Source organism: Hyla sarda, chromosome 6 (assembly GCF_029499605.1).
Source record: "Hyla sarda isolate aHylSar1 chromosome 6, aHylSar1.hap1, whole genome shotgun sequence".
NCBI lineage: Eukaryota > Metazoa > Chordata > Amphibia > Anura > Hylidae > Hyla > Hyla sarda.
The window spans coordinates 194,779,201-194,851,289 of NC_079194.1; positions in this window are offsets into that span (position 1 = coordinate 194,779,201).

The window sequence follows — 72,089 nt, forward strand, 5'->3', positions numbered from 1 at the left end:
GTCGGCGATCGCCGCAAATCGCATGTGAATTCACACATGCGATTTGCGGCTATTCCGGCGATGCGGGTCACGTGTGATCCGCTGACCCGGAGATACAAGGTGATCGGGGGTGTATGATACACCCCCTATCACCCACTGTATCTAGGGGGGGGTGGCGATTTCGTCACTCCCCCAGGATCGCTGCTATCGTCCAGCCAATAGCAGCCGGCAGGGGAGGGGTTAACAGCATCTTCCCGCAGCTCCCGCCGCTGGCTGAGTTCAGTCAGTGGTCAGAGCTGCTGGAGGAAGACCGGGACCCCCCCTCTGCCGAGATCGGAGCCCCCACGGAAGAAAAGAAGCCCCCCATAGATCATAGAAAGAATACAATCCAGGGAAAGGTAGGGTAAAAAGTTAAAAAAAAAGTAAAATTCCTCCCCCCCTGACCCCCTAATAGGTCCCCAAGGGTCTTCTGCAGTTTTTCAGTGTGACTTGGGCCCTATTAGGGGTTCAGGGCGCTGCATTAGCCCCCCCATTTTTTTTTGGGCTGCAGCATTTTTTTCCCCCCCATACAACGGTGTGTGATTTCTAATCACACACCGTTATACATAGTTACACCAAGCACACACACAGTACATACACACCCCCCCCCCCCCCGCCACTGTAGAAAAAAGGAGATGGCTCGCCGGGCATTTTCGGTAGCGGAGGCATATGCTTTTCTTGCCTCCGACTCCAAATATGTCAGTGAGGACGATGAAGATCCAACATTCCTGTGTTCTTCATCGTCCTCCTCATCATCTAGTACTGATGATGAGCCCCCTGCACGGCGGCGGAGACGCCGCCAGGCGAGGCCATGCACCCCCCATGATAGTGGCCCAGTGGCCGGCACTAGTGCGAGTGGTGATGCCGCTCGTACTAGGAGTCCGACCCCCCAGACAAGTTTACCGGAGCCCCCTTCAGATGAACCTGTCTGGAGACCCCCAGAGGCTTATCAGCCACGGATTGCGGAGTTTGTTGGCGACTCCGGAATCCGGATTGACAATTCTGGATTCACTGAAATTGACTATTTCAGTAATTTTTTCAGTGAAAGTTTTGTCAATCTGATGGTGGAGCAGACGAATCTGTACGCCAGGCAGTTCATTGCCCGCCACCCGGATTCTTTTTTGGCCAGGTCCAATGAATGGTACGCCGTCAGTGCAGCAGAAATGAGGACATTTTGGGGCCTCTTGCTGCATATGGGCCTGGTCAAAAAGCCAAGTGTCAGGCAGTACTGGAGCGGGGACGTCCTATACCAGACCCCGCTTTACAGTATGGTCATGACACGGAAGCGGTTCAAGGCCATTTGGAAATGCCTGCATCATGCAGATAATACGGCATGTCCACCCCGAGGTGATCCCGCCCATGACCGGCTTTACAAAGTGAGGCCGGTCATCGATCACTTTGGGGCCAAATTTTTGGAGGCCTACGTACCGCTTAGGGAGCTCTTGGTTGATGAGTCTCTTATCAGTTTTAAGGGGAGACTCATCTTCCGCCAGTATATTCCCTCGAAGCGGGCGCGATATGGCGTGAAGCTCTATAAACTTTGTGAGAGTACCTCCAGGTACACTCTCAAGTTTACAGTGTATGAGGGACGAGATTCCCGTATTGAACCCCCAGATTGTTCCCCCACTCTGGGTTTTAGCGGGAAAATCGTTTGGGAGCTTGTGCACCCATTGCTGGATAAGGGTTACCACGTGTACGTGGACAACTTTTATACCAGCATCCCTCTGTTCACATCCCTTGCCGCCAGATGGACGTCCGCTTGTGGAACCGTGCGGAAAAACCAGGGAGGCCTCCCTTTAAATTTTGTTAAGACACCTATTCCCAAGGGTGAGTCCCGTGCCCTTACCCATGAAAACCTGTTGCTGGTCAAGTATAAGGATAAGAGGGATGTCCTTATGCTGACCACTATTCATAGTAACGGCAGCTCACCTGTCCCTGTGCGAGGTACCACAACAATGGTCCTCAAGCCCGATTGTATTCTGGACTACAATCGGTATATGGGGGGAGTTGATCTTTCTGATTTTGTGCGGAAAACACGGGCATGGTACAAGAAAGTTGTGGTCTACATGGTACAGGTTGGCATGTACAACTCTTTTGTACTGTCCCAGTACACTGGCAACACAGAGACATTCCTCCAGTTCCAAGAAGTCCTAAAGGTCCTGATCTTTGGCGACCGGGAAAGAGCAGGCCGGACTTCCCAAGGAACTGGAAATATAGGTGCCAGGATCGTCCCAGGCCAACACTTTCCAGGTGAGGTCCCCCACACTGGAAAGAAGGGACGAGCCCAGAAAAGATGCAGAGTGTGTTACAAGAGGGGGATTTGGAAGGACACCATAACTCAATGTGACACTTGCCCCGATCAGCCGGGCCTCTGCATTAAGGATTGCTTCAGGGAGTATCACACTTCCATTGAGTACTAAATTTTCCCTCTTCATTAAAATTTTCCACAATTTGACCCCAATGTACCAAGTCCAGAGTACATTCCAAGTTTTAACCCCATAAAACCACTAAATTGCCCAAAAAATGTTTAATAATAAAAAAAAATAATAAAAACTGATAAGACCTCTGGGGGTATTTTTTTTTTATAAAAAAAATGGGTCATGGGTCACTGAGTCACTATCATCAGGGACTTTTTATGTTGCCTCAAATGCGCAGCGCTCTCTCCACCTGAGCGGGGTGCGCATTTGAGGCAACAGGTTAGGGACGGCCACACACATCACATTCCCAGAATGATGCTTCAGAACATAGGGTTTGGGGTGGGCATATTTTTTAGTTTTGGCTATGCTCTGGATCATCATTCTGGGAACATAACCTGTTTTATAATTTTATGTCCCACTGTACCCAATTTTTAGTTATTTAGTGTATCCCAGTTATTTACCCCATGTAATGCCCCTTGAGGGGGGGTCCCACTTTTCGGGCTCCATAGGAGAAATACACAGCTCAAGGACCCTGACTGATCTCCGGCACCTCTGAGACCGGTGTGCATGCTGTTTACGCCCAGACATGAGGTATGTCCTTACTCCCAAAAAATTTACTTACAAATTTACAATGACATTTTCTCCTTTTACCACTTGTGAAAATGAAAACTTTGGGGTAACCCCAGCATTTTAGTGTAAAAAAATAAAATTTTTCCTTTTCACATCCCACTTAATGAACATTTATCAAACACCTGTGGGGGGTTAAGGCTCACTGTACCCCTTGTTACGTTCCTTGCGGGGTGTAGTTTCCAAAATAGTATGCCATGTGTTTTTTTTGTTGCTCTCCTGGCACCATAGGGGCTTCCTAAATGCGACATGCCCCCCCCCCCCCCCCCATTTCAGCAAAATTAGCAAATATGACTCCTTCTCTTCTAAACATTGTAGTGCGCCCGCAGTGCACTTGACGTCCACATATGGGGTGTTTCCATACTCAGAAGAGATGGGGTTACAAATTTTGTGGGGCATTTTCTCCTATTACCCCTTGCAATAATTGAAAATTTGGGGGAAAACTAGCATTTTAGTGAAAAAAAAGAATTTTTTTTTTATTTTAACGAAAAGTCGTCAAACACCTGTGGGGTGTTAAGGCTCACTGTACCCCTTGTTACGTTCCTTGAGGGGTGTCGTTTCCAAAATAGTATGCCATGTGTTTTTTTTTGCTGTCCTGGCACCATAGGGGCTTCCTAAATGGGACATGCCCCCCAAAAACCATTTCAGGAAAAATTGCTTTGCAAAAGCCAGATGTGACTCCTCTTCTGAGCATTGTAGTGCAGCCGCAGTGCACTTGCCGTCCACATATGGGGTGTTTCCATACTCAGAAGAGATGGGGTTACAAATTTCGGGGGGCATTGTCTCCTATTACCCCTTGCAAAAATTGAAGATTTGGAGGAAAAGTAGCATTTTAATGAAAAAAAATAAAAAATAATTTACACATCCAACTTTTAACGAAAAGTCGTCAAACACCTGTGGGGTGTTAAGGCTCACTGTACCCCTTGTTACGTTCCTTGAGGGGTTTAGTTTCCAAAATAGTATGCCATGTGTTTTTTTTTTGCTGTCCTGACACCATAGGGGCTTCCTAAATGCGACATGCCCCCCAAAAACCATTTCAGAAAAACTCACTCTCCAAAATCCCACTGTCGCTCCTTCCCTTCTGAGCCCTCTAGTGCACCCACCAAACACTTGACATACACATATGAGGTATTTCCTTACTCGAGAGAAATTGGGTTACACATTTTAGGAAGATTTCTCTCCTTTTACCCCTTGTAAAAATTCAAAAAACAGGGTCTACAAGAACATGCGAGTGTAAAAAATGAAGATTTTGAATTTTCTCCTTCAATTTGCTGCTATTCCTGTGAAACACCCAAAGGGTTAACAAACCATTTGAATGTCATTTTGAATACTTTGAGGGGTGCAGTTTTTATAATGTGGTCATTTGTGGGGAATTTCTAATAAGAAGGCCCTTCAAATCCACTTCAAAACAGAACTGGTCCCTGAAAAATTTAGATTTTGAAAATTTTGTGAAAAAATGGAAAATTGCTGCTATAATTTGAAGCCCTCTGGTGTCTTCCAAAAGTAAAAACATTTCAACTTTATGATGCAATCATAAAGTAGACATGTTGTGTATTTGAATCATTATATAATTTATTTGGAATATTCATTTTCCTTATAAGCAGAGAGCTTCAAAGTTAAAAAAAAATGCAAAATTTTCTATTTTTTCATCAAATTTTGGAATTTTTCACCAAGAAACGATGCAAGAATCGACAAAATTTTACCACTAACATAAAGTAGAATATGTCACGAAAAAACTATCTCGGAATCAGAATGAAAGGTAAAAGCATCCCAGAGTTATTAATGCTTAAAGTGAAAGTGGTCAGATGTTCAAAAAATGGCCGGGTCCTACAGTGAAAATTGGCTGGACCCTTAAGGGGTTAAGTATGATCAAAAGTGTAATAACATGAATATTTTAGAAATAATATAATTAATAAGATTGCATGTAAGAACACTCTTGCAAACAGCTGTGGCTGCCATATGCAATCCTGCATAGTAGTGCTGGTATCTACAGTTTGTCACTAACATTTGCGATTCACCAATAAAGAAAGATAACTATTATAGCAGTCACAGGACTAGACCCAGTGGTGTACCGCCTATAGAGCCAGACATGCAGCTGCTATGGGGCCCGTGGGAAAGGTGACCCGGCATTGTCCAAATGGCTCCTCCTCTTGCTCCTCCTTATAAACTGCAGGCTGGTAGATAAGTGTATATATACACAGTGTAGGATGTACAGAATGACTTACACTGCATGCTGTATATCCTCCACTGTCTCCTGCCTATGTGGAGAGAGAAGGACTAAGCACGGCAGCCTGCAGAGGCCAAAGAGCCCCTCAGTACTAGGGAGATGCCCCTTCTGTGCACTCCATGCCCCCTACTTTGTATCCTTATCAGCTGCCTGCTAAGGTCTTGACTACAGATAAGCGAACTTTTGAAAAATAGATATATTTGAATTATCATGCACTTTTTATTAGTATTAATATTTAATTTTTTTATATAATTTTTTTTAGTGATTGTGCGCTAATTGCTCTATTGCACATGTGCTATAATGTACACGTACATGCACTCATTATATTTGGTCTATAATGTACATGTACATTATATTTTTATGGTCTGTGTTTTGTATGGTATCGATTCGTTATTGCAATTGTATCTAGAAGGATTTATTTGTAAAATGTAATTTAACTGTGAAATATAATGTGCTCGAGTTTGGATTGGTTAATCAGGGCTGTTTCCCCTGACGTACCCTCCCATTCTGCAGATAAATTCATTGTCCATGTGTCTCTAACTATGCCTGATGAAGCTGCTGCTGCAGTGAAACGCGTTGCATGATGGGAGAATAAACTATCATTGCTTTTATCCATCTATTCGTTTGATCCTTTGTGTTCAGCGCCACGCTCAGACTGGTGTCCTCCTTTGAAGCACCTTTTCTTACTTCCAGAGCCTTGAAGTGGCATCAGTATGAGGAGATTATATAGTTGCTGAATGGCACAGCCTGGAGTTGGCTGAAGCATGAGAAGAAACCATATAGTGGCTGAATGACACAGCCTGGAGTTGGCGGCAGATGAGGAGACAATAGGGCCTCACAATCTCTAAGAATAAAAGATGAATTTTGACATTTCCATTGAACATGTATGGTACCTAGTGCCCCCATAAACATATATAGGTAATTTGCTTGGCCCAGCAGCATCACTAAACAATGTAATTGTTTAATGACACAGACAGGAGCAGGCAGCAGCATGAGTACACAAAAGGGGTTCACAACCCCTAACATTAAAAGGTGAATTTTGAAATCTCTATTGAAGATGCATGTTAGCTAGTGCTACCATCCCAAAATGTAAGGCCCAAGCCCAACAGCATCAGTAAGACAAGTAGTTCCTGAAACACACAGTCAGGAGCAGGCAGCAGCAGTACTCACTAGGGTTTCATAACCCCTAAGATTGAAAGATCAATGTTGAAATCTCTATTGAAGAGGTATGTTACCTCTTGCTTTCATCAAAGAATGTAATGCCCAAGCCCAGCAGCATCACTAAACTATATAGTTGCTGAAACACAAAGCCTGGAGCAGGCATCAGCATGAGTTTACAAGAGGGCTAACATTAAACCCCTAACATTAAACTGTCAATGTTGAAATCTGTATACAAGATATATGTTAGCTAGTGCTAACATCAAAAATGTTTAGGCACAGGCCCAGCAGCATCAGTAAGCCAAGTAGTTCCTTAAACACACAGCCTGGATCAGGTAGCAGGATGCGTACATAAGAGGGCTTCACAACCCCTAACATTAAAAGATCAATGTTGAAATCTCGATTGGGCATGTGTGTTTGCTAGTGCTACCATAAAAAAATTTAGGTAATATCCAGCAGCATCAGAAAACAATAAATTGGCTGAATGACACAGCCTGGAGGTGGAGAAAGCATAAGGAGTCCATATAGTGTCTGAATGGTAAAGCCTGGAGTTGGCAGAAGCAGAAGGAGACAAAATAGTGGCTGAATGAAACAGACTGGAGGTGGCAGCAGCAGCAGCAGGAATCCTGAAAGTGACCCGGTGACAGAGTGGTGCGGTGGGTGGAATGTTTGTAACTGGGGAGCAGTGCCTTAAATCTGTTTGGCACTATCCATATTTGTGAAGTGTTGGTGTAGCACCATGGTCAATCTACTCTTATGCATCTGGGATTGGTGGGTGGAAATCCTGGCTGATCTATGCCTGATTCATCTTCACAAAGGTCAGTCTCTCCACATTTTTCATGGACAGATTAGTTCTCCTTGGGGTGACTATGGCCCCCGCCGCACTAAACACCTGCTCTGATGCCACACTACTGGCCGGGCAGGAGTTGGTACTGCTCCTGCCACCCCATCCCTCCCCAGCAACCATGGCAGTGGAAGGTGAGCGCAGAGGGCCCCCTGAGTAAGACCTGCTAGTGGATGAACGATGGCGCCGATAGGCATCAGCCAACTGACTACTTAGTAGTAGGTCATTTTGTCCTTCCTCTCAATGGGTGTAAAAAAGGCCCCTATTGTGTGGCGGCAGTGAGGGTCCAATAAGGTGGAGAGCCAGAAGTCATCCCGCTGCCGAATGGTGACAATTCGGCTGTCACTACGCAAGCGCAAGTGAGCATGCATTGTGCCATTTGTGTAAGTGACTCGGAGGGACTCCCTGCCTCGATCTCCAATGCATACTGCCACTGTGTTTCTGGGTCCTCTGTCTGGCCTTCTTCATATCCCTCTAGCTCCTCTAGTGGATCACGCTCCTCCTCTCCTGTCAGATGACTAGAAACACCATCCATCTCATCAAACCTAAACTGTTCTCCACTGTGCCCCTCCTCCTTCTCCAGTTCAGACCCCACAGGGCTTATATGGCCGTGAGATGTAGGAGCAACGTCTCCATTGCCCTGACCAGCCATCGTTTCCAACACTTGTAGGAAATGAAGCAGTGGAATGATGTTGTTTATCCCGTAATCCTGGCAATTTACGTATAATGTGGCTTTCTCAAAGGGCCTGAGCAAACGGCAGGTGTCATGTATAGGCTGCCACTGGTTCACATTGAAGTTGCACAGGAGAGTACCCCTACCCGCTTGGATCATCAAGAAATCGGTGATGGCTTTTCTCTGATCGTACAGTCGGTCCAACATATGGAGGGTGGAATTCCAATGTGTGGCAACGTCACAAATCAGACTATGTTGGGGGAAGCCATTATGACGCTGCAGCTCTAGGAGGGTGTGCTTTGCGGTGTACTAGTGGCTGAAGTGCATGCAAAGTGTCCTTCCCATTCTTAGGATGTCTTGCAAATGGGGGTACACTTCAGGAACCGCTTGACAACCAGATTTAACACGTGTGCCATGCAGGGCGCATATTTCACCCTACCTTGTCGCAGTGCGGCCAAGATGTTCTTCCCATTGTCGGTCACCATGGTTCCCATTCCCATATTTAGTGGAGAAAGCCATGCTCCGATTTCTTTACGGATGACTTTTAGCAGTTCCTCCCCTGTGCAACTCTTTTCGCCATGGCAAACCATGTGAAGAACAGCGTGACACCGTCGTGCCCTGCACACATGGAATGCTAAAGGGCCACTGAGACTTTTCTGCAAAGCGGAGGCTGAGGACATGGTGGATGATAAGGAGGCAGAATCTCACACTGTCACAGGACCAACGGGCTGACAGCGTGGAGAAGGAAGCAGCGCGACCTGTCCAAGTTGGGGTTGTTGCTGTGCAGGAACCATATTCACCCAGTGAGCCGTAAAAGACATGTATTGTCCCTGACCGTAGTTATAGCTCCAGACGTCGGCACTGCCGTGCACTTTGGTACAAACCGACAGGCTCAAGGACTGGCCCACCTTCTCTTCCACAAAACTGTGCAGGGCTGGTACTGCCTTCTTTACAAAGAAATGACGGCTTGGCACTCTCTACCTCGGCTCAGCACAAGCCATCAATTCTCTGAAAGGTGCAGAGTCCACCACTTGAAAAGGGAAGGACTGCAGCACCAGCAACTTGGACAGGAACACATTCAGATGGATGAGTGGGCGCATAATATTGTCTCTTGGACATGGCTTCGCGGATGGATTGTTGGCGGAATGGCTGAGTAAAAGTGGGAGAAGCAGGAGCATCTGGAGCGACAGAAGGAGGGTATGACACATAGCTCCCTTCGGTGGAGGAGCCTTGGCTGGCTGAAAGAGGGAGCGGCGTGCCACTAGGTGATGCAGCAGGTTGAACCACTACATCGGAGCCACAGTTGTCCCAGGCCGCTTTATGGTGGCGAAGCATGTGTTGATACAGGGCCGTGGTACCAACATTGGGACCCTGGCCACGCTTCACCTTCTGCCGACATATCTTGTATGTCGCAATGTGAACCTCCTCCAGATGCTTGATGAAAAACTGCCACAATGCTGAGTAGCTGATTTTCCCACCAACTGTCCACACTAATTGACTGCTACTGTCGCCGTCTCCAGGAACCCCTGTTCCACTTCCTCCTGGGAAGGTAGGCTGTCACAAAGCAGGTGGTCTCCCCCAGGCATGTTTAGCTCCAGAATTTCCACTTCTGCCACCACGCTGACTGCCAAACATGCTACCGCCTTGCTGGCTCAGCTGCTGCCTCAAGGGCAACCTGCAACTCTCTTCTCCTGATGATGAAGCCCCTTCTGCACCCGGCTCCCAATTGCGATCAGCTTCATCATCATCGAGTCATGTCTGCACGTCACTGATGTCCTCCTCGGGTTTCTCAACAGTGTCTGGCAACACCGCCTCCCACATCACTCTCCTCATCACTACTTGCACGCCTAATGGAGCAAGCGGAGCATGTCTCCTCCACTTCTTGGCTGGGCAGTAGCTGCTGACTGTCCTCTATTAGATCGTCCTCAGTGAATAGTGGAGCTGAACCCACAGCATAAGATACTTCTGTAGAAGAGGGAACAGCATAGGAAATAGGCAATGGGAGGACAAGAACTGCTCCCGGGCCATGCCAACTGAGGGTTGTGTCTGAGGAACCCACCGACTGTTGACTGGAGTGTCAGATGTCACTTGCTATGAAGTGGATGACCGTGTTAACCAATCGACGATGGCAGATGGATTGCTGGTCGAGACACGACTGCTAGCTGATAACGGGAGCTCAGGCCTCTCTCTGCAACTCCTGCTGCCACTCGACCCTAGTCTGCTGCGACCTCTGCCTGAAGGATTTAGGCCTCTGCCACTCCTCTGTGTACATCCTGGCACTTCTCTGCCATACTTAGTGCGTATATGAGGGGAGTACAATATGCTTCACTACGCTTAATACAGTATTTGTCTAGAACCGCAGCAGGTGTGCACTTTTGGCTGTCCTTTCACAGTATGTAGGCTCTTGACAGATAAACATGAACAAAATAGTACACTACTTAGATGTACGTATGCGGTATGCACTTATGAGGGCAGAAAAATGCTCTACAGTACACTTAAAAATGTATCTGAGTAGAACACCAGCCGATGAGTACTTTTGGTTGGACTTTCACAGTATTTAGGACCTTGACAGATTAACAGGTACAAAATAGTACAAAACTTAGATGTACGTATGCGGTATGCACTTATGAGGGCAGACAAATGCACTACAATGAGCCTAAAAACTCTGCAATTTTTTTAAAACACCAGCCGGCGATTACTTTTGTCTGTCCTTTCACAGTATGTAGGCCTTTGACAGATTAACAGGTACAAAATAGTACACTTCTTAGATATACGTATGCGGTATACACGTATGAGGGCAGAAAATGCACTACAATGCGCCCAAAATCTCAGTATTTTTTTTTAAATCACCAGCAGATGATTACTTTTGTCTGTCCTTTCACAGTATGTAGGCCCTTGACAGATTAACAGGTACAAAATATATTCATTGTGGGCTGCATGCGCATGTTTTGACACCCATGATGTAGGTGGTAAAAAGCCTGAAGTTCCCATGTAAATACTTGAGAAAGTGGATGTGTTTCACAAAGACTCCAGTTTCTATGTAAATAGCTGCTGTTAGTTGGACAATTCAAAACTGCTGTGGACTGTCTAACAATTGTTGTGCACTTCTGGGTAATACTTTTTCGTGCTGGTTGACACATTTACTAGAGATTTGTTTGAAGATAAAAAGTCACTGGCAAAAGATTACTGTTGTTGCTGTGTGTTTTCACATTTTGTTCTGGTGGTTAGAAGCCCCCACAATGCAATTGTGGGGCGCTGAATGGTTGTCATGGCAACCGGTTGTCTTCTAAAGGCCTCTGTAGCAGCTGGGACTGATAATTGCACTGCTGAGGTGTTATATTTAAAGGGGTACTCCCCTTGAAAACTTTTTTTTTTTAAATCAACTGGTGCCAGAAAGTTAAACAGATTTGTAAATGACTTCTATTTAAAAATATGAATCCTTCCAGTACTTATCAGCTGCTGTATGCTCCACAGGAAGTTCTCTTTTTTATATGTCCTTTCTGTCTGACCACAGTGCTCTCTGCTGACACCTCTGTCCATTTTAGGAACTGTCTGAAGCAGGATAGGTTTGCTATGGGGATTTTCTCCTACTCTGGACAGTTCCTAAAATGGACAGAGGTGTCAACAGAGAGCACTGGGGTGAGACAGAAAGGTTATTAAAAAAGAAAAGAACTTCCTCTGGAACATACAGCGGCTGATAAGTACTGGAAGGATTAAGATTTTTAAATAGAAGTAATTTACAATTCTGTTTAACTTTCTGACACCAGTTGATTATAAAAAAAAAAGTTTTCCAGTGGAGTACCCCTTTAAGCCCTTAATGTTTCTAAGAAGTTGAGTGGGGGGGATTAATTAAAAACTTTACTATGGAGCCCAGCCTTTTCTAGTCATTTCCTGACTCTATCCACTCCCGAGTTGTGCTTCGGTCTATTGCAAACAAAATTTGAACTTAATGTGGTGGGACTTGAGTGAGATCTTTTTTAAAGGGTTACTCTGCTCTAAACATCTTTTCCCCCCATCCAAAGGGGATAGGGAATAAGATGTTAGATTGTCTTAGGTCCCACTTCTGTGGACCCATGTGATCTCCGGGCCGGCAGCTATGGCGTCCGCCAAGCCCCCTCCATTCATGTCTATGGGAGAAGGCGTAATGGCATAGACGTGAATGGAGGGGGCGTGGCGGCTGGCATCGCCAGTCATTAGGTACGGAGCATAGTAGCTTACTATGTGACTCAGTTTGCAGTGTGTGCACATGGGGAAGAATGTGGACACTGTCCATGGTGTATGAGAACACAAGTCTTGAAGTAAAGTTTCCTCTCCCTTGGGGTCTCACAACAGTTCCAGAAGCCCCCCAATTTTATCTCAGCTTTAAAACTACTTGCTTCTTCATATATTAAATATCTTTCCAGTGTCTGCACATTGAAGGGACAACTGAAGGACAGATTAGAATATACTGTATCTGACTTATCCTGTGCTAATTTTCTCTCTAGATTACACCAGTCTTAATTGAGTTGGTTTGGATACAAACCTTACAGACCAACCTTTTTCCATTTACAACCAAAGACTAGACACCTTTCTATATATTACCACCTTCCACCTCAGGCATATTCTTCATTTTTCATGTCAACTGTGTTGATTATAGAAGGTCAATAACATTGTTTACCACAAGCATAATCTTTACAAGCAAATTGATTTTTGTCCAAGCACAAAATGCTATATAACATATTTTCAATGTATATAATTTGTTAGAGTGACCACCTTATAAAGTCCATTATATTGTACATGGTACTATTACAAGAGAATACTACAGATAGAGAAAATTCATTTACCATTACATGCCAGTTAATAATTCTTGTTGAAGGATTTATCATTTATACAGTGTTTCAAATAAAAACAAAACCTTGTAATAAAACAGAAGAAAAGCGCTAGACACCTCCATTTTAACCAATTACAATAGCATGTTGTTTGATGCTAAGTTGTTGCCGATAAGTTTGACGCTCTAATCTGTAACTAAACAAAATATAATTCTCATAATGGAAGTCATGTGATGGGACTTTTTTTTTTTCATATATCAGAATAAACCAAATGCATATCGTGAGCTATTATTTTAGACCAATGATACTGAATTAGTATTCAGTGGCTCTAATGAGTGAAAACAAATCTATGCGTTACATTCCCTTTAAATGGTGGGGGTTGAGCCCATCATCTTTAAAGGGGTACTCTGCTGGAATTTTTTTTTTTATCAACTGATAGCAGAAAATTAAACAGATTTGTTAAGTACTTCTATTTAAAAATCTTAACCCTTCCAGTACTTATCAGCTGCTGTAACCCCAGCAGAAAATTATTTTCTTTTTTAATTTATTCTCTTCCTACACCTGTACAGGAACTGTACAGAGTAGGAGAGGTTTGCAATGGGGATTTGCTCCTACTCTGGACAGTTCCTGATACAGACAGAGGTGTCAGCAGAGAGCACTGTGGTCAGACAGAAAATACATTCAAAAATAAGAGAACTTCCTCTGCAGTATACAGCAGCTGATAAGTACTGGAAGTAATTTACAAATCTGTTTAACTTTCTAGCACCAGTTGATTTAAAAAAAAAAAAAAAAGGTTTCCAACAGAGTACCCCTTTAAAGCTGACTGCCATAGAAGCTGCTGCTTTGGCCAAGCCAATGGTTACGTTCTTTCTGAGAGCAGGATTCATATATTCATATATATATATATATATATATATATATACAGGGACGTGCACAGACATTTTGAAGGGCAGGGGCTCAAGTAAAAAAAGAGGGCACTTCTCATAATTTAAAAAACGTCTGCCAGACTTAATGGGCAGATGTGCTGCGGCCCAGGGACACAGTGGACTCCCGAACAGGCCTCCTCTACATTCCTATCCCCAATAAAAGTTGGGGTTTTTGTAAAATAAATTCAAGAACAGTTTCTATGAAGGTCTACCATGTGTATATACACTTTGGCTGTGCTACCAGTCTTATTTACAGAAAACATGTGACAGCTGCCCTATAATATACTGTATTATAGAGGAGATTCATCAAAACCTGTGCAGAGAAAGAGCGGTGCAGTCGCCCATAGCAACCAATCAGGTCGTTTTTTTCATTTTGCAGAAGGCTTTTCCTCTGCAAAGGTTTAATAAATCTCCCCCTATATGCCCCGGTCTGACCTCTATATGACAGAACGTGCACTGTACCCGGCCTCACCCAGCACCCATCCCCAATCACCCATCACCAATCACCCATCACCCATCCCCAATCATCCAGCACCCATCCCCAATCACCCAGCACTCATCACCCATCACCCAGCACACATCCCCAATCACCCAGCACCCCTCCCCAATCACCCAGCACCCATCCCCAATCACCCAGCACCCATCCCCAATCACCCAGCACCCATCCCCAATCACCCAGCACCCATCACCCACCTTATGCAGGAATCTCCACACAGCTCTGGTTCTTACACTGAAGAGATGGACACCACACTAATATATGGTTATATGCTGCAATATACAAGAGTTGGAGAAAAAAGAATTATAAATATACAAAGACGGCCAGGCATAGCACAGCACAGAGGATAGAGGCAGGGAAGCTCCGCCTCCATTGCGCACAAGACTGACTTTGCATACTAGCAATGTGGGGCAATACCTAGAAAATGGCTGCTCCACATTTAGTAAGTGTAACATTATCTTTCTTCTGTTCTCCTGCACTGTAACCTAGTGTATTGGGTTTAGTGCGAGTAAACAGCCTGTCAGTTTCTCTTTAATTATATACCGTACCCCCCTTAATGATCTATATACTGTGCCACCATTCAAATTCATCTATTAATTCCCTATATACTGTGCTTCCATTAATTAACTATATACTGTGCCACTGTTATTTAACTATACTGTGCTACCATTAAGGATCTATACACAGTGCCAGAATACATAAAAATATAATGTTCCAATACAAATAAAATATATTCTGTGCTTCCATAAATTCCCTATATAATGTGCTTACATTCCTCTATTAATTCCCTAATAATGTGCTTTATACAATACATACAAGCACATAACATAAAGGCACACACAGTACATAGGTAATATACACACATACAAAGAGACACTGACACATACATACAACATGGAATATATACTAAAATATATAACTACAGGCACATCATACATACAGGTTCACACATACATTCACTCATATATATATATATATATATATATATATATATATATATATATATATATACACACATGCATAGATTCACTTGCTCACATATATACACACACATATACCGTATTTTTCGCCATATAAGATGCAATTTTTCTTCCCCAAAACGGGGGGGGGGTTGAGTTGGTGCAACTTATACGGCGAATATATGCCCGAGGCTGCTGCGGGCGAGAGCAGGAAGTCAGCGGTAAGTACAGAGGCTGCGGCGGTGAGGTACAGCGCTGACTACCGGCTCCCCGCCCGCAGCAGCCTCATGACCGCTGGTGAATTTTTCCCCTCACACCGGCTATGTTTATTGCCCTATGCCTGGAACATACAGTTCCGGGCGCCGGGCAGGTGAATTACTAATAACTTTATACTAAAAACCAGGGTGCCTCCAGATGTTGTGAAACTACAACTCCCAGCATGCCCGGACCGGCAAAGGCTGTCCGGGCATGCTGGTAGTTGTAGTTTCACAACAGCTGGAGGCCCCCTGGTTTTTAGTATATATGAATTAGTTTTTACCTGCTCTGGCCGGCCCCCACCTGCAGCCGCACACAGGAGCCGGCCCGGGCAGATAATCATAGGTTTTCCTATCCTGGACATCCCTGTGTCCCGAAAAATCTTTTCGGGACATAAGGATGTCCGCGGGTCACTAACCATTCCCCGGCCGATGCACGTCCTCCTCCGGTCCTCCTGTGGTCTTCCTGCGATCCTCCGCCTCTCTATGGTTGTACGCACAGGACCTCGGTGACGTCCCGTACGCACAACCATAGAGGTGCAGGAGGACCGGAGGAAGACACGCACCGGCCGGGGCCTGGTGAGTGACCAGCAGCGTGTAATCTTCAGTGTTCCGGTCACCGCTCCTCCGGTCCCGGCACCTACTGCTATGGTCAATAGACCGGGCCAGAGGAGCGGTGACCGGAACACTGTGGAGGCAGCACACAGACATACAGCCTCCAGCCGTACACTGTATATGGCTGGAAGCTGTATGTCTGTGGGGGGGGGGGAGCTGCCTACTATTGTGGGGGAACTATACTGTCAACTATTGTGGGGCAACTATACTGCCAACCATTGGGGGGGGGGGATCTGCCTACCATTGTGGGGGAACTATACTGCCAACTATTGTGGGGGAACTATACTGCCAACCATTGTGGGGGGGGAGCTGCCTACCATTGTGGGGGAACTATACTGCCAACTATTGTGGGGGAACTATACTGCCAACTATTGTGGGGGGGGGAGCTGCCTACCATTGTGGGGGAACTATATTGCCAACTATTGTGGGGGAACTATACTGCCAACTATTGTGGGGGAACTATACTGCCAACCATTGTGGGGGGGGGGGAGCTGCCTACCATTGTGGGGGAACTACACTGCCAACTATTGTGGGGGAACTATACTGATATAAAATATTTTACTACAGTATTTGGTTCAGAATCTTTTTTTTTCTCGATTTTCCTCCTTTAAAATTGGGTGCATCTTATATGCCGGAGCGTCTTATATGGCGAAAAATACGGTACATAGATTCACTTGCTCACATATATAGGCACATACATAGAGATTCACACACACACACACACATATATACACATCATACAGACACACTGACGTACAATCACTCACATATATACACAGTCACTTACACTGAGGCCCCAGCCATCCCTCTCTGCACAGGCACATACATAGAGATAAACACACACGCATATATACATACACACACACTGACATACAATCACTCACATGTATTACAGTTACTTACAGTAACCAACCCTTCTGCATAGACTAAAGTTTCTGTCCGGGACATGCTGTGGCCGGGATATGCTGTGGCCAGGACATGCTGTGGCCGGAACATGCTCTGGGCGGGGCTTCTCTCTGCCTCCTCTGCTCCTGTCTCCTCCGTGTGGAGAGGAGCAAAGAAATAGCTGATAATGACAGGGTGAGTGTGGCGCCCCCTTCCTGCAGGGAGGGCACAGCACCCTCCATTAAACCCCATATAACTCCCCAGCAACGGATCCTTTTTACTGCACCTGTCACCCTGAGTCTGTAGCTCCTTTTGTGAGGGCACTTTAGGCGCATGTGAGGAAAAGGGCAGGGGCTCCAGCCCCCTTTTACCCCTATGTGTGCGCATCCCTGTGTATATATATATATATATATATATATATATATATATATAGCAAAGCAAAACAGCAGCACACCGACTTAGATGAAAGCGTGTCAGGCTTTATTCATCAGATGCCACGACGTTTCAACCGTCTCTCACGGTCTTTGTCAAGCTTGACAAAGACCGTGAGAGACGGTTGAAACGTCGTGGCATCTGATGAATAAAGCCTGACACGCTTTCATCTAAGTCGGTGTGCTGCTGTTTTGCTTTGCTACCTGTTTGTGGGGGCTCTTGACCTGGGCCCGACCAGCTTGCACCTGCGGACACCCCGGGAGTGCGGTCCTTTTTGTTGATCTTTTATATATATAGTCACCACACCTTGCTTAGATACTCTAGGAAACTAGATTTATCCCTTATCAACAGTGTCTGATCAAGGGAGTCCCACCACTAAAACCCCCTGTGATCTCCCGGCAACTCATCTGTCTTTGGATTGCTCCGACCCCCACCTTCCGAGATGAGCAGGAGTAACGTATCGCACATATCCCCTATCCACAGTCTAGTTCCCTAAAGTGCCCCTTTAAACTTGAATAGACTCTGTTTCAGAACTTTGCCTGTAAGTTCTTAATTATCAATAAGATTTATCAGTTTGACATTAAAAATTATCTTTCTTTCATGCACAGTCAGAGCTCTTGGAAGTTTCTATTTATATGTCAAAAATTTCCCTTGTTGCATATTCTATATTTTTATGGGGCTGAAGCATAAATGCTGAGAAGGTATCTGGACAAGGCTGCATTCGTACCTGTGAAGCAAGCTTTTTTTTTTTTTACTCCGCATTACACCCCTAAGGCAAAATGTAAATGATGAAGAGGCTGGGGCGTCATTTTGTCATAGTCTTTATAAATATCAGGTTTTATTAAACAAAACATTTTTCTTAATCACAGGTGCACAGAGATAGCATGAGTGACATCTTGATGCGTTCTCTTTGAAAAATCTACTCCCATGGCATTTTTCCATGCACATTTAAAATGAGCTTGAATTTGTCTTGTTCTGAGATAAGCCCTAACTCAATGTCTGCGAAACTACTGCATTTATATGCATGATTTCAGCCTCATAACTCAAATGGATTTTGGAGCAAAAAATAAAACATATCTTTGAGACATCTTTTATTTAAGCTGATGAGAACGTTGTGTGGCAGATTTGACCCTCTTTAGTTCAACAGAAAATAATTCTTCCGAGGGAACACTGTAGTACAGAGATATTGTAGAAGTCATAAGCAAATATATGTTTCTGAGAAGAAGAAGCCCATGTAAAAAATTGATCTATAATAAAGACTATATACTGCAGGTATTAGAACTTCCTGTTGAACACAATTTTATTTTTCAGATATAGAATTAATTTAAATGTTATGTTGAGTTATTTTGTAAATGTATTGTATTACTTATGTCATACGTAAGCTGTAGCCTGTATTATTGATCAGAGCTGCGTTCACAATGAAAGGAGTATTTCCACAATTTAACCCCTTAAGGACACAGCCCATTTTGACCTTAAATGGGCACTGTCAGATACAAAAACTTTTCATATGTTGTAAAGCATGCAAAACCAATAGAAAATTGGGAAATTTTTTGTATTTCATACTGAAAAAGCCAGTCAAATTACTGACCCGTGCCTTGATTGACAGCTGTGAGCACAGGGCTCACAGCTGGAAGAAATATCCTCCCACTGTCAGCTTGTGTCCCGCTACTGTCAGTGAAGACAAGCTGGGAGTTGTAGTTTTGCTAATGCTAGGGGAGATGTGAGCAGACAGCATACTGAGGGAGGGGGTGGAGACCTGCACAGTGAGGCCACGCCCCCTCCCTTTGAGAGGAATTCAGACTAGTGAGCTAAATGAAAAAGTGTAATGAAAAAATAAATAAAGGTGCTAGACACATTAAAATTACATGTACATGGTCAGGATTAGGTACTGGGTGATATATTAAAAAATATATATATTTTGTTGAATCTGACGGGTACGCTTTAAGGATGCAGCTGTTTTTTTTGCAAATCTGACCTCTGTCACTTTAAGCCTTAATAACTCTTGGGTGCTTTAACTTATGAATTTGATTCCAAGATTGTGTTTTTGTGACATATTCTACTTTATGCAGCAGAGATGTGGAGATCAGCTCATCAAATCAAGGTCCCGTCCACAGCACGGCCGGTGTGCGGCAACACCAACAGACATAGGAAGAAGGAATTGGCCAGCGTGGAAAGTGCAGAAAATCCCTTCATTAGATAAAATCCAAATCACAAGACAGGGTAACCAACAATGACACATTTCAGGCGGGGACCGCCCTTAGTCATATACTAAAAACTTTGACATTACATCCTATATATAGGGCAAGTGATCCGGAAGAGATGGGACATCTGTACCGGATCACTTAACCCCTTACATGCACAATAAATTTAAATATACACACATGGTACATGTAAAAACATAAGAAAAGCAAACAAATGAATGTAAGATAAGATGTACTAAAATCAAAAAGTATATGCACCACATCATAGATGAAGAAAATATATAAATATTAACATATAATTTATATAACAGTAAATACATCAACATGTGTGAAGTTAATGAATCACAAGTAGTGCAATATAGATGTGTGAATGGGAACTATATAGCATCAATGACCGGAGAAAATGGGTACCAAATATGAGAGCAGGATGAATAAAAATATATATAATAGTAAACAAAATATTAAATACTAATAATGTAACAATACATCTTGTCCCTTATTTAATCCCCCCGGAATACGTGTAGCCAGAGTTATTATCCAGAACACGTCATTTTTGTCTATGATCTCCACCACGAGAAGGAAAAGAAACCCTTCAACACCATGAATGCCTAAAGATGAAGTATCACCAGAGTGGGCACAGTGGGATGAGACTGCGGAAACATGTCGGGAATTAAATTGGGGGACATCAGAAAGATGTTCCCGCAGTCTCACCTTGAGTGGTGTAGCAGTGCACCCTACATACTGCAACTTGCAGTCTACACAAGAGATTACATATACCACATAAGTAGTATTACAATTGATATATTGTTTTGTGGGATAGGTGATCCCCGTGGTGTAGGAGGTTACTGTCACGATGCCGGCTGGCAGGTAGTGGATCCTCTGTGCCAGAGAGGGATTGGCGTGGACCGTGCTAGTGGACCGGTTCTAAGCCACTACTGGTTTTCACCAGAGCCCGCCGCAAAGCGGGATGGTCTTGCTGCGGCGGTAGTGACCAGGTCGTATCCACTAGCAACGGCTCACCTCTCTGGCTGCTGAAGATAGGCGCGGTACAAGGGAGTAGGCAAAAGCAAGGTCGGACGTAGCAGAAGGTCGGGGCAGGCAGCAAGGATCGTAGTCAGGGGCAACGGCAGAAGGTCTGGAATCACAGGCAAGGAACACACAAGGAACGCTTTCACTGGCACTAAGGCAACAAGATCCGGCGAGGGAGTGAAGGGGAAGTGAGGTGATATAGGGAAGTGCACAGGTGTAAACACTAATAGGAACCACTGCGCCAATCAGCGGCGCAGTGGCCCTTTAAATCGCAGAGACCCGGCGCGCGCGCGCCCTAGGGAGCGGGGCCGCGCGCGCCGGGACAGAACAGACGGAGAGCGAGTCAGGTAGGGGAGCCGGGGTGCGCATCGCGAGCGGGCGCTACCCGCATCGCGAATCGCATCCCGGCTGGCAGCGGAATCGCAGCGCCCCGGGTCAGAGGACGTGACCGGGGCGCTGCCGCGGGGAGAGTGAAGCGAGCGCTCCGGGGAGGAGCGGGGACCCGGAGCGCTCGGCGTAACAGTACCCCCCCCCTTGGGTCTCCCCCTCTTCTTAGAGCCTGAGAACCTGAGGAGCAGACTTTTGTCTAGGATGTTGTCCTCAGGTTCCCAGGATCTCTCTTCAGGACCACAACCCTCCCAGTCCACTAAAAAAAAAATTTTCCCTCTGACCTTTTTGGCAGCTAAAATTTCTTTGACCGAGAAGATGTCTGAGGAGCCGGAAACAGGAGTGGGAGGAACAGACTTGGGAGAAAAACGGTTGAGGATGAGTGGTTTGAGAAGAGAGACGTGAAAGGCATTAGGGATACGAAGAGAGGGAGGAAGAAGAAGTTTATAAGAGACAGGATTAATTTGACACAAAATTTTGAAAGGACCAAGATAGCGTGGTCCCAACTTGTAGCTAGGGACACGGAAGCGGACATATTTAGCGGAGAGCCATACCTTGTCTCCAGGGGAAAAAACGGGGGGAGCTCTTCTTTTCTTATCCGCGAACTTCTTCATGCGTGATGAAGCCTGTAAGAGAGAATTTTGGGTCTCTCTCCATATGATGGAAAGGTCACGAGAAATTTCATCCACAGCGGGCAGACCAGAGGGCAAGGGAGTAGGGAGGGGGGGAAGAGGGTGACGGCCGTACACCACGAAAAATGGGGATTTGGAGGAAGACTCAGAGACCCTGAAGTTATACGAGAATTCGGCCCATGGGAGGAGATCTGCCCAGTCATCCTGGCGGGAGGAAACAAAATGTCGCAAATAATCACCCAAGATCTGGTTAATCCTTTCTACTTGTCCATTGGACTGGGGATGATATGCAGAAGAAAAATTTAATTTAATCTTGAGTTGTTTACAGAGAGCCCTCCAGAATTTAGACACGAATTGGACGCCTCTATCCGAGACAATCTGCGTAGGCAATCCGTGAAGACGAATAATCTCCTAAAAAAATTTTAGCCAACTGAGGCGCAGAAGGAAGACCAGGAAGAGGGATGAAATGTGCCATTTTGGAGAATCGATCAACGACCACCCAAATAACAGTGTTGCCACGGGAAGGGGGTAAATCAGTAATAAAATCCATACCAATCAGAGACCAAGGCTGTTCGGGGACAGGCAGAGGATGAAGAAAACCAGCGGGCTTCTGGCGAGGAGTCTTATCCCGGGCACAGATAGTGCAGGCACGCACAAAGTCCACAACATCCGTCTCCAGAGTCGGCCACCAATAGAAGCGGGAGATGAGTTGCACAGATTTCTTGATACCCGCATGACCTGCGAGATGGGAGGAGTGACCCCATTTGAGGATTCCGAGGCGTTGGCGAGGAGAAACAAAGGTCTTTCCTGGAGGAGTCTGCCTGAAGGAGGCAGGAGAAGTGGAGATCAGGCAGTCAGGTGGAATGATGTGTTGCGGAGAGAGTTCAACCTCTGAGGCATCCGAGGAACGAGAGAGAGCATCGGCCCTAATGTTCTTATCGGCAGGACGAAAGTGAATCTCAAAATTAAATCGGGCAAAGAACAGAGACCACCGGGCCTGGCGAGGATTCAGCCGTTGGGCAGACTGGAGGTAGGAGAGGTTCTTGTGGTCGGTGTAGATAATAACAGGAGAACTTGATCCCTCCAGCAGATGTCTCCATTCCTCAAGTGCTAATTTAATGGCTAGAAGCTCTCGATCCCCGATGGAGTAGTTCCTCTCCGCTGGAGAGAAGGTCCTAGAGAAAAAACCACAAGTGACAGCATGCCCGGAAGAATTTTTTTGTAGAAGAACAGCTCCAGCTCCCACTGAGGAGGCATCAACCTCCAATAGGAAGGGTTTGGAAGGGTCAGGTCTGGAGAGGACGGGAGCCGAAGAAAAGGCAGACTTGAGTCGTTTAAAGGCGTCTTCTGCTTGAGGAGGCCAGGACTTGGGATCAGCATTTTTTTTGGTTAAAGCCACGATAGGAGCCACAATGGTAGAAAAATGTGGAATAAATTGCCTGTAATAATTGGCGAACCCCAAAAAGCGTTGGATAGCACGGAGTCCGGAGGGGCGTGGCCAATCTAAGACGGCAGAGAGTTTGTCTGGATCCATCTGTAGTCCCTGGCCAGAGACCAAATATCCTAGAAAAGGAAGAGATTGGCATTCAAACAGACATTTCTCAATCTTGGCATAGAGTTGGTTGTCACAAAGTCTCTGAAGAACCATACGGACATGCTGGCGGTGTTCTTCTAGATTGGCAGAAAAAATTAGGATATCGTCCAGATATACAACAACACAGGAGTATAACAGATCACGAAAAATTTCATTGACAAAGTCTTGGAAGACGGCAGGGGCGTTGCACAGTCCAAAGGGCATGACCAGATACTCAAAGTGTCCATCTCTGGTGTTAAATGCCGTTTTCCACTCGTCCCCCTCTCTGATGCGGATGAGGTTATAGGCGCCTCTTAAGTCCAATTTAGTGAAGATGTGGGCACCTTGGAGGCGATCAAAGAGTTCAGAGATGAGGGGTAAGGGGTAGCGGTTCTTAACCGTGATTTTATTAAGACCGCGGTAGTCAATGCAAGGACGTAGGGAGCCATCCTTTTTGGACACAAAGAAAAATCCGGCTCCGGCAGGAGAGGAGGATTTACGGATAAAGCCCTTTTTTAGATTCTCCTGGACGTATTCGGACATGGCAAGAGTCTCTGGGGCAGAGAGAGGATAAATTCTGCCCCGGGGTGGAGTAGTACCCGGGAGGAGGTCGATAGGGCAATCATAAGGCCTGTGAGGAGGTAGAGTCTCAGCTTGTTTTTTGCAGAAAACATCCGCGAAGTCCATATAGGCCTTAGGGAGACCGGTTACTGGAGGAACCACAGAGTTACGGCAAGGGTTACTGGGAACCGGTTTTAGACAGTTCTTGGAACAAGAGGACCCCCAACTCTTGATCTCCCCAGTGGACCAATCCAGGGTAGGGGAATGAAGTTGAAGCCAGGGAAGTCCAAGGAGAATTTCCGAGGTGCAATTGGGGAGGACCAAAAGTTCAATCCTCTCATGATGAGATCCGATGCTCATAAGAAGGGGCTCCGTGCGGAAACGTATGGTACAGTCCAATCTTTCATTATTTACACAATTGATGTAGAGGGGTCTGGCGAGACTGGTCACCGGGATGTTGAACCTGTTGACGAGAGAGGCCAAAATAAAATTTCCTGCAGATCCAGAGTCCAAGAAGGCCACTGTAGAGAAGGAGAAGGCAGAGGCAGACATCCGCACAGGCACAGTAAGACGTGGAGAAGCTGAGTAGACATCAAGGACTGTCTCACCTTTGTGCGGAGTCAGCGTACGTCTTTCCAGGCGGGGAGGACGGATAGGACAATCTCTCAGGAAGTGTTCGGTACTAGCACAGTACAGGCAGAGGTTCTCCATACGGCGTCGTGTCCTCTCTTGAGGTGTCAGGCGAGACCGGTCGACCTGCATAGCCTCCACGGCGGGAGGCACAGGAACAGATTGCAGGGGACCAGAGGAGAGAGGAGCCGAGGAGAAGAAACGCCTCGTGCGAACAGAGTCCATATCTTGGCGGAGTTCCTGACGCCTTTCGGAAAAACGCATGTCAATGCGAGTGGCTAGGTGAATAAGTTCATGTAGATTAGCAGGAATTTCTCGTGCGGCCAGAACATCTTTAATGTTGCTGGATAGGCCTTTTTTGAAGGTCGCGCAGAGGGCCTCATTATTCCAGGACAATTCTGAAGCAAGAGTACGGAATTGTACGGCATACTCGCCAACGGAAGAATTACCCTGGACCAGGTTCAACAGGGCAGTCTCAGCAGAAGAGGCTCGGGCAGGTTCCTCAAAGACACTTCGGATTTCCGAGAAGAAGGAGTGTACAGAGGCAGTGACGGGGTCATTGCGGTCCCAGAGCGGTGTGGCCCATGACAGGGCTTTTCCGGACAGAAGGCTGACTACGAAAGCCACCTTAGACCTTTCAGTGGGAAACAGGTCCGACATCATCTCCAGATGCAGGGAACATTGGGAAAGAAAGCCACGGCAAAACTTAGAGTCCCCATCAAATTTATCCGGCAAGGATAAGCGTATCCCAGGAGCGGCCACTCGCTGCGGAGGAGGTGCAGGAGCTGGCGGAGGAGATGACTGCTGAAGCTGTGGTAGTAACTGTTGTAGCATAACGGTCAGTTGAGACAGCTGTTGGCCTTGTTGCGCTATCTGTTGTGACTGCTGGGCGACCACCGTGGTGAGGTCAGCGACAACTGGCAGAGGAACTTCAGCGGGATCCATGGCCGGATCTACTGTCACGATGCCGGCTGGCAGGTAGTGGATCCTCTGTGCCAGAGAGGGATTGGCGTGGACCGTGCTAGTGGACCGGTTCTAAGCCACTACTGGTTTTCACCAGAGCCCGCCGCAAAGCGGGATGGTCTTGCTGCGGCGGTAGTGACCAGGTCGTATCCACTAGCAACGGCTCACCTCTCTGGCTGCTGAAGATAGGCGCGGTACAAGGGAGTAGGCAAAAGCAAGGTCGGACGTAGCAGAAGGTCGGGGCAGGCAGCAAGGATCGTAGTCAGGGGCAACGGCAGAAGGTCTGGAATCACAGGCAAGGAACACACAAGGAACGCTTTCACTGGCACTAAGGCAACAAGATCCGGCGAGGGAGTGAAGGGGAAGTGAGGTGATATAGGGAAGTGCACAGGTGTAAACACTAATAGGAACCACTGCGCCAATCAGCGGCGCAGTGGCCCTTTAAATCGCAGAGACCCGGCGCGCGCGCGCCCTAGGGAGCGGGGCCGCGCGCGCCGGGACAGAACAGACGGAGAGCGAGTCAGGTAGGGGAGCCGGGGTGCGCATCGCGAGCGGGCGCTACCCGCATCCCGGCTGGCAGCGGAATCGCAGCGCCCCGGGTCAGAGGACGTGACCGGGGCGCTGCCGCGGGGAGAGTGAAGCGAGCGCTCCGGGGAGGAGCGGGGACCCGGAGCGCTCGGCGTAACAGTTACACTGTTACCCACCTGGATCTTGGAACAACAAATACAGACAGAATGGCCGCATTTGAATGTGCCCAGATGGTGGAGCCAGGTGGGAACTGGTTTATTAATGCTGGGCAACAAACTCGGGAACAACAATTGTCCCAAGGTAGGAGCCCGATTAGCTACACACTTGTATCCACCCGAGATACATTCAGCAAAAGCAGGATCAGATGAAATTAAAGGCATGTATTCATGGATGATCTTGCAAATATCACTGTAATCTGTGCTATACTGAGTACTAAATACCACTGTGTTTTTATGTGTGTTATTGAATGGTTGTTTGGAAGTAAAGGGCCTTGGTCTGATGAGAAGAGCTCTATCTTTATTCATCACTGTTTCTGTTGCACTTTGGATGGATCAGGTAGGGTAACCCCTGTCAACCAAACGTCTGTTCATGTCATCCATTCCCTGCAAAAAATCTGAATCATGTGTACAATTGCGACGAGCACGAATGGCTTCTCCGATAGGCAGATTCTTGATGACATGGAAAGGATGACCGGAACCAGCATGTAATGTTGAATTCACCGCAGGGCTTTTTCTATGCGTGGTGGGAACTATCCTATTGCTATCGACATCACCTTTCAAATTAAGGTCTAGAAAGGAAGTGGTAGTGGAATGATGTTGAACCGTGAAACACAAATTATCTGAGTTAGAATTTAAGAAATTAGAAAAAGATTCAACCTGCCGTTCGCCTACAGACCAGACGAACAGCAGGTCATCTATATAACGACCATAAAACAAAATACAGTGTTTTAACGGGTCATCATCAGAAAATAAAAACCTTTTCTCCCACCAGCACATATAAATATTCGCCAGCGATGGGGTTAACATATGGTTAACCCTCAAACTGATGTTAAAATTGAGACATTAGCCAGTATATCTTTATATGAAGGACATACCTGAGCCCACACACCAATGCCAAGGTTTCTCAAGTGGCACGGGACCTAACACTAAACCTACCTGTGCCGTATGGGCAATACCAGGGGCCAGTGGGCAATTACCGCAGCATTAGGTCTGACTCACAGCCTGCTCCCAGTTACCTCCAGTGTGTCTGAACACACATACAATAGGAGGAGGGAGACAGACTATAAGCCCCACCCAAGTTGGCTAATGTGTTGCCGGCCTCATAGGTGAACCTTAATGCTGCCTAGAAAGTGATCAAGGTGAATTAAATGTGGAGTTTGTATACCTCCAAGTATAAGATTTGAACAACAGGAAAAAAACGTGGTCTCAAAAAGCAGGAGGTGCTCAATCCCAAATGGAGTTGTGAATTCATGCTGAGGGAGGGGATCCTGCGCTTGTGGTCCATTGCTAAGGGCAATCCCCAGCATAAAATGCATACAATGGGGGATGCCTGTAGCAGACTACAAGTGCCACTTGGGTGGGACTTATAGCCTGCCTCCCTCCTTCCATTGTTTGTATGCCCAGCCACACTGGAGGTAACTGGGAGCAGGCTGTGAGTCGGATCTAATGCTGCTGTAATTGCCCAATGGCCCTTGGTTTTGCTCATACAGCACAGGTAGGTTTAGTGTTAGGTCCCGTGCCATTTGAGAAAACTTGGCGTTGGTGTACGGGCTCAGGTATGTCCTTCATATTAGGATATACTGGCTAATGTCTAAATTTTAACATCAGTTTGAGGGTTAGCCATTAGTGTTGAGCGGCATAGGCCATATTCGAATTCGCGAATATTCGCGAATATATGGACGAATATTCGTCATATATTCGCGTATATTCGCGTTTTATTTTCGCATATGCAAATATTCGCATTTGCGAAAATTAGCATAAGCGAAAATTTGCAAATAAGAAAACCTGTGCGCAAACATTCGCATATGTGAAAAGTAGCATATGCTAATTTTCGCATATGCGAACATTCGCGCACCAGTCTCACACAGTAGTTTTAGAGCCTTCTTTACACCACACAAGCTGGAAGCAGAGAGGGATGATCACTGTGATGTGTACTGTGAAAAAAAAAAAAAATGAATATTCGTAATTACGAATATATAGTGCCATATTCGCGAATATTCGCGAATTCGCGAATATGCGATATTCGCGAATAAAATTCGTATTGCGAATATTCGCGAGCAACACTATTAGCCATACGTCACTGTTTACATCTACCACAGTAGTGCACCTAAATTTATGAATTACTCTATATCAGCGGTACTCAACTGGCGCACGGCAGCCCAAATCCGGACCATTGTCGCCAGTCATCCGGACCTCCGGCCAGTTCAGGGAACCGCCCGGAGCTGACAGCCGCTGTCCTGGCATTCATATGTATTGGTGTCTTTTAGACACAGATACAAATGAATATCTTAGGGCTGCCGAAGCTAGGGAGCACTGTGCTCCCTGCCCGGCCGCGCTTCTCCTATGATGCAGCCAGCGTGATAAGCGCTTTCTGCATCATTTGCTCTGGCCAGGCCTGACAAGAAGAGGCCAGAGCAGTGGAGCAGTGAGGGACCTGGTACAAAGAAGCAGCAGGATCCAGACATCCAGGGGGCTAGCCATCCATGTCCAGCACCATAAAGATGAAAGTAAATGATGTAGGTGTCTTGGGGGGGGTTCTTTGTGATGTATAAAGAAAGTGATAAAGGGGGGGGGGGGGGAATAAAAGTGAAAGTAATAAAGTAAAAAAAAAAAGTAGGGGCCCGGGGGGGGGGGGGGGGGATCCAGGGGTGGTGGTGTTAAGGTTAGAAGGGGATAATTGGGTCTGGGGGGCATAAAAGTAAAATTAAGAATGATGAAGGGGTCTTGGGGGGGACAGGGGTGATGGTGTTAGAGTTAGATGGGGATAAAGGGGTCTGGCGGGCATAGAAGTAAAAGGAAGAATTGTGGTTAGCCTCTGGTTTGTAGGGTATATGGGGTGTTGCGGTTCTGTATAATAAAGGGCGCTGTAAACCCTTGTCACTCGTGACGCCAGGGTGAGGGTTAAAACTTAAAACTTGCAGGAACTTTACTGAAGATTTTCTGTACATGCAGTATCGGTAACAGTCCAGATAACAGAGTCTATATAGACAGCACAGCAGTGACTGACAGTTGCTTAGGACCGGAAATTTCTCTGAAGATTAGGAGGATTGTACTTGCATAGATCCACTTTAGATTAGGTCCAGAGGTCTTGCGGAGATAGTGGGGAATTGTAAGAACTATCCATCTCTAGCGCAGGCCTAGGCCGCAAGGCTTTGGCCTAGTAATTGTCTTGTAAGCTGCGGAGGTCCTACCTCGTCCAGAGTCAGCAACCCAAGAGAGTGACAAAATGGCGCGGCTCCCTTATATGGGCAGGGGCTGGCCGTTTTGGATTGGTCCATATCAGCTGTCACTCACCGTTACAGTGGATTGTGGGTGATCACCTGACTAGAACCACCAAAGGTCCTTCAGCAAAACCATAGAGTTCTGTAACCCGGTCACATGACCTGCAGGTCCTGCGATGCTAAAACAAGTGAGTGACTCCATATACATATATTTATATAGATAATATTTATAAATATTAAGTTACTAAGGGGTGACTAGGGGTTAATTAGGGAAGCGAACCCAGACAGTCCTAGGGGCTCGAACTTTGGGGACTAATAACTAAGGCACAGTATGAAATACGGTGCCGGGACACCAAAGAATGATGCAGGGGTCTTGGGGGGGTGTTAGGGCAGAAGGGAATAAAGGGGTCTGGGAGGGCATAAAAGTAGAAATAAGAATGATGCAGGGGACTTAGGATGGGTGTTAGGACAGAAGGGTATAAAGGGGTCTGGGGGGCATAAAATTAAAGAAGAATGATGCAGGGGTCTTGGGGGATGGGGCTATTAGGGCAGAAGTGGACAGAGGTGTCTGGGGGGCAGAAAAGTTTAAAGAAGAATGATACAGTGATATTGGTGGGTGGGGAGTGTTAGGGCAGAAGGGGATAGAGGGGTCTGGGGTCAGAAAAGTGTAAAGAAGGATGATGCATGGAGTAAGGAGGGCAGAGGAGTCTGGGGGGATCTGAAGGAGGAGGGGAAAGATGGGTCTGGAAGAGGACCTAGGGGTCTGGGGGTACTTGAGGCCCATCCACACCGAGGACATTCCTCTGGCGGAAATCTGCTTGCAGAAGAGTCCTAAAGTTTTCAATGGTTTTCTGCTGCTCTGTGCATACTGTGGAATCGCCACAGTGGTATTCCCCCAGCAGAATGGACATAAACCTTAAGAAAATACATGTTCATTATTTGGGTGGACATCAATTCTGCTGGTGGAATTCCACCGGACTGCATTGTCATCTATAGAGATGGTGCACATCCGTGCAGTCCTACTGCCAATGGGTTCGGTGGTGCCTGCAGCAAGTGGACATTCCACGGACTAAATTTCCAGTGTGGAGAAGCCCTTAGGGGTTCGCAGGAAGAGGGGAAAATGGGTCTGCGGAAAGTACAGGGGTGGGATTCTGACAAACAGAGGAAACATTTTCTGGCAGTATTATTTTAGGGGTCATGATGTCTGGCTAGGTTAAAATGATTATTGTTGTCATACAGAGGATGAGGATCACCTCATTCATTGTTTTAAGGGACACAGAGGTATAATTCGCTTCAGGGCACAGTAGCAATATAATATTTGTGGTCCCAGCATGTGGTAGTTTTTTACTCAGGGGCACATTGTGAGGCAGCAATATAATCAGGGGCACAATTTGTGGCAGTATTATAATCAGGGGCACGGTGTGTGGCAGTATTATACTCAGGGACATGGTGTGTGGCAGTATTATACTGAGGAGCACGGTGTGTGGGAGTATTAAATCAGGGTCATAGTGTTTGACAGCATTCTATTTAGGTATACAGCATGTGGTAGTATTTTATTCAGGTGCACAGTGTGTGACAGTGTTATACCAGGGGCACAGTATGTGGCATTTATATATTCATGGGCACAGTATGTGGCAGTATTATACCAGGGGCATAGTGTGTGGCAGTATTATACCAGGGGCACAGTGTGTGGCACTTGGAAAACAATTCTGACTTATTAAGTTCTAATTATGTTCTACAACAGGGCAGTGCCTATTTCTGGCATAGCAGTGCGGCCACTAGGTGTGAACCAGGTCTTAGCGTTTAGCTCGGACCTTCACCCAATGACAGACCTGGAAAAGGGGACCCCTTCTAAAAGTAGTTGAGTACCCCTGCTCTATATGCTACGCATCCACACCGTTTATCTGGTGTAGGATGCCATTGTGGCACTTGTAGTCTGCTGCAGGCATCCACCATTGTATGCATTTTATGCTGGGGATTGCCCTTAGCAATGGACCACAAGCGCAGGATCTGCTCCCCCAGCATAAATGCACAACTGCATTTGGGGTTGATCACCTCCTGCTTTTTTAGACCACGTTTTCTTGTTGTTGTTCAAATTGATAAATCTGGCCAAATGTATAGTTGTGCCTAGAAGACTCCTTTAACCCCCTTCCCGCTACCTACAGGACGTATGCATACGTCATGAGCGGGCTACCGCGATAGAACGCTGCGTCACTCCCGCTTCATATCGCATCGGTCCCAGTGGCCATCAACGGCCGGGACCCGCGGCTAATACCGGACATCAACGATCGCGGTGATGCCCAGTATTAAAGGAGAACTCTGGAATATAAAAATTGTCGCCCATAGTGCCGGCAGTAAAAAAATAAAGATGTACATACCTTCCTCCGCTCCCCCGGGGCCTTCGGTAACCGGCTGCGGCCACCGCAATGATCCACTTCCTGGTTGCCGGATGTCGGAGAGTCTTACTGCGCTCAGCCAATCATCGGCAGCAGTGAAGTCCCGACTCAGCCGGCGATAGGCTGAGCGGCAGTGTGACGTTTTCGGCCCCGGCTGTAGGTGCCGGTGCAGTGAAGAATTTTGTGCCCTGAAGCGTTCTCACACTGCCCCTCAGACTATCGCCGGCCGAGTTGGACTTCGCTGCGGCTGGTGATTGGCTGAGCGCAGTGTGATTCATCCGAGCACCGGCAACCAGGAAGTGGATCGCGGCGGAGACCGGAGCCGGTTACCAGAGGCCCCGGGGGAGCGGAGGAAGGTATGTACATCTTAATTTTTTTACTGCCGGCACAATGGGCGACAATTTTTATATTCCGGAGTTCTCCTTTAACCCTTCAGACGTGGCGATCAAGTAAACTTTGCCGGTTAATTAAGTGGAGCTGTTCGGGACCGCCGTGATGAAATTGCGGTGTCCCGAACAGCTTGCAGCACAGCAGGAGGGTCCCTACCTGCCTCCTTGCTTTCCGATCGCCGAATGACTGCTCTGCGAGACCAAGGCAGGAGCAGTCGAGCGGCGATAACACTGATCAATGCCAGGCTATTGCCTGGCAGTGATCAGTGTAGAAGATCAGTGTGTGCAATGTTATAGCCCCCTATGGGAGCTCTAACACTGCAAAAAATGTGAAAATAAAGTGTTAATAAAGATCATTTAACCCCTTCCATAATAAAAGTCAGAATCACCCCCCTTTTCCCAATAAAAAAAACTGTGTATATAAAAATAAAAATATGTGGTATCACTGCATGCGTAAATGTCCGAACTACAAAAATATATAATTTATTAAACCGCACGGTATATGGCGTAAACATAAAAAAAAAAAAAATTCCAAAGTCCAAAATAGTGTATTTTTGGTCACTTTTTATACCATAAAAAAAGTTTATAAAAAGCGATCAAAAAGTCCAATCAAAGCAAAAATGATACCGATAAAAATTTCAGATCACGGCGCCAAAAATGAGCCCTCATACATCCCCATATGCGGAAAAATAAAAAAAATAATAGGGGTCAGAAGAGGACGTTTCCTGCATGTAGTTATGATTTTTTCCAGAAGTACGACAAAATCAAACCTAAATAAGTAGGGTATCATTTTAACCGTATGGACCTACAGAATACAGAGAAGATGTAATTTTTACCGGAAAATGCACTGCGTAGAAACAAAAGCCCCCAAAATTTACAAAATGGCATTTTTTCTTCAATTTTGTCACACAATGATTTATTTTTCCGTTTCGCTGGGGATTTTTGGGTAAAATGACTAATGTCACAGCAAAGAAGAATTGGTGGCACAAAAAATAAGCCGTAGTATGGATTTTTAGGTGCAAAATTTAAAGTGTTATGATTTTTAGAAGGTGATGAGGAAAAAATGAAAATGCAAAAATGGAAAATGCCCTGTGTCCTTAAGGGGTTAAATTATGGTCTTTTATCTGTCATTCAAAATTCCCCTGTATGTTCTACATCTCATACTTTAACTAACCTAAACTGAAGTCAATATATAGAGATTCAGCTTATTCAGTAAGTTTAACTATGCAAAGCCACAAACGTCATTGTGATATCATAAGTTTCCAATAGTATATACCGGGTATTTTTCTAAGCCCAGGTAATACTAATAAATATTGTTAAACCGGATGTCTACTTTTCACATTCTCTTTTTGCTCAAAAAGAGGGGTTCCCAAACTATTACTTGGTCACAATGTCTCTCTCTCTCTGCTGGACCTGTGGTAAACCTTGCAGGAGGTATTTAATTTGCCTGCAGCGCCACCAGAGGAAAAATGAAATATTACATGGGGCCAATTGAAATCAATGGGCTGCCCACTGCTTTTTGCCTTTTATTTCTTTACAGAAAGAAAGAAATAATATATTCTGGATTTCATAAATTCTCCTATACCGTACAGCGTAACATCACAAACTTTATTTATTGCTTGCTGCCAAAGTAATAATTGATTGACGGACTCCAAATCTGCAGCAAACTTGTATAGGCTTTATAAACTTGTTCTATTTTGCAATGCTTTATGAGTCGAAACCTTGACAGATAGGTCTCCTGGTGCATACAGGAGATGATTAGCATACAGTGAATACATTACCCCGGGGCTCAGTTGACATGCTCTCTTGTCAATCTGATTGATAGGAATTGTACCTGTGTTTTTACATGGAGGGCAGTTTTGCATTGTTTCACTGTTAAGTATATGTCAATGGGATTTTTACATTGTTATCTACACAGAAAGCATTGTGCTGCTTGTGCAGATTTTCTATGGTAGCTTACACGTACTCAATGACAAATGAAAGTTGGTGGATTTTTAAATCAACAAAACCTTTGCATTGTCAACGTGCCAAGAAACAGAAAAAAAACGACAAATCTTTAGAAGTGTTATATCACAAAAGACCTGCAAAAGTCATAAAGTGGTCGCTATTAGTGTTCATTAAATGGTGAGCTTAGGACTTTATTGCGCAGACAGATCCATACTTAATGCAAGCACATGTCAAGTGAATTGGTGATGCCTCGGTTATTTGTGGGTAGGGCCGCACATTCAATTACTAAATTATTTTAAATAAAATTGGTAATATTCTGATAAAAATTGAACTTTTTGATTATCCTCTATTGTCATCTTTAGCTTCACAGAACACAGCAGAATTTATGCCAATTCCTATTATTTGATATATGTATAGTAATAAAACCCTTTTTATAGTGCTGATGACTAAACGAGAAAGCTAGTAAACAGGAAATTCATAGTGTGCACTGCCTACTCATCAGTTGCCCACTACTGACTGAATCAGCAGGGTTTTTTTTTTTCTTGTTAGTGAAAATTCCTTTAACTCCTTAACAACAATTGATGTAAATGTATGTCCAGATGTGATGGGACTTAATGCACCATAACATACATTTATGTCATGTACATGACGCGAGCATCGGACCGGTGCAAATCATACACGGCAGGTCCAAAGCTGCTGTCAGAAGCCAGGGACCCGCCAATAAAGGCGGACATCAGCAATCAAGCTGATATCCGCCATTACCCCAGATCATGGCATCTGCGGTAATGCAGGCATTTAAATGGATGATCAGGAATGCCGCGGGGATACGATCATCCAACACTGTGGCCAGAGGTCCCCTTACCTTCCTCCTGCCATCTCCTGGGGTCTTCTGCTCTGGTCTGAGATTGAGCAGGCCAGAGCAGAAGATCTCCAGTAACACCGATCAGTGATAAGCCTATGCATAGTACTGAACAGTATTAGCAATCAAATGATTGCCATAAATAGTCCCCTATGGGGACATGAAAAGTATAAAAAATAAATAAATTTTAAAAAAAGTAAGCAAAATAAGGAAAAAAAATTTGAAAAGTCCCCTTCCCCAATAAAAATGTAAATAATAATTTTTTTCCATTTTACCCCCAAAAAGTCCAAAATTTCTGCTTTTTTTCACATTTTACTCCCAAAAAAATTTACAAAAAGGGATTAAAAAGTTTTTTATATATATATATATATATATATATATATATATATATATATATATTATTGCAACAATTATACATTCCATTTAAAATCACATTTCCATTTTTCTTTGTCTATTATCAATATTTTAGAAAAAAAATCCCTTTTGAACCCCCCCCCCCCATTTACATTTCTCCCATTCGTTTCCAGGTTCCATTGCCCTGTCTGACCTTCAACATCTAAATATTCCTTTTACCATATCTGTTACTGCCTCTACTCCTCATCCCCACCCCCCACCCCCACTTAATAGACCTTCATATCACTAAAAACCAAACAAAATAAGAAAAGTAAATTTGGCTCCTCCCCCTCTCAGAATCCCCCCTTCAATCCAGACCCAACCGTACCACTCATGTGCTCCCTCTCACCTCCTTTTTCACTCTCACGGTCTCTACCATACATATCATCCTTCAATCCCTTAATTACACACACACACACACACATATATATATATATATATATATATATATATATATATATATATTTTTTTTTTTTTAATCCTCATTCCCTACTAGTTAAGTATTTAAAAATTTCCTCCCCTTGCCCCTTGCCATTTAAAAGTTAAATATAAGCAAAAGTGGTACCAATGAAAACTACAGTTCACGACGCAAAAAATTAGCCCCCATACCACCCATTATATGGAAAAATGAGAAAGTTATAGGATGTCAAAGTAGGGCAAATTTAACCCCTTAAGGACCAAGGACGTACCGGTACATCCTTGGTCCTGCTCTCCCGATATAACGTGGGGTTACACAGTAACCCCGCATCATATCACGGCGGGTCCGGCATCATAGTGAAGCCGGGACCCGCCTCTAATAGCGTGCAGCGCCGATCGCGGCGCCGCGCGCTATTAACCCTTTAGCCGCGCTTTCAGAGCTGAGCCGCGCGGCTAAAAGTGAAAGTGAAAGTTGCCGGCTAGCTCAGTCGTGCTGTTTGGGATAGCCGCGGCTAATCGCGGCATCCCGAACAGCTGACAGGACAGCGGGAGGGCCCCTACCTGCCTCCTCGCTGTCCGATCGCCAAATGACTGCTCAGTGCCTGAGATCCAGGCATGAGCAGTCATGCGGCAGAATCGTTGATAACTGGTTTCTTATGAGAAACCAGTGATCAATGATGAAGATCAGTGTGTGCAGTGTTATAGGTCCCTATGGGACCTATAACACTGCAAAAAAAAAGTGAAAAAAAAAAGTGAATAAAGATCATTTAACTCCTCCCCTATTAAAAGTTTGAATCACCCTCCTTTTCCAATAAAAAAAAACAGTGTAAATAAAAATAAACATATATGGTATCACCGCGTGCGGAAATGTCAGAATTATAAAAATATATCATTAATTAAACCGCTCGGTCTATGGCGTGCGCGCAAAAAAATTCCAAAGTCCAAAATAGTGCATTTTTGGTCACTTTTTATATCATTTAAAAATGAATAAAAAGCGATCAATAAGTCCTATCAATGCAAAAATACCGTTAAAAACTTCAGATCACGGTGCAAAAAATGAGCCCTCATACCGCCCCATACATGGAAAAATAAAAAAGTTATAGGGGTCAGAAGATGACAATTTTAAACGTATTAATTTTCCTGCATGTAGTTATGATTTTTTCCAGAAGTCTGACAAAATCAAACCTATATAAGTAGGGAATCATTTTAATCGTATGGACCTACAGAATAAAGATTAGGTGTCATTTTTACCGAAAAATGTACTACGTAGAAACTGAAGCCCCCAAAAGTTACAAAACAGCGTTTTTTTTTTTCAATTTTGTCGCACAATTATGTTTTTTTTCGTTTCACCGTAGATTTTTGGTCAAAATGACTGACGTCATTACAAAGTAGAATTGGTGGCGCAAAAATTAAGCCATCATATGGATTTTTAGGTGCAAAATTGAAAGAGTTATGATTTTTTAAAGGCAAGGAGCAAAAAACGAAAATGCAAAAACGGAAAAACCCCCGGTCCTTAAGGGGTTAAACATACTACCGTATGTACTCGAGTATAAGCTGAGTTTTTCAGCACGATTTTTCGTGCTGAAAACACCCCCCTCGGCTTATACTCGAGTGAACTCTCCGCCCTCAGTGGTCTTCAACCTGCGGACCTCCAGAGGTTTCAAAACTACAACTCCCAGCAAGCCCGGGCAGCCATCGGCTGTCCGGGCTTGCTGGGAGTTGTAATTTTTAAACCTCTGGAGGTCCGCAGGTTGAAGACCACTGCAGCCTTCGACATCATCCGGCCCCCTCTCACCCCCTTTAGTTCTGTACTCACCTCCGCTCGGCGCTGGTCCGGTGGTGCAGGGCTGTCCGGTGGGGAGGTCGTCCGGTGGGATAGTGATTCCAGGCTGCCATCTTCACTGGGGGAGCCTCTTCTCCGCGCTTTGGGCCCGGCCCCGGAATAGTCACGTTGCCTTGGCGACGACGCAGAGGTACGTTCATTACCAACGTCCCTCTGCGTCATCGTCAAGGCAACGCCTCTATTCCGGACCCGAAGAGCGGAGAAGAGGTCCCCCGGTGAAGATGGCAGCCCGGAACCACTATCCCACCAGACGACCTCCCCACCGGACAGTCCTGCAGCACCGGACCAGCGCCGAGCGGAGGTGAGTACAGAACTAAAGGGGGTGAGAGGGGGCTGGATGATGTCGAAGGCCGCAGTGGTTTTCAACCTGCGGACCTCCAGAGGTTTCAAAACTACAACTTCCAGCAACCCCAGACAGCCTATGGCTGCCCGGGCTTGCTGTGAGTTGTAGTTTTTAAACATCTGGAGGTCCGCAGGTTGAAGACCACTGTATCAGACATTGACAAGCAGTGATGATGATGACATGTGGTGATGATGACAAGGGGATGATGTGAAGGGGGGGTGGGATTATGACAAGGGGATGATGAAGGGGGGGTGGGATGATGACAGGGGGATGATGACAAGAGGATGATGACAAGAGGATGATGACAAGGGGATGATGAAGGGGGGTGGGGATGATGACAAGGGGATGATGAAGGGGGGTGTGGGATGATGACAAGGGGATGATGACAAGGGGATGATGAAGGGGGGTGTGGGATGATGACAAGGGGATGATGACAAGGGGATGATGAAGGGGGGGTGTGGGATGATGACAAGGGGATGATGACAAGGGGATGATGAAGGGGGGGTGTGGGATGATGATAAGGGGATGATGAAGGGGGGGTGGGATGATGACAGGCGGTGATGATGACAGGCGGTGATGATGAAGGGGGGATGATGAAGGGGGATGATGACAGGGTGATGATGAGGGTGTTAATGACGGGGGTCTGGATGATGACAGGGGGGGATGATGTATTTCCCACCCTAGGCTTATACTCGAGTCAATAACTTTTCCTGGGATTTTGGGGTGAAATTAGCGGCCTCGGCTTATATTCGGGTTGGCTTATACTCGAGTATATACGGTAATCTTGTTTAAAAAGTTTGAGATTTTTTTTAAAGTGGTATAATTATAGAAAAGCAAATAAAATGGGTAGAATTTTAACCGTATTGACCTACAGAATAAATAAAACATGTATTTTTTTTTACCATAAAGTGTACAGAGTGAAAATAAAACTTTCCTCAATTTTCTAAATTGCAGTTTCCTTTTCAATTTCCCCACATCAATAATATTTTTCTGGTTGCGCCATACATTTTATGGTAAAATGAGTGATGTCATTATAAAGTAAAATTGGTCATGCAAAAAACAAGCCCTCAGATGGGTCTGTGGATGGAAATACAAAAGAGTTATGATTTTTTGACGGCAAGGAGGAAAACATGAAAATGCAAAAATAAAATTGCCCAGGTCCTGACATGGACAGAAGTGTCAGCAGAGAGCACTGTGGCCAGACTGAAAATAAATTCAAAACAGAAGAACTTCTTGTGGAGCATACAGCAGCTGATAAGTACAGGAAGGATTAAACTTTTTAAATAGAAGTAATTTACAAATCTGTTCAACTTTCTGGCACCAGTTGATTCTAAAGATTGATTCTTTAAAGATAACCTTTCAGGCCCCAAGGACCTCATACACCAGCCCAGGACCAGATGGGTCATGATAACAATGTTCCAATGCTGTCCTGAGCCCATTGGGATGCCACAGAAAACTAACTTTAGTTGCCACTTCGCTAGCTGTGACTTTTGACATGTCAATCAGAGACCTGCTGCAAGCGTGAGTAATTTGAGATCTGTAATTTGAGAGCAGCCAAAAGATATGTCCATTTCTCTGCATAGAAGTCCATGCAGAAAAATGTACAGATCTCTTGGCTGGCCAGGGAATAGTTTTTAATGACAGTAACTCTTTAATCCCTTAACGATGCAGGACGTAAATGTACGTCCTGGTGAGCTGGTACTTAACGCACTAGGACGTACATTTACGTCCTAAGCTTAACCGCGAGCATCGGAGCGATGCCCGGATCATGTGCGGCAGGTCCCAGCTGCTGATCGCAGCCAGGGAACCACCATTACCGATTAACCCCTCAGATGCCGTGATCAATACAGATCACAGCATCTGCAGCATCGCGGTCACTAAAATGAATGATCGGATCGCCCGCAGCGCTGCCGCGGCGATCCGATCATCCAGCATGGCAGACGGAGGTTCCCTCACCTGCCTCTGCTGCCTTCCCGGCATCTTCTGCTCTGATCTGCCTTCCTGCAGACCAGAGCAGAAGATGACTGATAACATTGATCTGTGCTATGTCCTATACATAGCACTGAACAGTATTAACAATCGAATGATTGCTATAAATAGTCCCCTATGGGGACTATTAAAGTGTAAAAGTAAAAGTAAAAAAAGTAAAAAAAATTGTGAAAAACCCCTTATCCCAATAAAAACGTAAATTGTCCCATTTTCCCTATTTTACCCCCAAAAAGTGTTATTTTTTTTTTATATACATATTGGTATCGCCGCGTGCGTAAATATCTGAACTATTAAAATAAAATGTTAATGATACCGTACGGTGAACAGCGTGAACTTAAAAAAAAAGTCCAAAATAGCTGCTTTTTATAACATTTTATTCCCCAAAAAATTTATAAAAAATGGATTAAAAGTTTTATATAAGCAAATATGGCATCAATAAAAATTACAGATTACGGTGCAAAAAATGAGCCCTTATACCACCGCTTATACGGAAAAATGAAAAAGTTATAGGTCTTCAAAATAGGGGGATTTTAAATGTACTAAATTGGTTAAAAAGTTTGCGATTTTTTTTCAGCGCAACAGTAATAGAAAAGTATGTTCTCATGGGTAACATTTTAATTGTATTGACCCAAAGAATAAAGAACACATGTAATTTTTACCTTAAATTTTACGACGTGAAAATGAAACCTTCCAAAATTAGCAAAATTGTGGTTTTCTTTTTAATTTCCCCACACAAATAGTATTTTTTGGGTTGCGACATATATTTTATGGTAAAGTGAGTGATGGCATTACAACAAACAACTGGCCATGCAAAAAACAAGCCCTCATACTAGTCTGTGGATGAAAATATAAAAGAGTTATGATTTTTTGAAGGCAAGGAGGAAAAAACGAAAACGTAAAAATAAAATTGTTTGCGTCCTTAAGGCCCAAATGGGCTGAGTCCTTAAGGGGTTAAGAGAACAGCATTGTAATGCTGTTCTCCTGACCTTTCAGGTTATGTGTGCAGTGTGTTAAGACCCATAACTTTTTTATTTTTCCACTGGCGATGTTGTATTAGGGCTTTTTTTGTGGGACAAGATGCAATTTTCATTGGCGCACTTCATGTTATCATAAAAAGTATTACAAAGGCAGAAAAAATATGTAGGGTAACATTATAAAAAATAAATATGGAATTGTAGAGGCAGTAATCTTTTCAGAGCTCACAATACAGTAAAGGTGACATGCTAACTTTACAGTGACCCCCCGACCTACGATGGCCCCGACATATGATCAAATCGACATACAATGGCCTCTCAGAGGCCATCGCATATCGATGTCAGCATCAACATACAATGCTTTTTTATGTCGGGGCCATCGCATTAAGTGCTATCCGGCAGCGCAAAATGCTTAAGCTGCTGCCGGATAGCAGCTTAATGTTCCCCGTGTGGTGCGGTAAGTATTACTTACCCCTCCACGATGCTCCGGGGTGCCCTCCGGGTCCAGCGCTGGTCTTCCGGTGTCTTCTCGGCCCTCTCCGATGACGTCAATACGCTGCTGCGCACGTCATCCAATAGGAATGGCGCACGCAGCGGCGTAATGACGTCGCTACGCAGGTCTAGTAAAGCCTTGCGGAAGACAGCAGAGGACCGGAGAAGACACCAGAGGACCAGAGAAGACAGCAGAGGACCGGAGTAGACAGCAGAGGACCGGAGAGCCCAGCGGAGGCCCGGGTTCACCATCGTGAGCGGCGGGGACACTATCGTGAGCGGCGGGGACAGGTGAGTACAGCTTCCTATACTTTACATTGCACGAATCCCTCAACATATGATGGATTCGACAAACGATGGCACGTTTGGAACAAATTACCATCGTATGTTGAGGGACCACTGTATTCTATAGGTCAGAATTCAATGATACTAAGGGTAATTTGTTTCATTTCAAAGAAAAAAAATATATAAAATCTCTTCATTGCCATGTTCTGACCCCTATAACTTTTTTGTGCCATGAGCTCTAGTTTTCAATGGTACTTTTGTGTATCTCTGGCTTTTTAATAACTTTAAAAAATATAAAAAATTCTGGGATAAGATGTGATAAAAATCGGTGATTTTGGCATTTGCAATTTTTTTGCGTTATTCCATTTACCATGTAGAATCAGAAATAGAGTTAAGCAAACTTACAGTAAATTGGCTCATAACGGACCTTGCAGCTCGGACGTTAATTATTTTGGTCTGCATAAATTAGTTCAGCTTTCCAAGGTCTCCGGTTGCCTGGACAAGTCCGGGATGACAGTCTTAGTTCTCCTAGGTCTGTATCCACCTTTTCCAGGCAACCAGAGTACTTGGAAAGCTAAACTTATATATGCAGACCAAAGTAATAAACAGCAGAACTGTGAGGTTCGTTATGAGCCAATTTACTGTAAGTTTGCTCAACTATTGCCAGGAATGTAATAATTTAATAGTTCTGACAGTTATGTTCAAACAATTGCTGATCCATGGAAGGTCTGGAGGCACAGGTAAGGCCCGGGCTTCCCCAGTAACCCATTTCTGGTGTGCCGACAGGACCATTAAAGGGGCACTCCGCTACTCAGCATTTGGAACCAACTGTTCCGAACACTGAACCCAGCACAGGGAGCTTGTGACGTCATAGCCCCACCCCATCATGATGTCACGCCCCACCCCCTCAATGCAAGTCTATGGGAGGGGGTGTGACAGCATTAGGGGGCGGGTCTATGACATCACAAGCTCCCTGCACCGGCTCCAGCGTTCGGAACAGTTTGTTCCAAACGCTGAGCAGCGGAGTACCTCTTTAAACACCAGAGATTACTGGCAATTAATGTTTAAATGTCAGGATTGATATAGATGATGGCATTTAACCATTTAAATGATGGGCATCAGAACGATTAATGCAGATGTCTGCTGCCGATAGCAACAGGCACCTGCCGATTATGACGCAGGCTCAGATCGTGGGATCGTGCTATGTTCCCCATACCAAACCTATGACAAGGTTTTAAGGGGTTAATGAGTTTTTTTCTTTTATGTAAATGCATTTGAATAATGTCATTGCCTGTAAACTGATGGCATTGATGTCACACAAATCCCAAACACTTTCTATATCTTTGTACATTTTTAGAATCAATCTTTTTGATTTAAAATAGATTTCCAGAAACCAACATTATCTGTGGCATCTGAACAGTAAATGCACAATAGACATAATCTCATTTTGTAGCTAGTAGGCTTTGATAAATGATTCCACCCTCAGCCCAGCTTTGAAAAAAAAATTCATGTCTAATATACTTCAAGTCGGAATCAGTCTTACTTTGTTAATTAGTGCACTGAATCTAAACTTTATTTGTCATCTTTTGTAACTTTGGTCAATGAATAAATCAATCGGACAAGACAAGCCAAAATGTTGATTTAGTCATGAAACTGACAGAGAGAAATTGCTTAATATACTTAATGCACATAAAAAAAAATCAGTATGTACAAGTGCTGCAGGTGTCAGAAATTATAATCCAGGCACAAACAAAGTAAATGACTTCTAATCATTTATCCTGTAGAGGGAGTAATTATCTATGCTATTGAATTTCGGGAAAAAAAGGGGTGTGAAGCGAGGATTTCTACGCAACAATAGTTTTTGTTATTTAGCTGCAATTAACTATTTTTGTCTTGAAGATTTGTACCCAAAGTAGTCATATTCTAAAACTTTTACTATCTTGATGTCATCATTCGACAAAGAAAGTTTTGTGGGAAAAAAAACTATATTATTTTTTTTTTTTCTCTTCAAAGTCATTATGTTTTTATTTAATTCTCAGCTCTAAAATGTAAGCCGTGATTAAATAAAAGAAAAGAAAAATGAAACTTCTTTCAGACGTTAAAATGAGTAATGAGTTTAGAATTAATCCAAAAGCAATTTAACTTTAAACATTCATATGAAATTAAATGAGCCATTGAATTTGCTATATAAGCAAGCATTAATCTTATCTTGCTCCGAAGACTAAAATGTTGCACGGTGACCCATTAATTTCAAAGCCTAATACAAGGTCTCTCTAATGCCTGCAGTCCATTAAAAAGTCTTATCCCTAAGTATAAGTGATTTTTCACAAAGTTCAACCCAATGTATACTTTAATATTCCAATCACTTGATGATCACTCATGACAAGATTGCTACTCAAGTCTTCTGTCGAGACCATGCTTTATAAAAAAAAAGAAATTGCATAATAAATTGGTCTCAATCAAGGAACATGGACAAAAAAAAATCATAAAAATTAATACATTACAAAGAAAAGATAGGGTGACATTTTAACATCAATTTTTGTTCTTTAAGATAATATAAAATTAGGTTAAGCTCTCATGTATATGGTAGGGTGATGTGCAGGAAGCCCTACAAATGATTTATATGCTGCCATGTGGTGCTCAGCTGGATGCTTTTTGTACCAAATATTCGTTCTTAGAATTAATGCTTTTACAGAAGAAGAAATTCATAATTGGACATGTAAAGGAGGGTGCCAAAACTGAGAATTAAACTATAGGCATACAGAGGTTTCATGAGATGTCATGGTAGCCTTATAGTGCTCTATTAAAATTCAGAGTTTGTTTGGAACCATAATAAAATGCTGTGTACAAGACCTTATTTGTGAAAACTTTTTACTCCTTTTAAATTATCATTTAATTCATAAAGTGAATAATTTGGATAAAAAGGGGTCAAAGAGAGATGGTTGGAAAAGTGCTTGGCATACCACCTGTAAAAGGTGGATTACTTGTTTGGCTCAGATCGGGAGAGAATAGATCAAATGAAGTTATCCTTATTAGATATGAGCAAACTTTCCCCCCCAAAAAACAAAAAAAAACTTCTCAACGTACTTTCGGAAAGTGTTCGGTTTTGCACCCAAAATTCCATATTACGGCTTATTTTTTGCGCCACCAATTCTACTTTGCAGTGACATTAGTCATTTTACAAAAATATCCACAGTGAAGCGAAAAGAAAAAACTCATTGTGCAACAAAATTGAAGAAAAATTTACATTTTGGGGGCTTCTGTTTCTACGCAGTTGCTTGGAGAAGTATAAAAAACACAGGGTGAGCTCCCTGATGAGGGGTATCTGCTGGTGTGTGCCCTTCACCACACCACAGTGAGATACCCACCTTATACAACCGTGGAATGGTTGGTGCGGTGATAAGCACGGGTTGGGTCAATGGCGTAAGTTGGATGCTGCACTCCTAAAGTTATCGGACCCCAGTAATTGGGCCGATAGTTATGGTAGACAGATAAGACCGAAAAAAGCCGGTTTTGTGGAGGCGCTGTACAAGAACATAAAGCGAGGACTCGAGCAGCACAGGACAATAAAATGCTTTTATTGGTATAATGGGGACAACGCATTTCGGCAGGAACTCATGCATGAACTTACAGTGCCCAAGAAAATGCTTGTTATGGTACTGTAGAGCTGGGTAGAGGTCCTGTGTGCATCTGTGCTACCGCCGCAGTGCATTTTTCGGTAAAAATTACATCTTATCTTTATTCTGTAGGTCCATACGGTTAAAATGATACCCTACTTATATAAGTTTGATTTTGTATTAGTTGTAAAAAAAAAAATCATAACTACATGCCGGAAAATTTATACGTTTAAAATTGTCATCTTCTGACCCCTATAAATTTTCTTTTTTTCTGCGTACGGGCCGGTATGATGGCTAATTTTTTGCACCGTGATCTAAAGTTTTTATCGGTACCATTTTTATAATGATCGGACTTTTTTATGGCTTTTTATTTATTTGTTCATGATATAAAAAGAGACCAAAAATACGCTATTTTGGACTTTGGAATTTTTTTGCGTGTACGCCATTGACCGGGTGGTTTAATTAACCATATATTTTTTATAGTTCAGACATTCCGCACGTGGCAATACCACATATGTTTATTTTTATGTTTATTTACACAGTTTTTTGTTTAAATGGGAAAAGGGAGGGGGTGATTCAAACTTCTATAAGGAAAGGTGTTAAATGATCCTTATTAACTTTTTTTTTCACACTTTATTTTGCAGTGTTATAGCCCCCCCTAGTGGCTATTACACTGCACATACCGATCTCATACATAGATCATTGTCGTGCATTAACACGGCAAAGCTCAGTGTTATCGGCTGTCAATTGCTCAAGTCCGTATTTCAGGCTTGGAGCAATAAATCGCCGATCGGAAGTGACAGGCAGGTAAGGGGATCTCCGCTCGCGTTTTAGCTGATCGGGACATCGCCCCAAGCTGCCAGGAAGCTTTTACTTTCATTTTAGAAATGGCGATCAACTTTGAACGCAGCGTCTAAAGGGTTAATAGCGCACAGCACAACGATCGGTGCTGCGCACTATTAGCCCAGGGTCCCGGCTTTCATTAGCCGCCGGAAATGACCCAGTAAGACGGTGTGACCCTGCATTATATACCGGGACCGGGGGCAGGGCATACAGGTATGCACTATGTCCTTAAAGGGGTACTCTGCCCCTAGACATCTTATCCCCTATCCAAAGGATAGGGGATAAGATGTTAGATCGCCGCGGTCCCGCTGCTGGGGACCCCGGGGATCGCTGATGCAGCACCCCGCTATCATTACTGCGCAGAACGAGATCGCTCTGCACATAATGACGGGCAATGCAGGGGCCGGAGCATCGTTATGTCATGGCTCCGCCCCTCGTGACATCACGGCCCGCCCCCGTCAATACAAGTCCATGGGAGGGGGCGTGGTGGTTGTCACGCCCCCTGCCATAGACTTGCATTAAGGGGACAGGCCGTGATGTCATGAGGGGTGGAGCCATGACATCACGCTGCTCCGGCCCCTGTATCACCCGTCATTAAGCACAGAGCGAACTCGCTCTGTGCAGTAATGATGGTGGGGTGCCGCAGCGGCGATCCCCGGGGTCCCCAGCAGCGGGACCGCGGCGATTTAACATCTTATCCCCTATCCTTTGGATAGGGGATAAGATGCCAGGGGCAGAGTACCCCTTTAAGGGTTAAGCGAGGGAAAAAATGTATTTGTAAACATATCAAATAAAGCGCCTTATGATAATATCTGAACAGATTTTTTTATGGTTTAGGATATCCATTATAAATTATATAAAGCACTGTATCATATTGATTTATTATAACATATGTCATATATTTACTGAGATCTCAGTTACGTCTCTGTATACAATAACTGAAGTTTATTGATTTCTACTAACTCTAATAGGTTCTGTACAGCAAAGATCCTTAAACTGATTCTTAGCAACGGTATAAAAACACTCCATAAGGATTTCACTCAGCATGCTGCAGGGGTCCTGGAGGATCCATGATCATAGCTCATGAGTAGTGTTGAGCGGCATAGGCCATATTCGAATTCGCGAATATTCGCGAATATATGGACGAATATTCGTCATATATTCGCGAATATTCGCATATTCGTTATATTCCCGTTTTATTTTCGCATATGCGAAAATTCGCGTATGCGAAAACTATCATATGTGCATATTAGCATATACAAAATTAACATACGCGAAAATTCGTATATGCGAAAATTTGCATGTGCTAATTTTCGCATGTGCTAATTTTCGCATATGCTAATTTTCGCATGTGCGAATTTTCGCACGCCAGTCTCACACAGTAGTATTAGAGCCTTCTTTACACCACACAAGCTGGAAGCAGAGAGGGATGATCACTGTGATGTGTACTGTGAAAAAAAAAAAAAAAAAAAAAAACGAATATTCGTAATTACGAATATATAGCGCTATATTCGCGAAATTCGCGAATTCGCGAATATGCGATATTCGCGAATAATATTCGAATTGCGAATATTCGTGAGCAACACTACTCATGAGGTAGCAGAAGCCATTAGTCAAGTGCAAGACAGACTATGTAAGTACTTTTGTATGATTGCAGATTTCTCTGAAAGGGGTCATTTTTTCAATTTTTAACATTTTTTTTGTTACAAGTAGCCTACTAGATTGTAAGGGAAGTCATTAGTTTCATAAATTTGTAGGGCTACATATTACTAATAGTGGTGGAGTAGGAATAGACCAGTAAGCAGCCAATACAATCAGTGTATCTATTGTGTCTATTGCAATAAATACAAGTGTCAGAAACGTTTTAGTTTTTTGTAGTGGCTTATAAAGAAGTATTTAATCCAAGATAGAGCACCCTATCCCCTCTACAATATATCCATAACTCTATAGAATGTACTTGCAGCATTGTTATAATTCAATGCTTGGGGTAGAATTACATTTGGTGCAAAAAGTTACACAGTAACTGCTAAGTCAATGTCTGAAGGCCATGTGATTATCAAAAGGGCCACCAACCATGTGGTCAGTGTTACACTCAAAATGGTCCCCAACCATGAGCTATAGTGAAAAAAATCTTCTAGCAAAGCACAGGTATATTAGACAACAAGCAGAATTACTGGAGCCTAAATGCATTTATAAGCATCACAAAGACCAACTATTAATATTTGGAATTCTGGCAGAGCCATATCCTAATAGCTAAAAACAATACTGACAATCACTCAAAATGGAGCAAAAGATAATGCTTAATTAGGTAATAAAATATATTGCAGTAAAACACTTGAAATATTAACTAGACAATTATCTATGCAGTACTAAGTACATTTCATATGGTGAGTATTAAAGGAGTATTCCGGTGGAAAACATTTTTTTTTTTTTTTATCAACTGTGCCAGAAAGTTAAACAGACTTGTAAATAACTTTTATTTAAAAAGCTTAATCCTTCCAGTACTTATCAGCTGCTGTATGCTCCACAGGAAGTTATTTTCTTTTTGAATTTATTTTCTGTCTGACCACAGTGCTCTCTGCTGACACCTCTGTCCATGTCAGGTACTGTCCAGAGCAGGAGCAAATCCCCATGGCAAACATCTCCTGCTCTGGACAGTTTCTGACATGGACAGAGGTGTCAGCAGAGAGCACTGTGGTCAGACAGAAAAGAAATTCAAAAAGAAAATAACTTCCTGTGGAGCATACCGCAGCTGATAGGTACTGGAAGGATTGAGATCTTTGAATAGAAGTAATTTACAAATCAGTTAAACTTCCTGGCACCGGTTGATTAAAAATAATAATAATAATAATAATGTTTTCCACCGGAATACCCCTTTGAGGCTTATCAAAGTTACCAGAGTGATTTTATCTAAACAAATAGAAACATTTACAGAAATGATACAGTGTTATATTTAGCATCTCAGGAGCTTAAAGGGGTATTCCGGCGCTTAGACATCTTCTCCCCTATCCAAAGGACAGCTGTCACGCTCCATCCCATAGGCTTGCATTGAGGGGCAGAGCGTGACATCACACGCCGATCGCGGCGATGTGCGGTATTAACCCTTTAGAAGCGGCGGTCAAAGCTGACCGCCGCTTCTAAAGTGAAACTGAAAGTGACCCGGCTGCTCAGTCGGGCTGTTCGGGACCGCCGCGGTGAAATCGCGGCGTCCCGAACAGCTGACCGGACACCGGGAGGGCCCTTACCTGCCTCCTCGGTGTCCGATCGACGAATGACTGCTCCGTGCCTGAGATCCAGGCAGGAGCAGTCAAGCGCCGATAATGCTGATCACAGGCGTGTTAATACACGCCAGTGATCAGCATAGGAGATCAGTGTGTGCAGTGTTATAGGTCCCTATGGGACCTATAACACTGCAAAAAAAATGTAAAAAAAAAGTGTTAATAAAGGTCATTTAACCCCTTCCCTAATAAAAGTTTGAATCACCCCCCTTTTCCCATAAAAAAAATAAAACAGTGTAAAAAAATAAATAAATAAACATATGTGGTATCGCCGCGTGCGTAAATGTCCGAACTATGAAAATATATCATTAATTAAACCGCACGGTCAATGGCGTACGCGCAAAAAAATTCAAGTCAAGTCAAAAATCATACCAATAAAAACTTCAGATCACGGCGCAAAAAAATGAGTCCTCATACCGCCCTGTACGTGGAAAAATAAAAAAGTTATAGGGGTCAGAAGATGACATTTTTAAACGTATAAATTTTCCTGCATGTAGTTATGATTTTTTCCAGAAGTGCGACAAAATCAAACCTATATAAGTAGGGTATCATTTTAACCGTATGGTCCTACAGAATAATGATAAGGTGTAATTTTTACCGAAATATGCACTGCGTAGAAACGGAAGCCCCCAAAAGTTACAAAATGGCGGTTTTTTCGATTTTGTCGCACAATGATTTTTTTTCCATTTCGCCGTGCATTTTTGGATAAAATGACTAATGTCACTGCAAAGTAGAATTGGCGACGCAAAAAATAAGACATAATATGGATTTTTAGGTGGAAAATTGAAAGGGTTATGATTTTTAAAAGGTAAGGAGGAAAAAACAAAAGTGCAAAAACGAAAAAACCCTGAGTCCTTAAGGGGTTAATAACTCTGGAATGCTTTTAGTTATCATTCTGATTCCGAGATTGTTTTTTCGTGACATATTCTACTTTAATATAGTGGTAAAATTTTTAGGTAACTTGCATCCATTCTTCGTGAAAAATCCCAAAATTTGATGAAAAATTAGAAAATTTTGCATTTTTCTAACTTTGAAGCTCTCTGCTTGTAAGGAAAATGGATATTCCAAATATTTTATTTTTATCCGCATATACAATATGTCCACTTTATGTTTGCATCATAAAATTGACAAGTCTTTACTTTTGGAAGACACCAGAGGGCTTCACAATTCAGCAGCAATTTTCATATTTTTCACAACATTTCCAAACTCACTATTTTTCATGGATCAGTTCAGGTTTGAAGTGGATTTGAAGGGTCTTCATATTAGAAATACCCCACAAATGACCCCATTATAAAAACTGCACCCCTCAAAGTATTCAAAATGACATTCAGTCAGCATTTTAACCCTTTAGGTGTTTCACAGGAATAGCAGCAAAGTGAAGGAGCAAATTCAAAATCTTCTTTTTTTACACTCACATGTTCTTGTAGACCCAATTTTTTAATTTTTACGAGGGGTAAAAGGAGAATATGTATACTTATATTTGTAGCCCAATTTCTCTCAAGTAAGCACATACCTCATATGTCTATGTTAAGTGTTCGGAGGGCGCAGTAGAGGGCTCAGAAGCGAAGGAGCGACAAGGGGATTTTGGAGAGTACGTTTTTCTGAAATGGTTTTTGGGGGGCATGTTGCATTTAGGAAGCCCCTATGGGGCCAGAACAGCAAAAAAAAAACACAAGGCATACCATTTTGGAAACAAGACCCCTTGAGAAACGTAACAAGGAATTAAGTGAGCCTTAATACCCCACAGGTGTTTCACGAGTTTTGCATATGTAAAAAAAGAAAAAAAATTCACTAAAATGTGTGTTTCCCCCCAAATTTCACATTTTTTGCAAGGGTTAATAGCAGAAAATGTTGCATTTAGGAAGCCCCTATGGTGCCAGGACAGCAAAAAAAAAGCCACATGGCATACCATTTTGGAAACTAGACCCCTTGAGGAAGGTAACAAGGGGTACAGTGAGCATTTACCCCCCCACTGGTGTCTGTCAGATCATTGGAACAATGGGCTGTACAACATTTTTTATTTGCACAACCCTGTTCCGAAGATTTGTCAGACACCAGTGGGGTGTAAATTCTCACTGCACCCCTCATTACATTCCGTGAGGGGTGTAGTTTCCGAAATGGGCTCACATGTGTTTTTTTTTTTTTTTTTTTGCGTTTGTCAAAACCGCTGTAGCAATCAGCCACCCCTGTGCAAATCACCTCAAATGTACATGGTGCACTCTCCCTTCTTGGCCTTGTTGTGCACCCCCAGAGCACTTTGCGCCCACATATGGGGTATCTCCATAGTCAGGAAAAATTGCATTACAAATTTTGGGGGGCTTTTTTCCCCTTTTACCTCTTGTCAAAATGAAAAGTATAGTGCAACACCAGCATGTTAGTGTAAAAAAATTATTTTTTTACACTAACATGCTGGTGTAGACCCCAACTTTACCTTTTCATAAGGGGTGAAAGGAGAAAAAGCCCCCCCCCAAAAAATTTGTTAGGCAATTTCTCCCGAGTACGGCGATACCCCATATGTGGCCCTAAACTGTTGCCTTGAAATACAACAGAGCTCCAAATTGAGAGCGCCATATGCATTTGAGGCCTGAATTAGGGATTTGCATAGGGGTGGACATAGGGGTATTTTATGCCAGTGATTCCCAAACAGGGTGACTCCAGCTGTTGCAAAACTCCCAGCATGCTTGGACAGTCAACGACTGTCGGGCAATGCTGGGAGTTGTTGTTTTGCAACAGCTGGAGGCTCCATTTTGGAAACAGTGGCGTACCAGACGTTTTTCATTTTTAATGGGGAGAGTAGGGGGGCTGTGTAGGGGTATGTTTATATGTAGTGTTTTTTACTTTTTATTTTATTTTGTGTTAGTGTAGTGTAGTGTAGTGTTTTTAGGGTACAGTCACACGGGCGATGGATTACAGCGAGTTTCCCGCTGCGAGTTTGAGCTGCCGAGCAAAATTTGCTGCATCGCAAACTTACAGCCTGATACTCACTGTAAGCCCCCTGCCCATGTGAATGTACCCTGTACATTCACAGGGGGGGGGGGGGGAACCTCCAGCTGTTGCAAAACTACAACTCCCAGCATGCACAGTCTATCAGTGCATGCTGGTAGTTACAGTTTTGCAACAGCTGGAGGCACACAGGTTGGGAAACACTGAGTTAGGAAACAGACAATGTTTCCCAACCAGTGTGCCTCCAGTTGTTCCAAAACAACTACTCCCAAACATTCTCAGGCATGCTGGAAGTAGTAGTTCGGTGACATCTTTAGAGCCAGATGTTGCCGAACTACAACTCCCAGCATGCTTTGAGTTGTAGTTTTGCAACATCTGGAGGACTACAGTTTGCAGACCACTAATACAGTGGTTCCCAATTTGTGCCCTTCCAGATGTTGCAAAACTACAACTCCCAGTATGCCAAAACTGTCCAGGCATGCTGGGAGTTGTAGTTCTGCAACATCTGAAGGGCCAGATGTTACAGAACCACAACTCCCAGCATGCCTGGACAGTAAGGGCATGCTGAGGATGTGTAGTTTTGCAACATCTGGAAGGGCACAGTGGTCTCCAAACTGTGGACCTCCAGATGTTGCAAAACTGCAACTCCCAGCATGCCCAGACGCCAAGGGCTGTCTCGGCATGCTGGGATTTGTAGTGTAAGGGGACCAGATGGAGCAGTCCAGATCGCTTTACAGCGGTCTGGACTGCTGCAAAGGTCCCACAACGCCGCCGAAGATCCACTCACCTGTCGCCACCGTCTCCGCCACCGGGATCCGGGTCTTCAGGGACTAGGTAAGTACCGGGGCCGGGCCCCAGCACTCCCCCGTCCCCCGCCGCGTCCTCCGGTCTTCCTCCCGTTCTCTCCGGACTTCCAGGGGCCGGGCAGGGCGGGAGGAAGTAACCGCCCCCCCACCCTGCGATTGGTTGGTTAGCTAACCGAAGAATCGCAGGGGATAGGAGGAGGTGGCAGGCTTGCCATCTCGCTCCTATACTTCAGCATGGTCTTGGCTGTCTGTGACAACCAGGATCATGCAAAATTACCAGGCGGTCAGGTCCCAGAGACCCGATCAGCCCGGCATCGCCGCAGATCGCAGGGTCGATTTCCCTTGCGATTTGCTGCGATCGCCGACATGGGGGGCAGACATGGCCCCCCTCGGCGTTTGCCCTGGATGCCTGCTGAAGCATTTCAGCAGGCGTCCGCTTCCGATCTCTGCCCGGCCGGAAAACGCCAGGACGTATGGATAAGCCCTGGGTCCTTAAGGCCCAGGGTGTGAGGGCGTATCCATACGCCCTGGTTCCTGAAGAGGTTAAAGGGGTACTCCGGTGGAAAAAAATAATTTAATCAACTGGTGCCCCAAGTTAAACAGATTTGTAAAGTACTTCTATTTAAAAATCTTATTCCTTCCAGTACTTAACAGCTGCTGTATGCTCCACAGGAAGTTGTATTTCTTTCTGGATTTCTTTTCAGTCTGAGCATAGTGCTCTCTGCTGACACCACTGTCCATATCAGTAACTGTCCAGGGCAGGAGAGGTTTGCTATGGGGATTTGCTTGTACTCTGGACAGTTCCTGATATGGACAGAGGTGTCCGCAGAGAGCACTGTGGTCAGACTGAAAAGAAATTCAAAAAGAAAAGAACTTCCTCTGTAGTAAACAGCAGCTGGTAAGTACTGGAAGGATTAAGATTTTTTTTAATACAAGTAATTTACAAATCTGTTTAACTTTCTGTTTTTAACTGGAGTACCCCTGTAAATGAAAAAATGTGGAGAGTTTCAGCTGTTCTGATATATGGATCGGCATTTTGTGTCCCGTGGGCCTGTGACCTGGAAGCCTGTTGTTTGAAACACATGTTCCAGCAACAGCTTCTAGAGGTGAAAAGTCCCCCAGCAACATGTTTAATCTACAAGATGCCCCTCCCAGATTCTACAGCCTCCTGATTTATCCCTGCCCATTAAACACGCCTCCTCGAAGCAGTCAAACAGGCCTGGACATATAGGGAGAGATTTATTAAATCCTGTGCAGAGGAAAAGTTAACAAGTTGGCCATAGCAACCAATCAGATTGCTTTTTTCATTTTTAAAAAGGCCTTTGAAAAATTAAACAAGCAATTTGATTGGTTGCTATCGGCAACCGGTCAAGTTTTCGTCTTTACAGGTTTTGATAAATACTCTCCAACAAAAGACAGCAGATTCCATTGAAATGAATTATTCAAGTGAAATATTCAGATAATAATCTGATAAATATGAAATCTGATTAATTTATGAAGGAATAGGTGTAAAAACACAAATACAGCGTGTAAACTGTATTTCATATTCATATCCATCAGACAGCATAGAAAGTATTACAGCTACTGTTTGTATGAATGGAACCCCCACCCCTCACTAGTGTTGAACACGAATATTCGCAATTTGAATATTTATCGCAGATTTGGCATATTCGCAAATATGGCAAATATAGCGCTATATATTCGTAATTACGAATATTCGTCTTTTTTTTCACACAGAACACATCACAGTGATCTCATCCCTCCCTGCTTTCAGCTTGTGGTCTAAAGAAGGCTCCTATACTATTTATTATATCAGACTGGAGAGCAAATATTCACGAATATGAGAATATGCGCATATGCGAATATCCTCGTGTTAGCAAATATCGTCACTAAAATTAGATAGGTAGATAGATAGTGATGATATTCGCGAATATGACATGACAATATTCAAAATGAAAAAATGTCATAGACCCATTATCCCTTCTGTATAGACCAAGGATAGACCAAGAATTAGTACATAGATAGATAGATATGAGATAGATAATATAGATAGATCGATAGATAGATAGATAGATAGATAGATAGATAGATAGATAGATAGAAAGATAGATAAGAGAGATAGATAGATATTCCCAAAAAGGACCGCACTCCCAGTGGATGTTTAATGGTACAAGCTGGTTGGGCCTGGGTCAGGGGCCCCCACAGATAACCAATTCAACGAAACAGCAGCACACCGGATTAGATGAAAGCGTGTCAGGCTTTATTCATCAGATGCCACGACGTTTCAACCGTCTCTCACTGTCTTTGTCAAGCCTATGTGTATATAATATAGATAATGTATATATATAGATAATATAGATGGATGGATAGATTGATAGATCGATAGATGGATAGATAGATATGAGATAGATAATATAGATAGGTAGATAGTTATACTTGCATGCGCATTTACGCAAAGCGAAAATAACTGCAAATATGTCAAATATGCGAATTTTGCAAATATAGGACGAATATTCGTCCATATATTTGCGAAATATCGTAAATTTGAATATGGCATATGCTGCTCATCACTTCCCCTCACCCAATCACATTAGCTTCCTTCTGGGTTGACATCTATCAAAGATCCCACAAACTCCCTAGAACAGACTCTCATTCCAAGACCGACAACTCACTTTGTCCACCTATTTCATAGTAAACAAGCTAACAACCTCCAGCCCACCATCACTCTCACAAGGCACAAAATCACTTCCAACCTCCAGCTCACCATCGCACCCACAATGTACAATTCAATCTATTTTCCTGCTCACCTACACACTTTTGATGAGCTAGCTTAGGGCCAACATGGCCTGGTAACAACTCCTTACAGTACAATACAGTATAAGCCCCCTAGTTCCTGCAACAACAGACAAATTTTGTGACTACAGTAAACATTATAGTTACTGTGTAGAAGTAGATATATGTTATCTCTACCCCTGGAAGGTTTCCCCACTGTCATGACCGACTGGGTGGACAGGGAGAGTGAGCTCTAAGCTGTTCCTAGTAACACTTTTCCTGTCTACTTGCCCAAACATGCTATGCCGTGAATCGACAACTTAGAGCCGGTCCCTCCCTGCACTACAGTGCAGTGGCATAAAACAAATAATATAGATAGTCGGTCACAGGCCAGAAACAGAAATGGAAAACTACCAGACAACCAGATATACCAGACAGGATACAAATACTAACAGGGCAGAATATAGTGAAATAAACTAACAGATCACAAACCAGAATCCAGATAAATGCCAGACATGATAAGATGAACAAGTCTAGGTATGGAACAGGTATACAGCAGAATCCAAGAAATGCAGGGGATGAACGGAAGAACTGAGACACTAAATTGATAAGGTAACATAGGACACTCTTCACAATGGGACACAGAACAAACAAACTGGACACCCCACTCCACAAAAGGAGTAGATGGCATAATAAAGCCAAATAGAGTTCTAGCCAGTGGGGCACACTCCACCGTGTGATCAGGATGCTGACCTAGTAGGTAACAGAAATATGAAAAACATGAAACACAGGACTAGAACCGGATGAGTCAAAATAGACTCCAGGATACCAAACAGGAATAATCCCATACAGAGCACAAGTAACAATAGACTAACACAGTGTGAACACAGACTAAGCAGAACGGACATACTAATCCTAAAACAGACAAAGACTATTTAACCATGGCTAAAACTCAGATAAAATCAATAAATACAAGGTAAATGCTTAAGCAGACATAGTCAGAGTATAGCACAAACAGACATCATAGTAGCATTATTGCACAAACAGACATCATAGTAGCATTATTGTACAAGATAACCAGCAGAAAATGCAGGAGAACTCTGGTTAAAATAGACACAACCAATTAACCATTAGCCATTCCCAATCCAGGGAGAATAGCAAACTGATCAGAACAAACTAGTGTGTGAATACTTAAACAGAAAAATACAAAAACAAATAAACAGACATTACACCCACCTTTGCAACACCAATGAAGATGATAGATCACTAACATGTTTACCAAAAATGTCTTGACAATGGAACAATAATGTATCTCTCCAAGGGAATATGACAGCGTCCACTCACTGCACCTGTGCATGGGCTTGGCTAGCAGCGTCTCCCACCATGTCGAGATCCAAGAAAGGGGGAATGTCCAGCCCAGGATAGCAATAAAAACAGGCGACTTTATTGGGTCATATTCAAACAGAACACATCAGCCTTGCCATTTCTAAGGACCTGTGATAGGTCCGAAACGTGTCGGCTGATGTTTTCCGTCTGAATATGACCCAATAAAGTATCCTGTTTTTACTGCTATCCTGGGCTGAACATTTCCTCTTTCAATAATGTATCTCTCTTCTGTCTCTTTCTTTTCATGCAGTCTTCTAAGACCAATTGTCTTGCGACGAGCCAGTACGCCAACTCAGTATGTGCTCAAGCATATGGGTGAGCTGAACATGCTTTATTTGCATATGCTCTTCAATAATGCAAAGTTTTGGAACTTCTTTCTGAACTTCTAATAAATTACATTGCTTTTCTACAAGAAATGATGACATGGACGGATTGGAAATATTACTGAGAATAGTGCAATGAGCATACTTGACTTGTTCATACAGGTGTGATATTGGAATCTATTACTACGACAAGAACTTCATCAGTTTTGAGCGACCCAGATCACATCAATATCTTTTATATTCATTCCTTTCATTTTGTATCTGGATTCTGTCACAGATAGTAAAATGTAACATAATTCCTTGCATATTCTAAATATTAGAAAACATAGAATGAAATAACGCATTAGAGAGATCAAGGCCGATGCATCACCTACATTTACATTACATTGTGCTTTATGACAAAAGTAATGTGGAATTATGTGTGCCTGGCTACAATACATTTCTATCTTTACAAGACACTTCTTTATGTCAAAATTTGTAGATTTTTATAGAAGAACATATTTTATGAAAAAGACAACCTTTGGTTACAGCTGCAGAAGCGGGAGTGATCTCATTATAGTTAACCTTTCTGATTTTATCCAGTTTTTACTTGAATCCTAATAAATCAATTTCAGTTTCTAAGAGCTAACAAGAATTTATTATAATGTTCTCACTTGGCTTAATATAAGCATTGAGTGTTACTTCCAAGATTTAACCTCTTAAGGACCCATGACGTATACGTACGTCATGAGTCCCGGTCCTGCGATATAACGCACGGTGACCCCGCATCATATCGCGGCGGGCCAGGCATCATAGTGACGCCGGGACCCGCCTCTAATAGCGCGCGGCACTGATCGCTGTGCCGCGCGCTATTAACCCTTTAGCCGCGCGCTCAAAGCTGAGCCGCGCGGCTAAAAACGAAAGTAAAAGTTCCCGGCTAGCTCAGGGAGCTGTTCGGGATCGCCGCGGTATAATCGCGGCATCCCGAACAGCTGTAGCACAGGAGGAGGTCTTCGTACCTTCTCCTGTGCTGTCCGATCGCCGAATGAATGCTTCAAGCCTGAGATCCAGGCTTGAGCATTCAATCGCCGAAAACACTGATTGATCCATTCCTATGGAGATGGATCAATCAGTGCACCTTTTTTAAAATGCTACAGTACGTTTTGTAAGCCAGGTCTGACCTGGCTTAAATTTGTGACTTTTTTTAAGGGGGGTTTCGACTGGGACCAAAAATACACCCTGGAATTTAACCCCTTAAGGACTCAGGGTTTTTCCATTTTTGCACTTTCATTTTTTCCTCCTTACCTTTTAAAAATCATAACCCTTTCAATTTTCCACCTAAAAATCCATATTATGGCTTATTTTTTGCGTCGCCAATTCTACTTTGCAGTGACATTAGTCATTTTACCCAAAAATGCACGGCGAAACGGAAAAAAAAATCATTGTGCGACAAAATCGAAAAAAAAATGCCATTTTGTAACTTTTGGGGGCTTACGTTTCTACGCAGTGCATATTTCGGTAAAAATTACACCTTATAATTATTCTGTAGGTCCATATGGTTAAAATGATACCCTACTTATATAGGTTTGATTTTGTCGCACTTCTGGAAAAAATCATAACTACATGCAGGAAAATTTATACGTTTAAAAATGTCATCTTCTGACCCCTATAACTTTTTTATTTTTCCACATACAGGGCGGTATGAGGACTCATTTTTTTGCACCGTGATCTGAAGTTTTTATCAGTATGATTTTTGTTTTGATCTGACTTTTTGATCACTTTTTATTCATTTTTTTAATGGTATAAAAAGTGACCAAAATACGCTTTTTTGGACTTTTGAATTTTTTTGCGCGTACGTCATTGACCGTGCAGTTTAATTAATTATATATTTTTATAGTTCGGACATTTACACACGCGGCGATACCACATATGTTTTATTTTATTTTTTTACACTGTTTTATTTTTTTTATGGGAAAAGGGGGTGATTCAAAATTTTATTAGTGAAGGGGTTAAATTACCTTTATTAACACTTTTTTTTTTACATTTTTTTGCAGTGTTACAGGTCCTATAGGGACCTGTAACACTGCACACACTGATCTCCTATGCTGATCACTGGCGTATATTAACACGCCTGTGATCAGCATTATCGGCGCTTGACTGCTCCTGCCTGGATCTCAGGCACGGAGCAGTGATTCGTCGATCGGACACCGAGGAAGCAGGTAAGGGCCCTCCCGGTGTCTGGTCAGCTGTTCGGACGCCGCGATTTCACCGCGGCGGTCCCGAACAGCCCGACTGAGCAGCCGGGTCACTTTCAATTTCACTTTAGAAGCGGCGGTCAGCAAATTTTCTGCCCCCCCCCCCGGACTGCGGACCTGGCCGCCCCTAAGCGGGCGCTTGGTCTGCCTAGTTATAGAGCCGGGCCTGTTCCTCTGTAGTATACAGCAGCTGATAAGTATTGGAAACATTAAGATTTTTAAATAGAAGTAATTTACAAATCTGTTGAACTTTCTGGCACCAGATCTAGCTGAGTACCCCTTTAATATTGTGGCAAAGTGCATTACATTGAATTTAAGTTGGCACAGTATGTGTTACAGTTAGTATATTGGGGTATGGTGTTTTATATTAACATTTTCCAGAGGTACTATATATTGTGTATTTTAGTTAATTTTAAAGGGCATAATGTGTATTATTATATATTTCAGGGGTATATTGTATATTTTAGTTAATTTCAGCGGACACAATGAGGGACATTTATCAATGTTTGCTTATATATTCTTTTTTTTAGTAATTTTTTCCTTACTTCTTTTTTCCTTATGTGTGACTTTTATTTATCAACTGGTTTCAGCCTGTTGATAATTTTCTGTCACGTAAGCAATTTTTCCTTTTTTACTTTGGTAGTAGCTTTTTCTGCTCCATGTTTGAGCAGGAGTAAATTTAGTCAATTTTTAACCTTGTTGCGACTGTTGCAGTTGATAAATACCCGACTAAAGCAAATCCATTTTGAAAAATTTACTACGTAAGCAAGTTTGAATGCAAATTGTCACACAAAAAAAAACACACGTAGTCGCAGTTGCGAAAATTTTGTGACAATTATAGTAAAGAAAACCTGACTAACCCCGTTGATAAATGTCTATCAATTTGTATTATTATTAATTTTAGGGGGTATGGTGTGCATTAGTATGAATTTCAGGGGCCACATTAACTGCCAAGATAAATGTTATGGGCCACAGTGACTGTGTACATTTTAAATCATTTCAGGGGGGCACAACAAGTCTTTAGAGTGCATGGTGTGTGTTGTAATTCATCCCCATTTCGGGGGGTAGAACACGTATCAAAATTTATTTTAGGGATACATTACATATTATAATTAATTGCAGGTGGCCCCACATGTATTATCAATTTCAGAGGGGGGCCCAGTGTGTATTATAAAAAATTTCATTCAGCACAATATGTGTTTTAACCCCTTAAGGACGCAGGGTTTTTCTGTTTTTGCATTTAAATTATTTCCTCATCACATTCTAAAAATCATAATGCTTTCAATTTTGCACCTAAAATTCCATATTATGGCTTATTTTTTCCTCCACCAATTCTACTTTGCAATGACATTAGTCATTTTACCAAAATATCCCCTGTGAAGTGGAAAAAAAAAATCCATTGTGCGACAAAATTGAAGAAAAAATGCCATTTCGTAACTTTTGGGGGCTTCACTTTTTACACAGTACATTTTTAGATAAAATTACATCTTATCTTTATTCTGTAGGTCCATACGGTTAAAATGATACTTACTTATATAGGTTTGATTTTGTATTGCTTCTCAAAAAAATCATAACTACATGTTTTAAAATTGTCGTCTTCTGACCCCTATAACTTTTTTTATTTTTCTACGTACGGGTCGTTATGGGGCTCACCTTCATCTGAAGTTCTTATTGGTACTATTTTTAAATTGATCAGACTTTATGATTGCTTTTAATTAATTTTTTCATGACATAAAAAGTGACCAAAAATATGCTTTTTTTGGACTTTTGAATTTTTTTGCACGCACGCCAATGACCGTGCGGTTTAATGAACAATATATTTTTGTAGTTTGGACATTTCCGCACAAGGCGATAGCACATATGTTTATTTTTATTTTTATTTACACATTTTTTTTTTTAAATGGGAAAAGGTGAGTGATTCAAACTTTTATTAGGGAAGGTATTAAAGGGGTTATCTATCATAAGGTGATTTTAGTACGTACCTGGCAGGCAGTAATGGACATGCTTAGGAAGGATCTGCGCTTGTCTTGGGGCTAAAAGGCTGTGTTGTGAGATTACCATAACACTGTGGCTAGCTTTTTGTGAACTTGTATTTCCTGTTTGACTTTTGTTTTTTTGACTACAATTCCCACAATTCCATTTTCCTCCCTCCCACACATCAGTCATCCAACCCACTGAAACATAAATGAGCTGCATCCATCAAAAGACCTGTGGTTTTCAATCAGGGTGCCTACAGCTGTTGCATTAGTTGCTCACACCAAGCGATCCCTCCACCCATTGAAGCAGACAGGCTCCCTGTCATCAGCTGACTAGTGAGTCAGGTCTCGGCCGCATTGCAAGCTGGGAAAAATATGAGATAACAGTAATTTTGTATGCTGTTAAAAATAAATAGTGGGGTGAAAATCACAGAAGAATTGTGAGAAAACTGTCACACACAGGTACAGACACTATATTATGAACTACACTAACTTTTCAGCCCCTGTAGCATAGTCAAATAAAAATTTTTTCCTGGAATGCCCCTTTAAATTATGTTTATTAACTTTTTTTTCACACTTTTTTTTTGCTGTGTTGCATCCCCCCCAGTGACTATTACACTGCACATACCGATCTCATACGCATTGACACAGCAAAGATCAGTGTTATCGGCAGTCGATTGCTGAAGCCTGGATTTCAGGCTTGGAGCAATCAATCTCCAATCGGATGCAACGGAGGCAGGTAAGGGGACCTCCACTCTCATTCTAGCTGATCGGGACATCTCGATTTCACTGTGATGGTCCCGATCTGCCCGAAGCTTTCACTTTCATTTTAGACACGGCGATCAACTTTGAACATTGAGTCTAAAGGGTTCATAGCACGACGATCGGTGCAGCATGCTATTACCCCATGATCCCGGCTATCAGCTGCCAGGACCAACCCGGTATGACGCAGGGTCACGCGCAGGGCGTACAGGTAGCTGGCGGTAGAGCTGAGGAGATCGCTGCATAGAACGGGTGAGTATCTCTTTTGTTTTGTTTTTACTTTTTTTATTTCAACCTGGCACAAAGGGAAGGGGGCCCCACATACCTAGCTGCCTAACCTGGCCCACATACCTGGCTGTCTAACCGGGCCCACATACCTGGCTACCTAACCTGGTCCACATACCTGGCTGCCTAAATACCTACCTACATACCTGCCTGCATAACTACATTATCACATACCTGGCTACCTAACTATATACCTGGCCACCTAACCACCTTCATACCTAGCCTACATACCTGGCTGCCTAACTACCTACATACATACCTGGCTACCTTTCTAAATATCTGGATACCTAACTACCTGGATACATAACAATCTACCTACATATCAAGCTACATAACTGCCTAACTGCCTACATATCTGGCTAACTATATACCTGGCTGCCTACCTACATACCTGGCTGCCTAACTACCTACCTACATACCTGACTACCTAACTAACTACATACATCGCTGGCTACCTACCTAGATACCTGGCTGGCTAATTACCTACTTACATACCTGGTAAAACGCAGTCCACATTTGTCCAGCAGATGTTAAGACATTCATTTTTGCTGGAAGAAGTTGACATGGCGGCTGATCCAGATAGAGAAGAAAAGATGCTGCCAATCAGAAAAGAACTGGGAGTCCCTAGATGTAACTGTAATCACTTATATGCTGTATATGTCCTGTGTACAGATGTTATTTACCTCTATATGGTCCTATATATAATCACTTATATGGTATACAGATCCTGTGCACAGTTGGTATCTATCTCGATATGGTCCTGTATATAGTCACTAATATGGTATATAGAGCCTATGTACAGCTGGCATCTACCTCTATATGATCACTTTATGTAATCACTTATATGGTATACAGATCCTGTGTACAGCTGATATCTACAACCATATGGTCCTGTATATAATCACTTATATGGTAGACAGATCCTGTGTACAGCTAGTATCTACCACTATATGGGCACTGTATAGGGCAATACTGGTCTGTGTATAATGGTTTTATTCAGGACAGTAAGGCGGTATTATCCAGTTATTGTGTGGTGGCATATATTTCCTCTTTGTATACCGGTATTATTGGTTATGGGAAATTACCTTACAAACGTTAATATGATTGATAATTTTATTTTATTTTGTGTGTAGGGTTGAGGCATGGGGAGGGATTTTGGAGAGATAAGGGTGTGACAGAAGTGTGGCCTGAGTGTTGTCAGTCACTCCCTGCACAGTGTGTAGAGCTGTAGTTTTTAGTGGTTGCCATTTGTGTCAGTATTGTAATGAGGGGCACAGAGTGTGGTACTGTAAGGAGCTTGTCTTAATATAGAGGATGAGGGTTAAAGTAAGGAGCCAAAGATGCCATGACCAAAAGAAGTCATGGCGATCTGGACCAGATGGGGAAAAAGGAATGACAACAGAGATAACATCATATTAGAGTGACTGATATCATTGTGCATTCTGCCTTACTTTGTCTCATCATTATACATTATCTCCAAGTATACCCTTACTGCTGTTTGGATCATGATGGGAGCTACCGTCTCACATGATACAACCTTCTCTAGTGCACTAACCATACTTTCAATTGGTATGTTTAATTATTTTTTGTCACGCTAGGTCACAAGTAATAATAAAAATTTAAAGCCACATCTGCCAAAGTCTACCTCTCGTTTTTGCTCATTCCCCTTTGGCAAATTCCACATCTTCTGTGAAAAATTTAAGACTTCACTTCTCTGGATTTTGAATCTTAAAATAAATTCATGTTATAATCGTGTTTACTTGACATAATATATGCACACTTACTCCATAAATCGTGAAACTATGTAATGCAATGTTCTGCGCATGCTTAATCACACATTTTCAGTAAATTATCCTACTGTATATTTGGCATAATTTTCTCTTTAAAACAGCAGTCACTGGCTCAAAATAACCCTGAAACCATCTAGTTTTTGGGAGACAATAACATTGACATTGCCGAACATCAGCCATTAAGGCATAACAGTGTTGGATAATTTTATTCTCTTTTTAATCTAAACCATTGTTCAACTGCCTGCCAAGATCTAGCACCTAATGATGAGAGGAGTACTGACAGATTGGAATCTGACTTATGACCGAAAGTTGTTTTGTGCTTATCTACAACAAGGACGTCTCTAAGCTATATATAGTAAGCTGCTACCATGCATACAAATTAAAACATTGATGGTTTGTATTGCAATATGTATACATATATATGTGTATATATATATATATATATATATATATATATATATATGTATATGTGGTGTCCCGGTACTTGACTTGGTCCCGTACCTTTGTCGAAAGTCCCCACATTCAGAGTTCTTCCATGCTTTCGGGGCTCTCCTGATGGGTTAACCCCTAGTCGCCTCATAATGCAATTCAAAAATGTATATATTTAATATATTTTGTCATAGTGTAATAAATGTACAGGACCTTAGGTCATGTGATCACTAGTGAATTGTGTTATGCAAGGTTCAAGTACCTTTGGGTCATGTGATGGGGTCATGTGATGTGACCATAATGCTTTGGGTCAGGACCGACAGGTCTGGGAACCAAAAAGCTTTGATCCTGCCCCTTCAGTATATAAGGGTGCTGTATCCAATAATCGCTCTCTTCTCTCTTTCCCTCGGGATATGAAAGCAAGCACAACTCCGTACAATTCTTCAAGTCAAGTTAGGCCTGAAGCCGTCAACTTTAGCAGCCTTCTAAACCGTGAGTTAATCCAACTCCAATCTTACCAATCCTACGTGACTACTGAACCTAAACATACCCCTAACTTCAATGGAGCAGCGTACAGCAAAATCAAAGCTTATTTCACAACAAAGTCCCAGCCAACCTGTGAGGAGCCTGTATCCTGGTCCTCTTGTAAAAGACTGTTTGTTATCTGCATCTGCATAAAATCTGCAGTAAAGTTATTTCTAGTTTACTACAACTTCTGCTGTGGACAATCCTTTATTCCTCCCTATCATTCCTGGGATGGGTGGTGGTAGGACATATACATAGAGGAAGTCCCCACCCTGGCGTCACAACAATCAAGGGTTAATGCTACACCCTGCATCACTACCCTGCAACACCCCTGTTCACCCTACACCCCTACAGCTTTCCACATAGCTTTTTGGCGTTTCACGAACAGGATACAGGTGTGTGCCTTGTTGCACTATGCGCTCCGGCCTCACACGCTGGCCGTGAGCGCATGGTCCCCTTACCTTCTGCGGGACACACCCGCATGCGAGCCCCAGTCCGTCACTCTCCGGGTCTTTCCCCTGCCTCTGCTTCCGCCTCTCTGCTCCGACGCTTGTGTTCCCGTCCCTTAGGGCATGCGTGCGCCGGAGCTTTAAGATTTAAAGGGCCAGTACGCTCATTAGTGTAACCACCTGTGTCTTGTTGATAAATTCCTCCACTCTCCTCAGTTCTCTGCCAGATCTTTGTTGCCTTGTGCTATCCTGACAACGAGTTCTCTCCTCCCTTCTGTGCATCGCATCTCCTCAGCCGCCTGTGTGGTCGAGCCGTGTCGGGGGTAGCGACCTGGGTGTCGCCTGCAGCTGCAAGCCCATCCTGCTTTGCCATGGGCTCTGGTGAAGACCAGCGGCACCTGGCATGGTCAGAGTCATCTGTCACACAGGTCCAGTGGATCCACATACACCGGAGTTCCTGTCTTCAGAAACGTGAGTGTTAAAGTAAGATCCGGCCATGGATTCTGCTGAGGAACCCCTGCCTGAAGTTGCAGATCTTTCCTCCGTGGTGATACGTCACTCACAGCAGTTGTCCTGACAGGCGCAGCAATTTTCTCAACTTGCAGCCATGATGCAGCAGCTTTTGGCCTTGCAACAGCAGCAGGTACCACAATCTGGCCCACTCCCTCCTCCAGCTCCTGCAGTCTCTCCTGGCTCCCAGCTGCACCTACCTTTGCCTTCCAAGTATGATGGGGATTCCAAGTCATGCAGAGGCTTTGTTACACAGTGCTCCATGCATTTGGAGCTCATGTCTGAACTGTTTCCGACTGAACTTAGTAAGGTGGCCTTTGTCATTAGTCTACTTTCTGGAAAAGCCCTGGCTTGGGCTACACCCCTTTGGGAATGTGGTGATCCAGTATCCTCCAATTTGTCTGCATTCTTGGCAGAATTTCGCAGTGTCTTTGAGGAACCGGCACGTGCCTCTTCAGCTGGGACGGCGTTGCTGAACCTCTGTCAAGGAGATTCTACCGTTGGTGACTACGCGGTTCTGTTCCACATTCTAGCCTCTAAACTTTCCTGGAATGAAGAGGCCTTGTGTGCCACATTTAAAAAAGGACTGTCAAGCAGTATTAAAGATGCCCTTGCAGCACGGGATCCTCCATCTTCTTTGACTGAACTTATCCACTTGGCCAATCGCATTGATGTGCGTTTTGCCGAAAGACAGGAGGAATTGCGCTTTGAGAGGAATCTGCCCGCCTGACACCTGTGTTGTTGTATACCTTGATGACATCCTGATCTTCTCTTCCAACTTAGAGGAGTATCGTGCTCATATTCGTCTGGTTCTTCAGCGACTACTTCTTCAGCGAACTTCACATTTTTTCTCCTGACCGTTTGATTCCTGCCACTCCTACCGAGATTCAGCAAGTTCTTCCGGGAAAATCGTTTATGCCCACCAGATTGAGACGCAAGGTCCTGAAATGGGGTCATTCTTCCTTGACAGCAGGACATCCTGGAATACGCAAGACCCTACTTCTTATTTCCCGGCACTACTGGTGGCCCCTTCTTGAACATGATGTTGTTGATTTTATTCGGTCCTGTGTAACTTGTGCCCGTGCCAAAAATCCTCGGCAAAGACCTGCAGGACTCTTAAAGCCTTTACCCGTTCCAGAGACTCCCTGGTCCGATATCGCCATGGATTTCATCACCGATCTGCCACCTTCTCATAATAACACTGTCATCTGGGTCGTGGTAGATCGGTTTTCCAAGATGGCTCATTTCATTCCTCTATCAGGTCTTCCTTCTGCTCCGCAGCTGGTGAAGTACTTCTTGTCGCATGTCCTTCGTTTACATGGTCTTCCACAGCATATCGTTTCGGATTGAGGTGTGCAGTTTGTCTCTAATTTCTGGCAAGCCCTTTGTAACCGTCTGGACATCAATATGGACTTCTCCTCGGCCTACCACCCTCATTCCAACGGTCAGGTGGAAAGGGTCAATCAAATCCTTGAGACTTATCTTCGGCATTTTGTTTCAGCTCGCCAAGATGATTGGGTCGACCTTCTCCCCTGGGCAGAATTCTCATATAATCTTAAGGATTCCGAGTCCACGAGGTCGTCTCCCTTTTTTGTTGTCTATGGACTCCATCTTCATACTCCTCTTCCTCTCCCAGTCTCCTCCGGTGTGCCTGCTGTTGATGAGCTGGTCTGTGACTTCTCCACCATCTGGCAACAGACCCGACAGTCATTGTCCCAGGCTTCTTCACGCATGAAGGTGCAAGCGGATAAAGGTAGAAGACCTCCTCCGTCCTTCTCTCCTGGGGACGTGGTGTGGCTTTCATCCAAATATATCTGCTTCAAGATCCCCTGTTACAAGCTTGGTCCCCGCTACCTTGGTCCCTTTCAGATTCTGCAAAAGATCAATCCTGTCTCCTATAAACTCCGTCTACCTACTACGCTACGTATTCCCAATTTCTTCCGCGTCTGTCTCCTCAAGCCTCTTGTTGTAAACCGGTTTTCTCAGAAGAATCCTTTCCCAACACCTGTCTCCGGCTCATCTGATGTCTACAAAGTTAAATAGATCCTTTTTGCTAAAACTGTGAGAGGTAAAAAAAATTTTTGGTCAAATGGGAGGGTTACGGTCCTGAGGAGAGATCCTAGGAACCTGAGGAGAATATCCTGGACCATGACCTTCTCCGGAATTTCCTCTCTCGTAAAAGGAGGCGGAGACCACAGGGGTGTACGGTTACGCTATGCGCTCTGGCCTCACACGCTGGCCTTGAGCGCATGGTCCCCTTACCTTCTGCTGACGGGGCTGGTACTCGTGTTGCGGGACGCACCCGCATGCAAGCCCCAGTCTGTCACTCTCTGGGTGTTCCCCCTGCCTCTGCTTCCGCCTCTCTGCTCTGGTGCATGTGTCCCCGCCCCTTAGGGCACGCGTGATCCGAAGCTTTAAGATTTAAAGGGCCAGTACGCTCATCAGTGTAACCACCTGTGTCTTGTTGATAAATTCCTCCACCCTCCTCAGTTCTCTGACGGATCTTTGTTGCCTTGTGCCTAGTGAAAGCATTCCATAGTATTGCCTTGCTGTGTACCAGATCTCCTGCTCTTGTGACTTTGACCTTGCTTCTCTGCCGCCTGCCTACTGAACTTCTGCTACGTCCCGACTAAGCTACTGTGCCGCCTGCCCTGACCTACAGCTATACTGACTACGAGTTGTCTCATCCTTTCTGTGCTTCGCATCTCCTCAGCCACCTGTGTGGTCGAGCCGTGTCGGGGATAGCGACCTGGGTGTCGCCTGCAGCTGCAATCCCATCCTGCTTTGCGGCAGGCTCTGGTGAAGACCAGCGGCACCTTAGACTCCGCTCCCTGGCATGGTCCGAGTCATCTGCCACACAAGTCCAGTGGATCCACATACACCGGAGTTCCTGTCTTCAGAAACATGAGTGTTACATGCCTACAGCTGTTGCCACCATTATTATAAAGAGTACTCTCCCATTAAGACTGTGACTTATGAACTGTGAAAAGATTTAGCATCAAACGAATAATTGTGCACACACGAGTGTATGGGACTGTACTTAGAATACTGCGTGTGAGAGGTGCGCACGAAAAGTAAGGGGTGAGGCGAAGATTAATCTGCTGCAAGTATATGTAAAGTGCATAGCGAAGCAATGCTACGATCCTCTGGGCCATTCATCCCTGAAGGGATTAATTTCTTGCCCGAAAAGCGCACAAAGAAAGCCTGCGCTGCTCCACAACCCGCCCCTGGGCGTGGACATCAAATACACGTGTCGCAGCCGAAAGGGAACTTAAATTCAGCGCTGTTGTTTGCTGGGGGACCGGAAGTCGGGGCTGCACCGATGATGTCCTTCCATGATGATGATGTCCGCAGCCATTTTAGAGAACCCCATATGAAAGAAGCACTGCAACGCAACTTCTTCAGTCTGCACGAGGAAGTGGAGAGTGCAGATATGGCAGAGAGCAGAGTTCCATGTGGAGGGAGTTCCAAATGGCACCTGAATAATGGAAAGTTGCCGCAGCCGCAACCCAACTGTTCCACGACTTTGCCGACCGCCTGCAGCGGTTGTCGCTCAGCACTGAGGGGACCTGCGATCTACCTCCATTGCTTGATCAAGACGATGACTGGAACATTGTAGGCACGGGGGTACTATCCTGGTGAATCACAGGGCTGTCCAAAGGGACTATTTACCTAGAAGGTATCACTCTTTGGAGGAAGACGAAATTGTGGAGTACATCCCAGTTAGAAGTCTGCGGGGTGAGTGGGCCGCAGCGGTCACTAGGCCCAAAAACCCCACACAGCTCCCGTTCAAGTATTTCCCCTCTGATGACTGGGAGGCAGATCCATTCGGACTGAGGCCACCAAGGTCCTCCCCTACTGCCTCTAAAGCCAAGCCAAGCTGCAGTTCCTGTGACATGGATCTTCTACGTAACCAGAAGCCCACAGAGATGTCTCCATGTCTGGCGATGTGCCCAGGCCTACTCCTATTGAGGATGTGAGGCCTAAACTGCAGGCACCGGCCACTGTGCCTAGGCTTACTCCTTGCCCGGTGGTTTGGCCTGACCACCAGGCACCTACAGAAGTGCTGCGGCCTACTCCTACTAAGGAGGTGAGGCCGAATCAACCGGCACCAAATATAGTACCAGTGGCCTCTGCAGCGGCCGTTAACTTTGTGGTAAATGTTAACCCCTCCGTATCCCAGTCCAGGCTCACCAACGTTGCCTGGGATACAGCTATTAACCCTTTGAAGGGGTCCTCACCTCGCTCTGAGCCCCAGAGGGGCAAGAATCCCATCAGGCGAGGGTGGGGTGTCCGCAAAGATTACCGGTAGAGACTACATTAACTATTTGGGTACCTAGTGCCTGTCACGATCCGGACTGGTAAGCGGGTAGTGGATCCTCTGGAACAGTGAGGCGAAGACGCGGGCCGTACCGGGGGACCGGTTCTACGAAGTTACCGGTTTTAACCAGAGGGTTGTGCTTGTTGCGGCGGTAACTCCCAGGTCATATTCCCCCATAGCGACTCGACCTCACTGACAGCTGAGACTGGCGTGGTACAGAAGGACTAGACAGAGGCGAGGTCAGACGTAGCAGAAGGTCAGGGCAGACGGCAATGGTTCGTAGTCAAGGGCAACGGCAGAAGGTCTGGAAACACAGGTTATGGCACACACAAAAACGCTTTCACTAGGCACAAGGCAACAAGATCCGGCAAGGACAGGAAGGGGAAGTGGGTTTTTATATGTTTGGCACTAAAGAAACAGATGGGAGGTGATTAGCACTGATTTGGAACAGATTGGGCCAGGCACCAATTAATGGTGCACTGGCCCTTTAATTGTGAGAGACCCGTTGCGCGCGCCCTAGAGAGCAGGACCGCGCACGCCAGGGCTGAGACAGAGGACGGGGCAGGTAATCAGAACGGGATGCGACCCACAAGCGGACTGGTGCCGGCATGCAAATCGCATCCCCGCCGGCAGCACTGTAGCAGCGCTCCCGGTCAGAGTGAGAGACCGGGGCGCTGCAGGAGGGCAGACGCTGTGAGCGCTCCGGGATGGATGCGGGACCCGGAGCGCTCTGTGTTACAGTACCCCCCCCCCCCACTTTGGTCTCCCCCTCTCTTTGAATCCTAGAAACCTGTGGACTAGTTGGTAATCAGTGACTGGCATGCCGAAGGTAGGGACAGGAGCAGGGGAGATCAGGGACTCTGGAGGTATGATGTGCTGAGGAAGAGCTTCGGCTTGCTTCTTTGAGAAATCGGAATAGTCCTGACAGACCTCAGGAAGACCTGGCAATGGTGTGGTACCTTGGAGCAAATAGATAGGACAGTCATAAGGTCTGTGAGGAGGTAAGATCTCTGCTTGCTTTTTACAGAAGACATCACCATAGTCCCGATAGGCCTTAGGAAGACCTGGCAATGGAGTTGTAATGGAGACTTGGCAAGATGGAACTGAGTGAAGACAATGCTTGTGGCAAGAAGATCCCCAACTTTTAATGTCCCCAGTGGCCCAGTCGAGACTAGGCGAGTGATGTTGGAGCCAAGGCAAGCCCAGAAGAATTTCAGAAATACAATTGGGC